The following is a 72,089-nucleotide window of genomic DNA, read 5'->3' as shown; positions in this document are numbered from 1 at the left end:
AGCACGGCATCTCATTTGGCCCGCAGTTACGAGCACAAACGGGCGCATTCTACATCAGACCTCTCTGCGGCATCCTTACGATGCGGCAGTCAGATAACGTACGTGGTGGCCGAAAAATCGTTACCTAAAGTGCTACGGCGTTACGAAGGAAACGGCTCTCCACTGGCCGCAGGAAAGAAGAGTGCCAGAGAGGAGAAGTAAATTTTGCTCATTTATGAAGTTTCACCAGCCGAGGAACGCCCCGTGTATGCATTGACCAATCCGCTCCAGACGCCTTCATCGACGGCTGTGCTTGCGCTGAACGAACCAAACCATTGGACGCCGTGATGAGGTGCGTCTTTCCGCGGGATATAACCCGGGAAATGAAGATTTCGCGCAACTCTTCATCGTCTGTGGCTAGGAACAGTGCTAGCACGCCCAGCACGTCGCTCCTCGTCGCTCGCAGTCTCTTTGAAAAGAGGGGTCCTTCCCGCCTCTTATGATCGTTCTCTCAGCGAAGACGCGGCTCTTCCGCTCCTTAGCCGTCGCATCGTCTTTCCGACCCAATTGTACAAACGGGAGCGGCGAGCTATTTTGACGTTTCGGGGCGGTAAGTGGGTGAAAGGACGTTTTCGATTCACGGCAGCCTCGCGCAGCGTGCCCTCATGATTCGTTAGAACGACGTCTTCTGGCAGTATTCCTGCCGATGGACAGAACAGGATTAGCGATGACGCACGGATTTTGGAGTTATGTTTGTTGAGAGAGACAGAGATAGTAAAAGTTTATTTAGAGAAGAGGTTGGCCTGAGAAGCTGATCCTGGGCCTGCTACTTCCCACTGAGGCAAGGATACGGGGCACAAAAAGAGGGAGGAGTGAATGTGGAAGGCATGAGAAATTAGTGAAATCGACTAATGAACTGCGCGCATGAAGTTCGAAGAACGTCTCACATGCACACGGTACGCCGAATCAGATTATCACAGTCCAATTTTCATCGCATGGTTATCGCCCATATAAAAGAATGCTTGAGAAATCGTTCCACTGTCTGTTAAATGTTTACAACCTTGAGCTGAGGATCCAGAGATGATTCACTGGGGAAGATAAGGGCTTTAACGGCTAGGCTTTGCTTCCTATAGTGTCAGCCCACGTGCGCAAAATCTCTTTTGCTCGGACAGAGGGAGAGTGTCGATGCATTAAATTCGTGTACCACAAACCTAGTTTCTTTTCAAAATAAGAGAACGGCGTGTTCTTTCAAGAAGCTGCAGAATTGTCTGCGTGAAAAAAAAGACGACTTGAGCTTGCATGTGTGGTTACTGTGAAGCCTCATGTATATCGCAGGAAGCCGCCGGAACCATACAAAAATAGGAGGGGGGGCAGGAGGAAGTTGATTCTTCTATTACAAGCGAAATTGCCTCTTTATCTCCGACTTCAGCGAGGAAAAACGTTGATCGTTGGTTTTTTTTTTCTGATCTCCAGTTTTATATTATACGCAAGTCAATCGCTCCTCATTCGATGGCCATTGTTTCCTGCTTCACCTTTTGTTTTTACGGTACCCATCCTGGAAGGGCCTGTATAAGTGTGAGTCAGCATTAGCAATGTTGAGAAAAAAAATTCATATCAGTGGTAACGATGAGAGAAACGTCCGTCCAAGGTGTCTTTTTGTGAGAAAAACAGTTGCCTGAAGTAAGTAGCATTAAAATGCTGCTACGCTACGCCCTGAGTGAGCCCAAGTTTGCGCCGCAATGCGCACAATACCCTTTCTTACCCGTACACCTGCGATTCACTTTTGCGCTTACTCGCCTACAACAAGACAAATGAGCCGCAGTACAACCAAGAGTGACCGCTTCCTGCACAAAACGCTCTTTCGGACAGGTAGGGTGATCACCTCTACATCATGCGTGTCTTCTTCGCCACCTTGGCCCTCTCATAGCGTGTTCAACTTCTATAAAACGCGCTCGGCCTCAAGGAATTGTGTCGGATCCCTGCTGCCTCGCCTCGCTATCCACCATTGGAACAAAATAATAATAATGGCCCCTTTCTTTTTTTTTGGGCTCAAGTTTTGTTTACTAACCATGTCTTAATGGCTCGAATTGTGGGTTGACACTACGAAGCTGTGGCGTGACTACAAACCGCGGCTTAGTCCGAAGACTGGATTATTTTAATCGCCGCGGGACATTTTCGTGTTTCGGCAGAATTTAAAAAAAAGGACGACCACCACGGCTTAGAAAAATATCCTGGGCCATCTCCCCTAACGTGAAACCTGGGGAGTAGCGACGCATGCAGTGTATAAGTGTATTCTTGACGACTTGGCGCTTTTGCCCATGGAGATCAAACATTTGGGAGGTGGAGGTATCCAGCTTTGCTGTAGGTTTCGTGTCTTTGAAGCACGAAGCGTTCTAGCGCGAGAAGTTGGAGAACGAGTGTCCCGGTGGGTTTTTTTAGCACGCGTTACGTTCTAGTGCGAGGCGTTGGAAAACGAGCGTGCCAGTGTTTTAGTACCGTGACTACATGATTCCACGACGGCATGAGACAACAATGACATGAGACGACGACAGCCCGAGGCCCTAAAATGTCCCCCAACGTCTGCTCAGCAGCACGACGCTGCCGCACCGGAGGCACCACGTCAGCGTTAGCAAACATGTACTCATCTTTCCCTTGACACTCCAGTACAGGCGGCTGTTTCCAAAAACGGCGGTTAGCGCGAGAAAACGACCTTGGGTGGCTATAATCACATCCGATTGGTTTCTTTCCGTGATGGGCAAAGACGCGGCGCTTGCCATGCCTGGTTGTAATTGCAGCGTCTCCGCTACAAAGTTTTATTGCACCAGGCAAAATCAAGGTGCCAAGAAATCGAAGTATATAGTGATTTTTTACGTCCACTTTGCGGGGTTGTCCGTGCGTAAATGGAGATGTAAGAGTGTACGTTCGCAATTGCAGCATTAGCAGACAAGACTTGGACAGCGTTATGGATGCGGCACTTAAGAATCGGAGATAAATGGTGGTCGTCTCGCAGTAGTTTGCTGAAAACATTTCGCTTTGGATTGCTCCAACGGCGACAAAAACGACAACGACAACGACAACGACACCACCTCTGCCACCCCTGCCATGGCCACCGCCACCACCTCATCACCATCATCACCACCACAGTGTTTTTTTTTTTTTTTTGCTTTTTGCAGAAGAAGGCAGTTCAGGCTTTTGCCTTAACATGCGACGTGCGGCTGTCTTTCTCTGTCCTTTACGTCCTTCGTCTAAATATCTTGAAAGTCTTATCATGGAATACCAAACAGCTCGTGCCCACAGATTGTTAAGTAATCACAATACTTTGTGCCGCATGCTGCCAAACGTCTGATTCCCACGGGCCTCATTGCCGCGGTTCCCGCAGACTGCCATTCCCACTCATTTAACTTGTATTGGCTTGCTTGTTCTCCCTATCCCAACGGAGCGTCACCGCTCGTGTCACGGTAATCCGTGACGAGTTATTTCTACACAATGATACCCACACTGCAAAACCTCACTTCCGTGCGATGAGTTGTATAAACTTTGCTTTGTCACCAAAAAAATACGGTGTTGACTTATCATGGTTAAAACCGTGCGCGGGAAACCAGTTAAAATGAAACGAATTCTTGCAACATTATTTCCCAATTTCGAACTGTAAAAAAATGCTGCCTGCAATGTTCCCGTTGTTTTTATCTATCACGACGTAAGGAAGGGTCGTTGAAAGCTGTGAAATACTCACATTTTACGCACGGACAACGTTTGCGCCATTTTTTTGACGATCATCACCCAAACTTTGCGGGGAATTATACAGCAAAGCTGTTTATGGCTAGGGTTACATAGATTTCTCACGCGCATAAAGGAAAACTCGCGAGGCCCCAGGTGTCTTTGAAGCGCGAGCCGACCTTTAGGGCTAATGTGTTCGCGTGGGTTGGTTAGTTTGCTTGCGTTATTGCTTAGTTTTTCTTGCATTCGCCTTTCCTTTAGCTCGAAATGTTTCTCAAAAGACCTGCCGCTGCGCCAACGGCGTCGGCAGCCACGTCTACCCTGACATCGCCCTCTCTTCATCGTCGTTCCAAGCGCATGGAGGCCTAGTTTCCTTTTCGTCCGCTTTCCCGGGGTGGCCAGCAAGTTGCGCATGCGCACTTTTTGCCGAGTAGCGGGCACGTGGAAATTGGAAATGTCCCGCGTGTCTAGTTTCGCCCAGCGACTCTGGGAGGTGGTAGTCGTCGGCGCGAATGCGTATAAAACGAGAAAAACAATAAACGTGCGTTGTGTGCGTACCTTTAGTAGCGATGACCACCGATAAAAACAATAAATGTGATCGTACCTTTGTTCGAAATTCTGTATTTCTTCATCTTCACTGCTTATCCACCTTCCGAGAGTGGAAGGGCTTGTGATCTATTTCTTCAACGTCCTAGTTATATACATTGTATTGGCTCCATCCGTTCCTTCAACAAAAAAAATACCGGCCGCAAACCTGGCGGTTTATAGTAGGCTAAATTATTTTCATGTTTCCTTAAACCCGGAAGTCAACCGAATCTTCGAACATCATCCTTTCAGTAAGGCAAAGCTCTCTATAATGCTCGGGTATACCTGAAGAAAGAAGGTGTAGCATAGCTATAGTGAAAAAAGTTTCACTTTTGCAGCAATGTTTTTTTTTATTTTCAGGGTTACTTCTTGTGTTTCGGTTTCATAACGCCGGTGCACAATCATTTTGATGCAAGAAAATATATTATGCATAAGGAAAGTCAATGAAAACCCATACAGAAAAACTTAACGGAAATAAGACGAGGAGAGAATGGCCGCGGGTTTCATCCTATAGCCGAACCTCTCAAGCGGTGCGGTTTTTTCACCCCGCCCACGCAGCAAGTAACGTACAAACATTAGCACGCCACAGGGCATCAAGGGGGCCGGTGGATCTGCCCTCCAGAAATTGTTTTGCAAAAGAATGTTGAAACCTCCCTGGTTCCTCCAGGATGAACCCGCGTTAGCAGGGAAAAGCGTGTGAAGAGGTGGTACGCTAACCGGCCTGAATCTCATAAGCAGCCCGATAGAGATTTATAATTCCGCCAAAAGGTTCTGGCGCTTGTACGAGTGTGCGGAAGAGAGCCTTGTTCGCGGTGGCCAAGTATTCGACTGCTGGAAGGATAGCCACTACTTTTCAGAGCCGACCTCCCCTTGCGGACGCTTAAGCACCGCAATATTCGCCAACCTCGCGTCTTCCTCTGATTTCTCTTCGAAACAGTGGCTCCCCTAAAGACGCCAGAAATCGCTGCTAGGCTCTGCTTGGGTGTCCATTCCTGTGCAGTCTCTCTCAGCCAAGGAGTGTCGGTTGCTAAGCTAAGAAAGTAATTCTCTTAGTTTATGCGTTTTCTATCAACTTTCGTGTGTAGAATACTTTTTTTTTTCGAACTTGATGATAACCAAGGGTGACTCCCTCATATCATTTTTGGGTATAACATAGCTGACTGGACGTAAGCATTTTCCCAACTGTGAAAAATGTGGTCGCCCGAGTGCGGTAGTGGGCCACGGGGATGAAGATGAACGGGATATAAAAAGTTTCACGAACATTTCGGGGCCCTCGCTCGAGAAGCACTTGTAGACCCCCGTCAGTAGACTGCAGAGAAACTTTCTCAAATCAGATATGTTCGGTCAAGCAGCCTCGTCCTCTTTCCCAACCCTGCTTTGCTCTCTGTCCTCCTTTCCGTCCGTTTGCCTCACACGCCCCCACCCCTGGTGGGAGACTGTTTTCTCGTTCCACATCCTTCCCCTTTTCTCCTTCGCACTTCTATCTGTGGTTCGTGTGGCCGCGTAATAGCGGTAAGGGTCCTTAGCGTCGAGTCCCCGCGGCATCAGCGGCGGTCGCCCAGGGGGCGGAACAGTGCTCGCGTCTCGCTGCGGTTCTCAGCGTGCGTGCGTTCGGAACCCTGGCGACGCCTTGGAGGAGATTCTTCCGCAGCCACGCGTCCACTCCATCATGCGCGCTCCACGAAGCCGGGCGTGCTGCGCTGGGTGGTTGGACCAATAAAGCTAATAGCCCCTTCAGTAGTGCGCGCGTCATTCGCACTTATAAGTGGTCGCCTGGCGCGCTGCCGAGTGGACGCGTCTGCAGCAGCTCCGTCGGATGAGGGGTTTTTCCGTCGACGAGTGTCCTTCTTCCCAACGCCTAGCCGGGTGGTGAAAAGGAATCGCCGCCGCGGGGGAGAGGGTATGCGGCTGTAACCGCAGCTCAGGTAGCAGGAGAGCACTGTGCATCTCAAGAGGGGAAGCAAAGAGACGGGAGGAAAGGACATTGAGCAAACACAGCAATAAATAACGGAAAAAATGAAACAGTGACATGTACGGAACGAAAGCATGACGGGACAAACGAAAAGAAGAGAAAGAATAAATTTAAAAACAAGAACAAAGACAGGAACAAAATAAAAATGACTATAAATTACGGAAGAAATTCTAAAATATAAATCTAACCAGAAACTAGGGCAAAAAGAAAGAGACAAGTCAAAATGATAAGAATTAACAAATTAAAAATAAATAATTATTAACAAATTAACAAATAAAGACAAAAATTAACAAAGAAAGGAAAATGGACAGTCATACATCAACTAGGCTGGATTATGCAAGCAAGGAAAGAAAGAAAAAAGTGAGAAACAGGGAAAGAAAGGGAGAAAAGAAGGAAATAGAAAAAGAAAGAAAAAAGGAAGGTAGGAAATTGCTAAAGAAAGAAAAGAAGGGAGGAAGACAGAAAAAAAAGGAAAGGAAGGAAGCAAAGACAGAAAGAAAGAAAGAAGGAACGAAAGGAAGGAAGGCAGGAAGGAAGGAAGGAAGGAAGGAAGGAAAGGAAAAAGAACGAAAGAACAGCTGCAGTGACAGTGACGCTAGTCCTCATTACACTCCTCAAAATCTGTCCAACAGGTTTTCGTAACGTAAGCTCATTTACGTCCACTTCAAAGCAAAGGCCTTACCCGGGCCAGCGGGTAATCCCCCATATAGTGAGAAAAACATCTTAATGATGAATACGATTTGGACTGTAGTAGGTACGGACATGTATTTGTTTGAAGCAAGGCCTACACTTTGTTTTTTGTCCAGATATAATAAAGCAATAGCACCGAGGTGCATCGTGGGGGCACTTCAAAAACAGGTGTGCGGTGCTGTCTTAGTAATGCGGGAAAAAAGATAACTGTATTAAGTGGGACCCCGCCATGTTTGAAATGATTATGAAAGGTACCTGGCCGTAAATAAAACAAGACGTATACACTTCAACTGGCAACCAGACTGTGTTAATAGAGACGATGCAGTGGGGAGGGTATTTTCTCTGGACGGCACCGAGTCGCCCTTAATAAGGAATTCTGTGGCGACCGTTAGAGGAAGAGAGAAACAGAGAAAGCAAAGAAAAAATAAACGAGAAGAAGGAAAAAAAATATATTGCGGAGAAAGAAAGTACATAATAAGAAAGATGACTGCGGTAATGATAGGAAACAACAATTGCAATGTCGAACAATGGGGCGACATTTATAAACTATACAAGCCAAATAGGCAGGTAATGTCCTAGGGACACGAAGATAGCGTGTAGACCAACGCTGTCACACCGACGGACGTGCGCAGATAACAAATAAAATCGGCAGTGCGGCTTGTTGGTCTTCGTTCAGCATTCCGACTGTACCTCAAGCAAACAATCACTGATAAGTGATATTTGCAGTGTTCTTTTATTGAAAAATTCACAGATGCTTGCTTTTTGCGAGAGCAAACGAAATACTGCTTCCACTTCCGAAAAAAAAAAAAATCACTCCGTCGCCTGCTGTTGTCCACCCTACTGTTGCTCCTGGCTGCATTTTAAGAAATCAAACGGCAACAGCCACGAAAGCTTCCACTATACCGGTTCCACGTTCCGCTTGGAACACTCGTGGAGTAGGGCAACGGGGTTCTGTAAACGTTGAAGTAGGGCGCCTCGATTCACGCGCGTCCCCGCTATAGGGCAGCCTTGGCACCGAGGCGCTAGGCCTGGCGCAGTGGAACGCGGTAAATTTAAATTGACTTGAGGAAACCTGTAGCGTGTTTACCTTGGGAGGAGCGCGACGGGAGAGGAACAGCATGAGAGGTGAGCGGAAAAGCGAACGAAGGCATTTACTTGGCAAATAATGACGAAAGACTGTCGTCTTTCGTCGACATTTGCAACAAAAGGAGCAGATACGCAACCATTTTCTTTAAATCGTTACTAGCGATCGGGGCCCCTCTGAAAGGCTGCGGAACGCAATAGCCTCCAAACCTAGTTAGATTCTTTCAACGCGTAACACAGAACCCGCGTTTCTTCGTCCCTGTAAAATAAAAAACTTTAGTTTCCGCCTATAGTATGTACGACAATATAGGTGCACCCTGCCAATCAGTTACTGCGTAATAATTATGTTAGTTATTTTGCCCAAAAAGGGTGTTCTGAGAAATATTTACAGAAATTCACAGTTAGTGATGTCATTCCCCTGTTTATTGAATGATAAAAGGGAAACAACTTACATGTATATATTTTGTGACGTTGCCAAGAAATCTGCAAAGTTTATTGGAGTAACCTGTGCTCCGCAACAATCAACAAGTAAACACAAGCGTTGAATAAGCGCCCAATAAAGCGACACGTACAGTAAAAGCGTGGTCAAAAAGAATGCCGCGGCGTTTGCCTGGCGAGCGACTATTTCTCGGCGCTTTTCTTTCCCGAACCACCGAACTAGATCGAGAACACTGTCGATCAAAGATTTGATCCAGTTATTGTTGGTCGATGCTAGTGACGACCGGGGGAAACCGCCTCCCTATTAAACAAGTTTGTCCGGTGCCGGCACACAACAAAAAGATCAAACCCCACCTTAGCTTGAAGAAGTTGAGATAGCCCGGCACGGCCATGTGTTGGTAAAAAAAAAAAAAAAGAAAACCCATGCTCTCGGCAATATACAAACAATTGATACACTCCTTATATGCTTACAGAACTTATATACACCGACGCGTTATAATTTCCCTTCTCTTCATGAGTGAGGGCGAAGCTTTCGCCTTGTCTGGGTGCAAACCCCGGAGACACTCCATGGTGCGTCTCGGGTTTCGGGTTTCTAGAAGAGCTTGGCTGTCTGTTCTTGGTTCTCCTACTTTTCCCTTGGGCTTCAGGTGGTCTGTTGCCGTGTGGACCTCTTCACTCGTTGGATCTTTTGACTCGCCTTAGACGGGTCAAAAGATCCACAGTCAGTCAAAAGATACAATATTAGACCCTTTGACTCGTTGGACCTTCTGTCTCTCTGGACCTCTTGACTCTGAAGCCTTTCAGCGCAGGCGGCGATGAGTCAGGCGCCGCCGCCGTCGACAACGGTCATTCGAAAGGCTGTGACCAAGCCTAATTTTCGAATGTGCAGGAGCGCGTCAAGTGTCTTTTCTTCACGGCACCAATGCTAAGTAGGAAAGCACCTTGGCGCGCGGCCGTGCTGTGCGCTATCAAAGCTCGTGCACCGCGTCAACATGCGGACAGACAGTCAATTTGTAGTACCAGCGATTGCTGCACACCAACCAACCAGTCCTTCGGCGATCTTATTGGATGGAAGGGTTCGCTACTTAAAGTGTCCTGCATCTGCTGGGAACACCTTATGACCTGTACTGTCGATTGTCGTGAATTTGTTTTTATTTCCTCCTTGTAACGGCCCATGAAATGACACCTATTCGAAAATAGTTGCGATAACATTTTTAAACTGCCTGAAGGCACAATGCTCCCACAGACTTGCAAACATTCCTATCCACTGTCATCCTAACCCCGAGTTTGCCCATGAATTTTCTTATCTCACACTGCAACCGGAGTATTCATCTCCGCCGCTTGTCAGCCATTGCGTTACTTGTGTGGACCACCCGTCACCTGTAGTGAGCATCTAATGCGAGGCAGCCAAACTGCTCCTCTTTTCTTTGAGCCAAGTAAGAAAACCCCAAGCCAAACAAGCGTGTTTTTGATATGCTCTCTACAAACATCATCATCATGACGTTCATAGAGAGTGCTTTCTATGACGTTCAGTGCTCTCTATGGCTATGAGGTTCATAGTGCTCACCATGAGCGTGAACCCTTGCAAAGCAGATGTCACATCTCGTTTCAACCATCAAAATGATGAAAAGTAAAACAAGCCGGGTAGTTCCATGGCAAGCCCACGTATGTTCACAGTTAGATCTCTCACCTTTTAACGCTTGACGTCCGCGAAAATACCCTCCCCAAGTCACCCAGCCGCTAGCAGATCGAAAGTCTTCCTACAGAGCACATTGTAGCGGGTTGGCTGGCATTCCTGCTGAGCCCTCTTAAACTTCCTACTTCAACTCATGCGTGCTCGCACGCATGCCTACGCATACGTACCCACACGAGCGCTCAGAACCCGGACGGAGACCTGCCGTCTAATTTACATGCGAAGCCGAAACTTTGGGCCCCTTTAGTCGACAAAGCAAGGCGCAATGTGTCTTAATTGGCGCCGGAGCGCGCTGTCCACTCTTAGCACAGAGGCTCATCCCGCCATCAGACCCGGAAGACCACAGCACGCGCAGGATTCGTTAGCTTCGTCCGCAGTGGCCGCAATTACGTATTCAGCTTGATTACGGCGGCACCCGCCACGGTGGCTCAGTGGCTAAGGCGTTGCGGTGCTGAGCACGAGGTCGCGGGTTCGATTTCCTGCCGCGGCGGCCGCTTTTCTGATGGAGGCGAAAAGCAAAAACGCCCGTGTGTACGAGATTTCGGCGCACTTTAAAGATCCCCAGGTGGTCAAAATTAATCCGGAGCCCTCCACTCGGCGCGCCTCATCGCCTTCGTTGCGTCGGCGCGTTAAACCCCCACAATCAATCAATTGATTACGGCGGGTGGCGCTGACTACCCCATCATCTCTCCTGCGGTGGGCTGTTGCCCCTGCCAACACTATCCCCCCGAATGCATCATTAGCGGAAAAGGCACACACTTTTATTTATTTATTTATTTATTTATTTATTTATTTATTTATTTATTTATTTATTTATTTATTTATTTATTTATTTATTTATTTATTTATTTATTTATTTATTTATTTATTTATTTATTTATTTATTTATTTATTTATTTATTTATTTATTTATTTATTTATTTATTTGCGTGCGAGCATTAAAGGCCTGCCCCCGCATAATCACATTTTGTTGCTCATTTCAAAATGAATCGAAATAAAGGAGAAGCTCAGACACTGGCTGAAATTTGCGGAAGTCGGTACGTTCCGTAACCTATCCACAAGGCGGGTGTGGGGTGGTTTTGCAATGATGGACACCGTTCACCGTTTGCTTCTTGCGCTGTTATGAAATAAAAATTGTGCCATGACATGCAACCAGGCGTGCCTGGTCATTGGAGCCAGCCACACGAGCGGAAGGCAGGAAGAGGTCGTGGACGAGCCTGACGAGTTTAAGAAAAGTCCATGGAGGCACGGAAGAATAAACCCGCCAGGAGGCAAAGCCTTAGAGGACAAGCATTTATCATTCCTCTGAATGAATGACTGATTGGGGGTGAGCACCAGCAGCACAGTCGACTGGCCCGCAGTACCCTCTTTGTGTAAGGGGAAAAATTAAAAGAAAGCACCTGCCATGGCTCTCAAACACTTCAAAATTAATGCATGACACGAAATGAGGCTCATAGTGGAGCGGATTGTGTTCTGTGTAAGGATGGGCAGGCGGTATGTAGTTTTGAACCTTCCTTTTTTTAATCCATCGTTCCTAAAATCGAGAAACATTTAGGCCAGAGCCATGGGCACACGAGTAAGGCAAGCGTCAATGTCCCGAAGGAGCACCTTGCACTCTCATCAATTCCAAACCTGCCTTCCTTCGCGATTGACAGTTTCATAGGCTCTAGTCACGCTGCACTTCGACGGCGGACAGCTTTTACGTATGCGCAAGAAAAAAACTGTTCAAGTCGCAACAAGTTCTTCAAGGGAATTCGAATTGGTGTGGTGCTAGAGATTTTAACCAGCTGGATCCTAATGCTCACTCTCTACCCCCGCTCCTTCTCAACTCCTCGTACTTTCTCTCCTCCCTTAAAGTATCGAGCGCTGCCTGTTGAGGTGCCACTGAAATCCCCCGGCCGGCCCGTTTCGAAAGCAGTCGCGGGACACTCTGGCCCGCTCCTTACCCAACGTTACTTATTCTAGTAACATTTCTCCTTACCGTCACCGCGGCTTTTGGGGCACGTTCACAAGTGATACTTACTGATTGTATGCGTTCGAAATACATATTAATGTGGATTAGTCACTCTTTCCGCAAATATGGTGTAATTATGAGAGTGCAAACGTTTCTGAAGCGACCTTAGTGTAGTACATTCGGTCTGTATGAGCGCCAGATGTGTGTCACGGACCAGCGTCGCTAAGCCCGCATATGCATGGAGCTGATTGTAAATCCGCTGCCCTGAAATTAACTAACAGTGTCTCGGTAAGAAGCGTTTCTAGAGATGGTGATGATACGGCTGTAAACTATGATTCAAATCGATTTTGTGCACTTACATAATCTAGCGGAGCCCTCATTTGAGTGGAGCACGCCGGTTACGCTTGCGAATATCATGCCTCAAATATTGATCACTATAACTGGACAAGCAATGTACATAAATTTCGCGAAAAATCTACGAAAGGAGTACGGTGGATAATACAATATTATACCCGGGGGTTAGCACACGACAAAGGATTTAATGCTGTTTCGTCTTGTCCTGAGTTCAGCTCTTGCCAACGTTGATCATCTGCTTCATTTATCCTCCGCGAGCAGCCCGGCGACAGGCTTTTACAGTAAGCCGTGTCTGTTTCCACACGCTTCTTCAAAACATCACCATATGACGCAGGCAGCCTGAAAAACTAGCACAAACTAAAATCTGAGGGCCTTATCAGACACCACACTCTTCCAACGACACCTTTTATCCTTTGTGAAATGCCTTACCCTCTACTTCAAAAAATGCGTGCGCCGAGTGATCAGCGGTTCGTTGAAGTCGAAAAGCAAAACGAAAATGAAGGCGCAGACCCTCGTGTCCTGTGAAATAGCAGTGCATTTCACATTCGGTTTGGGTCTGATAAGAACTACAGGGCTTACGCTTGCACGAACGTCCTCAGTATTTCCGAAGCAGCACTGGGTTTTTTTCTAATTCCCGTACGAGCCATTCTGTTTCTCCCCGACCTGCAGAACATTTATTATTTCGTGGTTTCATTAACTTTACTTGGTTCCTCGTATAAGGCGTGAGTGCAATATTTAACGACGCAGAACCTTGCACTTTGCTAAACATTTTCGCGTGGCCTATATCCCTTAACAGGCACAAGTGCTCGTCAGGGATTGGGATAATCACATCCAGGAGACAGATTTTTCTACGACGTTTATAGCCGAAACGAAGCTGCATTCGTTGTACCGCGCTGCTAGACAAAACCAACCTCTAATTGTGCCGTATCATGTATAAACCTGGCGACAATAGAATTTACTTGTGCCCACGTGTTCAGAAGTGACAGTTGTGATATGCTGCTGCCCTCGCTGACACGCGTACGAGCGGTCAGGAAGCACGCAGAACCTGAGTGTCCACGTATAGCTTTTGTTGGCGTTCGAGCGCTGTTCCAAGCCGCAGCTGTTTTTTAGAAGTTCCCTGACGTACTGTTTGCTTACTGACGGGTTCATAACAAGTTGTTTATAGCGCGCAAAGGCAAGAAGAAGCGAAAGACAACCAAAACATTGCACGAGCCCCTGTCAACCACTCAGCGCTCGTCCCGTAGACGCCACGGAGAGGCGGCGGCAGGCGGCGCAGCCATCGCGAAGCTCGAGGCGTAAACAAATTCTACCCTTTATTGTTACACTCCGTTGTGGCGTCCCGCTTTTCAGCTTTCAGCCTCAGCTATTTGTGACTTTGTAACCTGTTCCCAGAGCTTTGAACAGAGCTCCAGATACCCCGTTGGCGTGTGCGGCGCCGCGCACTTCTGCGTTAGTGGCTGCGACGGCGGATGGGTACCACGACTACGCGTTGGATCCCGCTTTTGAAAGCGTTGCGCATCGCAGTCGGCAGCCTTATCCTGAATAATTTGGCGGCATGCATAATGTTCGAGTCTTTCTTTCCTTGCTGCCGCAGCGGCGCTCGCTGGTCGACAAAAAGGACGGCTCGTATAAACCGGAAGCCGAGTGCGAGCCATGTATCACGCGGCTGCCCCCTTTTGTTATCCACTCTCCGAGCACAATAGTAAATTGAAGGCGCTGCTACAAGGAAAAAAGACATGTTTCCAGAAACAAACTTTCAGGTTGAAGCGGACTCAGGTTGTGGTAAGGAGATGTGACAAAAAAGAGGGGATAGTTGGAGTGTAAGAAAAAAAAAAACTGGTGAAATGAAAGAAATGTTTAATGTGGTCCTCACGACACAGGAATAATACGAAAAGAGTAGAAATTCGATGCTATCATGACCAGCACTCCCCTCGCTAAGAAAACTGGGCGAGCAATGCGACGGCGGATCGGATGCGACAACAGATTACACGCTTGCACACTGTGTCGGGGGAAGCCTTGGCGGTACAACAGTCATGCTGCTACCGAAAGGATTCTTTATCGTGTGAAACAGAAGCAATAAATGTACGTGAAACAAGAAGGAGAGCAGGTATATTTCAATACGATTGAATCCTGCAATGCGGAAGCTCTGTTTATTTGAATTTATGGCTTTTTAACACTCGCGTGCAAGGTTTGTGTACGGAATGTGCTGTGGTGCCCGAAGGGAGGAAATAAAGGCTGGATATACTGAGGCTTGTTCCATTGCCAAAGCAAGGAAGGAGAACGAAATGAAAAGAGCAGTTAGCAGAATGTAGTATAGTTAAAACACCTTGCGGCGAACTATGCGAAGGAGGAGACGATTAATAAGTACGTTTGTAGAAATAGACGTTAAAAGCAGCAACACCTCATGCGAGGCGGCTGTTACAAATGTATAAAAAATCACGGACACTTAAAACTGTTCGAAGAATTTGGCGGCCAAAGCCCGCGATTATTGAAGACTTCTTTACAGTTACTTCGTGTTTGCGTCTTTTTCTTTTTTCTTTCTCGTCTTTAAACGTGAACCGCTCCGACAGGCTGACTTGCCACAATCCACGCCACAGCTTCCCCACAGTCAAAGTTCTTTTCTACATGGACATATATTCGCACGTGCAAGTCAAGTGCATCTGTCACAGCGCTTGCATCAGGGTAAAAGCGTATTCCATTTGCAGGGAGCTTGGTGGTTAGAGCATTTGACTGCTGTGCCAGGGAGCCGGATACAAATAGCCCAGTAATCTGAATGCGCTTTTACTTATTTTTTGTTTTACTGAGACGGCCATTTCGGTACCATTTAGGTTGACATACAATGCCGACTACTACGACTACCGTCGCCTTCTTTACAAGAAATACTTCTTAACTGTAGTCATTTACAGTTATCCACATCTAGTAGTACTAGTAGGCGCTTTTCTTTTGTTGGGACACGCTGAGCACAAACACATTCATGCACACTCTTCTGTAGATAATAGATAATGTAGATGATGTCTTGTGGAATTGGCGTATAAGATCTGTAAAGGAAGCAACAAAAGAAATTTAAACCACAGAAAAACAAACAACCAGCAAGGAAAAATTTACACCCATCTCCCCGAAGGGAAACATGAGTAGGATGCGGAGCGTCATGGGGGGTTTCGTTTGCGTTTCCATTATGTTTGTTAGCCAAATTTGATGGAAATGTAGTGAACCCCGTAATTCTCATATATCCTACTTATTGTTCCCTTCGCGGAGATGGGTGTAATTTTCCTTATTGTATGCGTATATACGCGAGTGAGACGAGATTGAAGTGGTATCTAAAGGTCTTTGCTTAGGTTTGCACGTCTTCTTACTTTGAGTATGATGCCCTTAAGGTCGCTGAAGTGCACAGTCAGCGGATCTCGTGGCAGCGGTTGTATGTAGTCGTCGCCCTTGCAGTTGGTAAAGACGAGATCGATACACGTTCCGTGGATTGTAGTTGGGTGTAATTGCTGTTAGTGTTTGCGCTGATGCTCTCACTTAATTGCGTCAGCACACTCACTGACGGAGCTGTTGCTTCCATTCTACTTCATCTGAAGAATCACAGAGTCAAGCGCAAGCCCAACCGGAGTTGATGGTGGTGGTGCCAAAAGAAATGGCTCATACCCACTTAGGGGGATCGGCCAGGAAAGGGGCGCTCACAGAGAGAAATTACAAAGTAAATAAAGAAACACATTTAAGGAAATAAATAAAATATTAGAGAAATATATACAGAAAAAAAAACTGCTCAAACATGAGACGTAGCATCAGGAAGTGTTGAAAGCAACATAAAACAAAATAAAAAATAAAGGAAAGAAAACATGAAAAGCATGTAGAGAAATAAAACAAGAAGGGAAGCTGGCGAAGGAGAGGCAGCGGGCGGGAAGGCACTGATAGTAGCGATCATACACGCAGGGATCTTTTTGAGGGAAGCCCGGCATGGCCTGGGGCTAGCACGGGAGACGGCCAGATTCCGAAATGAACAAGTGCATGGCGGAGCAAAGATCTGCGCGGCTAAATCCCAGTGCCTTCGCCCCGAACGATAAGATCAGAGGAACAGACAGTGCGAAGGCCAATTTGTTAAAGCTGTTTTCTAAGTATCTTTTTCGTATGGAGGAGTACCGTCGGCAGGAGAGGAAAAAATATTCAACTGTTTCTAATTCGTTACAAAATGCACAGAGTGGTGAAGGGGCGAGATTGCAGCGATACAAGTAATAATTTAAGTTTGGGACACCACACCGAAAGCTGGTGAGGGTAACTTCACAAGCTCGTGACTGACTAATCCGGCAATTCCATGAGTGCCGAAGGTGCTCGAGGTCAGAACTTGCGTACACAGATTCCGCCATGCTTTGTAGCAGGCCTAATCTTCGAAAGCGTGCCGAGGTGACAAAATTTATGGGTGGTAGAACCTCCATCACCGGGCCATCCACTGCAATGCGCGCCAGAGTGTCGGCCGCTTCGTTGAGCCAGATGCCTGCGTGTCCAGGCACCCACACCAAACGAAGTTTTTGTAAAGACGGAGGCAGTAAATACCCAAGGGCCCGACGTAGGGGAGAAGACTTTGAGCACGATAGGGCAGTGGAAACAGAAAGAGAATCTGTAAGCACAATTGCGTGTTGTGTGTCCGAATGTAGCTTTCTAAGGGCCAGAACAATTGCTAGATATTCAGCATGAAAAGATGTAGTGAAGTCAGGCAATCGAAGGGAAAAGGCCCAATCCAAACCGGGAGAAAAAATTCCCACTCCTGCCTTCTCATTCCGCACAGAGGCGTCGGGTGCAATGATTACATGGGAAGGGAAACCGGTAAGGTGATCTTGCAAAAGGCCTGATAAAAGACTCAATGGGAGTAATTTAGCGTTCGTGGGAAAAATTTCATCAAAGGCTACCTCTAAAGATGATACTGAATGATTAGGAACAGGGACAGACAAAAGGGCCACATGTAAGTGGTCTAGTAAGGACTGTACAACTATAACCTGCGGGCGTTTGAATCGGGGCCATGGACTGCTGAAAAGCAGCGAAGGCCATGTTACGAAGGCAGTTTGCGGCCTGGATATGGGAGGTGCCATTACTCTTATGAATGCGTCAACAGTGAGGGTATGCATGCGGAAAAGTAATGGGGGAATTCTGGCTTCCATATACAAAACGTTGATCGGTACATATCGGGAAAGACCCAGGCATAGTCTTAGGGCTTGACGTTCCAGCATTACTAGCGGCCGAAGTTTTTACTGAGGGCTTCCTGAAAAAAGCACACATCCAAATTCTAGGATTGGCCGGACGTACATTCGGTAGATCATTAAAAAGTGTCACGGCGCATACCAAATCTCTTATTACTTAAGCTTCTCAAAACAGAGACAGACCATGCTCCTTTGGTAGAAATATAATCAATGTGTGGGCGTCAATTCAGATTTTACTCGTATATTATGTCCAGGTATTTTAAAGAATCGACCTGGGGAATGTTTTGTTGGTGGTAGCTGAGAGAAAAGGAGACTGCGCCCCCAGCCGGAAAAACAAGGAGAGCACATTTGTGCACATTTAGGGTGAGCAGAGGCCATCCAGCCAAGTCTCTACGGCACATAAATAGGCCTGCAGGCGTACTTACAACATGTGGATGTCCTTTCCTGACGCGAAAAAAGCAATGTCGTCAGCGTAAACGTACACCTGAACGTCTGGACTTATAGGAATAGAGCTCATCAAAATATTAAAAAGCACGGGAGACAAAACAGAGCCCTGGGGAACACCTCGGGTTTGAGAGTATACTGGAGAGGAGAGGCCCTGCTGAGAAGAAAATAATTTTATACCTGACAGAAAATTACCGATCCATGATATGATATAGTTTGGGAAAGAAAAACGCTTAAGTGCGTTAAAAAGAATTCTATACTCAACACTGTCATAAGCTTTCGCGACATCCAAGGTAACTAGCACTGCAACTTCTTTTCGTGAGGGTGCCAATTGAATGCGGCTCTCCAGATCAATATGAGCAGACCATATAGAACAGCCCTGCCTGAAACCTACCTGCTTGGGGCTCAAGATGTTTTCGCATTCTAAGATATTTTCAATTCTACTGAGCAGAATTCTTTCTACCAATTTTAGCACATTGGAAGTGAGGGATATAGGCCTAATATTATCTATCACGAACCCCAATCCTTTGATTTTAAGTAGGGGAACAATCTTTGCTAGCCGCCACTCAGGTGGGACCCACGAATGCCGTAAGGAGTAGTTAATTAAATGCAAAAGAGAGGCGGGGGACTCACTGAACAGAAATTTTAGCATTTTGACTGTGATGCCATCAGGACCTGGAGCCGCGTCGGGGGCTCGACTTAATCCCTCCTCGAGCTTGGCCCCCCTTCGGGAGCCCTTTGTTTGAGCCGCCACCGCCGAGGGCGTCCGGGGTGCCAGAGGTGGCACGGGCGGTGCGGTGGCGGTGGGAGCCGGTGCGGGGCCCACGGCGTCCATCCACTCGGCACCCTCCAACGCACAGGAGGACGGGGAGGATGGGGTGGGAGCGGCACCGGTCCCAACAGAAGTCGTTTGCACCACAACCGCTGCTGCCTCAGCAAGCGGCGTGGTGCCGGGTTGGGCTGCGTGAGGCAAACCAGCGGGGGGCGAGGACGGGACCAGATCAGACTCGCTGAACTGGGTCCCTGTGGACACCAGACGCCGCTCAGCCCCCCGGCGAGCTGCATCGGCGTACCTCCCCAGGCGGAAAGAGGCGAACCTCTTTCGCGCCTCTGGGAAGGTAAGGTTCTCAGTGACTTTCACCTTGATGATCTCCTTCTCTTGTTTGAATTTCTCGCATGTTCTAGAGTAGGCCCCGTGGGGTCCCTGGCAGTTAGCACAGATGAGGGTTTGCGATGGGCAGTTGTCAGATGGATGATCGTGTTGTGCGCACTTGACGCATGTTAGTCGACCACGGCAGGCGGTAGTGCCATGCCCAAACCACTGGCATTTAAAACACCGGCGCGGGTTGGGGATGTATGGCCTGACGGGGCAATTAATGAAACCTGCATTTACTGATTCAGGAACTGTGGAATGGTCGAAAGTCAATATTACATGTTTTGTTAGGATTTTCTTGTTATCTCGACGAATCATGATACGCCTCACTGCTGTCACACCTTGGTCCTTAAGGCCTTCCAACAGATTGCTTTCAGTTTAATTCATCAGATCTGACTCAGAGATCACACCCTGGGAGCTATTAAGGCTGCGGTGGGGTGTGACCCTGATGTCGAGATCTGCGATGCGAGTTTGAGTCAAGAGATTTGTAGCTTGTTGCTTGTCATTCACTTCTACAAGAACTTCTCCTGGTCTAAGTTTTTTGGCTTTGTAGGATTGACCAACAATACCCTCGAGAAATTTGGAGATCAGAAAGATAGACTTTGTGGCAAGGGGGTTCGACGCATCAACAGATTCAATTACTAAAAACCTAGCATAGTTGTCCGGCTTTGGGAAACTCGTATGTGGCAAGGGAGGAACGGATACTTCGGTGCGGCCCCTTTTAGGGGGCCGATCTTTGGATTTAGAAAATTTGGAAACCATATATCATAGTATAAAAGCAGGGAGACGGGGGTACTTTCTCCTTTGACCTTACCATGGTAGTCAAAGAGGTCCCGGAGCTCCCTGCCTGGTAGACAGGCAGGGAGCCCATCGGCCGGAGCTTGACCATGGCTCCGACGGCCACCGTTTACGGCTTCTACCCTTCACCTTTAAACACCTCGCCACGGTTGGACACGGCTTATGTATGGGAGCTCGGGGTCCGCGGTGCCGCTGCTCACCGTCACCATGAATGCTCAAGGTGCCCCGTGCGGTCTACTACGACTAAGTCAAAATGTCCACGCGACAGGATTTTCTCCATGCCTCCAGTGTCATGCGCTGACGCACAAATATTGATAATGGTATTTTCAATTCAGCTATAATAAATGAACCTTCTGGTCCCCCTACGGAGCACAATATCTCGGACGACAATTTTTCGTAGTCTACGCCGTGTAAGATTCTTTGATAACATTCCTACATACCGTATGTGGACGATTCTAACGCGCAGCGGTTTTCGCTAAGCGTAGCCTGCAAATTTGTATACTCTTTAGAATTAGGCCCAAAAGCAAAATCGACTGCAAAGCGGCCAGCCCCATCGATTCGGTATAGACATTAACTTTATTTTGACATACAGGCCAATAAAACCTACACCATTCCGTCAACATAGCGTCAGTAAGTTACGGAGTAGCTCAAACTTGGACAGGTTGCTGATGTTAGCAGCTCGTTTCTGTCAGTATGCCTCCGAAAAGGTGCACACACACGGGAAATTCAAGCACGAGGCCATTTTATTTGGCGAGATCAAGGGGAACCAAACGGCATCAAGCACAAAGAGCGTCTCGGAGGCGCATATGCTATTGATGCAAACTAGGAAGTGCCAAATATTTAATGCAAGGCTTCACGAAAAGTGTTCATTGGTCTGAAGCACGGGCGTTTTCAAACACTTGAAGACGTCCAGGTTGAATTCATAAAGCGGCGACGAAGGAACCAAGAGACCGCACGTCCGAAATTATAAAGGCCAAGCTGCTTCAAAGTTTGATTATTCCCCACTCTGGTGTTCGGACATGCAGAATCTTGATGAGCGAGTTTATGAAGTACAACGATTTCCGCTGCAACAGTTGCATGCACCAAATAAAATATCTTCAGTGAGGTACCCGTTGTCATGTCTTTTACGTCTGCGGGTGGAATCGGCGTGAAATTATATGTGAATTTTTATGAGCAAACTTACCTGCGTGTTACGATCGGGGGCGCGTTAGAATTGTGCAATAAGAGTAAGAGCAATAAGAAATGCGAGGCGCAGATTTCCGGGGCAAGTATGCATATCTGACTAGAATTTACACCTATGCCCATATTACTTCATCCGGCTGGTTCTAGGGTAGATTATCTACGTCCTAATTGTTAGTGTCTCAGACAGCTGGAAGCCAACACCCTCGTCGGAGATGGCAGCGAAAAGCCGTCTTAGCTGCCTCAAGAGATATCTCCAATTCAATTTTCCCTCTGCCAATCCGGCTTGTATATCTTGCGTGGAATGTTTTGAGCTTGAGTTCTGAGCTTGCTTCGAGAAAGTGCTTGGGTGACGAAATTACTCACTGTTATGGCGGTAAAATTGTTGGCATTCAAACACTGGTAAAAGCAGGTAACGTTTCATTTTGCTGTTTGTGAGTAAAAATATCGCTGGTAGGAGGCCGCGTTGCGCAGCTCAGACCCTGACCTGCGGGCCGTTTTGGTTGCCAGGGCTGCCTAGGTCGCTGATTAGTTCAGGCTGAGAGCCATCAACGTGAGATAACCACCAGCATTCCTTTAGAGAGGCAGCATCACCTCGAAGTGAAGTTCTCTCTCTCTCTCTCTCTCTCTCTGTGTCTCTCTCTCCCTCTCTCTCTCTTTCTCTATCTTGGTCTTTTATGCTACCAAGGCGACATTTCCGGCCGCAGGGGGCCTCTGGTGCAACCATATGGCGGATAGCCGAGCTGATCTATAGAATTACAAATCTCTTGTTTTTTGCATCCGCAAAGCTGATGACAAATCTGAGGACAAAGCTGAGGGCAAAGCTGAGCACAAAACTGAGGGCACAAAGCTGAGGAAGGCGCTTCCGAGTACCTGCGCGAGCGCATCAACAAAAGCTGGTAAAGCAGAAGAATGCCAGTTATCAGGGAACACGCCGACGTCCGCATAATTCAGATGGCGAATATTCTGCTGAGCCTGGGGAACCTGCGCCCAACTTCGCTCACGTCTTGTGACTGAAAGCTGTTCGAGCACGTTGTTCCCAAAGGTTTTTTTTCTTACCTGGAAGACAACGGTATAATACCAAATTTCATGTACGACTTTCACCCGCACCTATCGAGGCAAGATATTTTGCTTAAACTGAAAGACAACATCATCGGCAGACTCAGCATAGCGCAGAAGACTGCTGTCCTGCGTCTGGACAACCTCTCTCATGAGGCGGTGGTGAGGAACCTCCAAGACACTGAATGTGGCGAGAAAACGTACAGCTACATCGGAGCTTTTTTATCAGAAATGGGCGGCGACACCAAGCCTGGGCCACCTTCAGACCGAAAAGAAAGAGAGAATAAACATTATTGAAATTGAGGAAAGGCTCCAGAGAGGCGTCCTTCGGGGACTCCTTAGGGAAGCCTCCAGGGCTCTGTGATATCTCCTATACTCTTCAATTTCACGATGAATTCACAGCCAGAAAACTCAGGGGGATCGAAGCGAACAGACACGTGATATACGCGGAAGACTTGAGCCCCATGGATTACAAATGTATGACCTGGGGAACAGTAGGATGCCCTCAGCGAATATAAGTGCATCTTTGGAACTGTGGTATTTCGTACGCCCCCAGAAGTTCAAGATGTTGATACTGCGAAGAAGGACGAGGGGGCGATACCTCATTATCCTTCGGCATCACTACGTGCACTTACAATTTACGAAAATATCAGCAGTTGATGCCATGGGGATCCCGGAACTCGTGCTGCATACGGATGCAGCGGGATCCACGACAGTCCAGAAGCTGTAAGAAAGGATCGCTCAAGTCACCCAGCTGGTGAAGAAGGTTGCAAGCAGTAAGCACGGACTTGGAGCAGGACACCCCCTGGCTGATACAGGTACTGGAAAGGATCAGGATTATGCAACTCCTCCCGCACTTGGGGCTAAAGAGAATAATGAGAAGGAAAAGCGAACTGCGCTCATCCTCAACACGTATAAACGTACAAACACTTGAAATTCCAATCAGCAAGAAAAAAACAATGCTCTTCTTTTCCTTGTAGGCTTCATAGATCGGCTACGTAGGGAAGCACAATTTATATGTCTCTTCGGAGGCAAGCCTGCTGTCAGTCCTTTGTGGACGAATCCGTACTTGCCGGCTGCTACAACAGCACCTGCGTACAGAGGAGGGGGCTTTAGGGTTTCCGTCCTTGTTTTTTGCGTTAAACACTGCTGTCAGGTAACGAAAAGAAAATATAAGACAGTAAACGAAAACCTGCAGGAACCTTATAAAAGTTGTCCGAAAATTTCTTTCACTGATACCCGCGGCTCCTTTCAGTCTACTTGAGAAACTTTCAAGCCCCTTTCGTCGTTTACAGCGTTCGCTTTGAGAGCGTTGAAAATACTGTTTCTCGTTTTCTCCTGGTTTTTTCCGCCAGCTTTGCAATGGATATCTCTTCAAAATGAAGCGCATAGGCGCTACAGAAATGTAGGAGTGCGACAGACGGGAAGGAAGAAAGAATACAATGACGCCTAGTAGGCGAAAATGGAGAAAAAGAGGCGAGCATAAGTAAGGAAGGTTACAAAATGAACTTACTCTGTAACCTTGTTTCTACGGTGTACCAGTCGACGAGTCGTGTGGGAAAACTGGCTGACGGGACTTTCGTCCGTCTGTTTGGAGCAGGGATATATTTTTTTTTTTTTCATTCTTGTATAGCTTGTCGCCCCGCCTGCAAATCGAAAAGTGTGCTGGCATTCTTCTGGCTCCATGGCCTGCCAGACGACGGAGCTGTGTTCGACAAAGACAAACAGCACGACACAACACCCTGGCGGCGGGCTTTCAATATCCACTTTTCCGGGCGCTTTGCGCTTCTCGCAAATAAAGCGACCCCTCGCCACTTCGGAGCCGCAAGAGAAAGCCAGCGCGGATCCCAGCTTGCCTGCGAGTGCTCCGAGGGGTCTTGGGCTGTTCGCTGCAACTCAGAGCGATATCCCGGGTCGACAGGGAGTGGCGGCAGTTCATATCGGTGATTCCGGCACAAGTATCTTCTTGTGCAACAACGCCGTTTTAGTTTTCCCTTCATCTTTATTTCCTTTCTTTTGGGATATGCGAAACAATGAAAGAAAAAAGGCCGGCCTAAGGTTTACCTGGGTCTTTCTCTTGTCCGCTAGTCGGACAGCGATGAAAATAGAAGCGACAACACGACAACACCGATTCTCCTTCCACAAATATATGCCAGCTGTCTAATTATTGATCTTAGTATTTTACACTGCACTACCGCCTTTCGGGCAGCCGATATTAGGATAACAGGCTCACACACTTTTCGTAATTCTACGGGTTCTTTCACCGCCGCTTTCACATCCCTGATACTGGCCCGTTCTCGTACCGGCGAGTTTTTTTTCCCCTACATTCCTTGCACTAACTCGGTTTATAAAAGACGTGCAAGTGTGTTCCCCTCCCTAATAAAACGGCCTTCAAGTCAGGTATGGCTCAACAATGTCTACAAAAACCCACAAAAAACTGAAACCGTTGCGGAAGTTTCGTAGTGTCCGATTTCCGAAGTGGCATCGACATGCTCCCAATTAATTTTTGTTTGACCACATAACTAAACACATATGCACCTGGGCAACACGGTACAGTTAGTATCCTAAAGTATACACATGGTAGGGCGACTCTATGAGTTTGATCTTTGTTGGGACTATTGCCAACGTGTCACTTTTTGTATCCTTTTGGTTTGGTATCCGCACTGGTTTTGATTTTGTATCCGCAGTGGTTTTAGATTCCATTTCTTCTCATGCAATCTTGTCCACAAGGGGCGCATTTTTTATTTCCACTGAAGATGCGATAATTAAAATAAATGCCGGGGCCAAAGGCATAACCGACCACGCTTGCCCAAAACTACTTTCTGAGTTTGGAAAGTTGCCCCGCTAGCAGCACTTATTCAGGAACCTGAAGAAAGGTTTGGAAGTTGGAGAGAGACTTCAGTGAGACTCGACCAAACGGGCCAGCACCACAGGAGACGTTTAACATTCCAAAACAGGATGCGGGCATATTTTAACGTACGCTTAGTCATTAGCACTCAACATGCACACAACGAGGTTTTGGTAGAAATTCTTCCGGTAACTTTAACTGGGAACCTAACAAGTGCACTACACCTTCTTGGTAGAAATTTTGTGGGTGGTTTACATCTAGCCCTGAAAAAAATTGTCAGCCCAGGGGCTGACATTTTTAGAGCGCACAAAGAATGCTGCTCGAACTGTTAGAAAGGTATTTACTATGCATGAGTGTTTTGTAGTCACAGTTGACACCAGGAAAATTAAGATGGGAAAGCAAAATCTCGTAAGCACTATGTTCGCGCAGAAAGTGACCTCAGTAACCCGGGCGGCTCCACTAAGGTCGTAGACACTATCACGCGATGGTGGCTCAACTACGCTTCCACACAAAGCTTCGGACACAGACCGCAAACAGCATCTCGGCGGACTTAGAAGGCATATTCTAGCCAGCGCTTTTTCAAACGTGCTGCGCTTATCTACATCACTACGGCTTCATGTCTAACTCCAGAACTTGATATTGCCACCTTAGCGTGACAGCTTATACATTGTCCGTTTTAAAGCTGAGCTGTCTACGCTTGACTGATAGTATCCGGCACACGGCGAAATTCCCTACAGCAAAGCTATCTTTACACAAGCGCTTCGTGAAAGAAAAACGTTTCCTCTGGTTCGAACTGAGCCTGGCTTTCTCTCCTCGAAAGCCAATGTCTCCAAACCGCAAAGTTCAAGTCCAAAATCTGAATCATTATGCCCAGAAAGCAGTGCGAAGAAATCCAACTTGCACAACGGGTTTCCACCACTTTATCCCTGCCCAGCCAGTTCCCCCGAGGGATTGCGTGCCAAGCTCTTCAAGGTCACCACCACCAAAACCATCATCATCATCATCGCAATATTAATAATAATAATCAAAGAACCAACTATGACAACAGCGAAGGAACCTGTTAAGCGCTAACCTCATGGAGCGATTTTGCAAGCCATTTGGGGAGCGACGCGACTAGCGACGAACTACTTTTCGCCGCGGACCAAGTCGCTCATCGACTCGCTCGGTTCTGGGTCGCCAGAAACAGTCGCTCGCCTCCCGGAAGTGGCCTCAGCGACTAGCCAATAGGAGAGCCCCTACTTAAGCACGCAACCTCCTGTTTTGGAAGAGAACGGGGGGAGATTTGACGCGCGTGTAAAATCCGCGGAGACGGCGTTTGCGATGGAGCAGCAAAAAAAAAAGCTTTGCATGGTAAAGCTTGTGTACATGCTGAAGCAGAAGCAAAAACGACGTCAAGAAAGCGAATTCGTCACGGCGTTCATGTTGTAGCCGAGAGACGAGGCGCAAAAGGAAACGCGCGTGCTGTCGCTAACCCAAGCCAGTTTTAGAGATGCAATGAAGTGCAAAAAGCAAGGTAGAAAGGCGTCATACTTTTTAGTCATGTTTTTTTATGACAAATGAAAAAATGTTAGTACACAACCAGCGTACCAAGCGCGTTACTATGCGCAGTGCGGCAACACTGAAATCGCCGTCCTCAGTCGCTCGAGCCGTCGCTGTTATGTGGTTGCCTCGGCGAGCGACTTTGGATCAGCGACTGCTGATCCTAGTCGCGTCGTTCGTCGCGTCGCCGGAAAAATCGCTCCATGTGGTTAGCGGTTTACGAGATCAGAATTCGATCCGACTTGGTTTGCATTGGAAGAAAGCTTCGTGTTTTAGCCAGCTTTACGACAATTAAAGGGGCTTTGATTTTCGTGTTTCAGAACGCAGAAAACAAGGCAACTTCCGTCACAAATCGGAAAGCTATCGCAGGCCAGATTGCGCGATTGACATATAGTGAATAGCGAACAACTGGAAGATGATACAAGAAGGAATGCACGACCCACCGACTTGGAATCGTTTCATATATTTACGCAGGATAACACAAATTCTCCGCGAATCTGCTTGCCTAGCTGCAAAGTATCTTGAACAGGTCGATAAGGAGTTGACACCGGCCTCCTCGCGTGGCGTCTGTGCTCACTGGAATAGAACACCAAAGGTAAGAGGTGTCAAATGAAACGCGAACACGAATATGAACCTGAACGCACAATTAGCGCGATTTCTTTTTATGCAAGCCAAAATGACGCGTGGCTTAGGAACAAAAACAAAGTTGGGACAAGTGGATTTCCAAATATACCAATAGCATGCCATTATATCAACTCTACGAACAGTAGTTTTCAATTTTACGCGCTCTGGTTCAGATTTTCGTGTTCGCGTTTCATTTGACGCCGATAGTACATGCCATTTTATAGAGGAATCATAGTCCAGTGTCGTAAATGAAGGGACGCGGCCGTGAGCACTACTGAATTACGTTTTAATAACACTACACATAACATAATATTATTAAATTGTAACAATAATATAATTAATATTTATGTTGGTTCCTCATCCGCAGTTCTCCCCGTTCTGCCCCTCATACTCCCCCTCTATTATGACGTGGGTGCCAGTAATAATGACATACGTCTAGCGGTCTGGCTTGTGTTTTTGGCCTCGAGGCGCTCACGGCCTCCTTCTTACGCAGTAAGGGCAGAAAGAAAATATAAACGTCGCGGTTCGCATGATCTTATACTAAAAGGCATATAAAAGATTGAGTGAAACCTTTAACGAGAAAAAATTCAGATTGGTTCAAAAATCTTCGCCGAGAGGTGTTTTGGAACATTTCCGGTTTAACATTAAGGTATCTTTTTGCCTTTCACCTTTAATGCGTCAAGGCTGAATTTGTTTTCGAACCACCATTTTCATTTCCTGCTCAAATTTCTGTACCGACGTTCCTGCAGTGGCTCCTTCCCAGTTAAAACAGGAACAGCGTCTAGCCTGAACGTTAACCCATCAAGCTACGCAAAACAAAAATACACAAAAAAAAGGGATAGTTCAATAACAATAACAAAAAAATAAGCATGACTCTGAGGAACCGCATCTTAATTACGCGTTTCGCAGATGTGCGAGAAATGTCCCTTCATTCATATGTGAGAATATTGCTTTCTATTTCCCCAAAATTTTTATTATGCATGCACCTCGACTCTGGGATGTACTAAGGTTCCTAGCTATAGGCGAAGTTTTCTTGGTGGAGAAACCCATACTTGACTCCAGTCTGCCCTTGTACCTCCATTTTTATGCACATTTTTGGAGGGAGTGATGCATGGGCGCTGCCCGTGCGGTTGGAATTTAGGAGGTCGCGACGAGCGTATTAGGGTAAACATCGCAGCAGGAGGCGTGCATAGCGTGAAAAGCGTGCCAGAAAACCCCCACACGCTATTATCAACGTTATGGAGGCGCGGCACGCCACCCGCGTGTTGTGCTGGAACTAACTTTTATCCCCGCCGACGCAGCTGGGCCTGGGAAAGCCGCCTGTGTTCGCACGGCTAGTTCCATGGAAATCTGCCCCGCCTGAGGGTTCATGAAGAAAGCGACAGAAAGCGTTGCTGGGCAGCACCTGTCAAAAACGTTTTTTCGTGCAAAAAATATTCGCTGTCGTTGTTGCCACACGGCACCAGGAATGGCCCATCATGCAAGGAGCGAAAGCAATAACAACAAATACCCTGGTTAGCGCCAAATTTCTCACTGAGGTTCTTGTCAACAAAGTAAAAAAATGGCAATCCCTTGTCAATTCTCGGCGTTTAACTGAAGTGACTTGGGGTTGAGTATGTAAATAAAATATCTTTAGTATTGAACAGCTGCATATTTCGTGGCTTTAGAAAAACATGTTGTTGTTCCCTCTTCCATAGGAACCGGTAAAAAACGAAAGTGAAACGTGCTTTCGCAGGAGCAGATGAAAGTTTACTGCGTATCGATAAGAACTTGCGCGTCGCTATTTATATTCCGTCGGTATGGCACAGTTAGACGCATCAACGTTGGACACTAGATCGCACGCGTCGGAGCATTGCGTAAATCGGACTGAAAAGGCGCTTGTAAACCGTCCGTGTGAACGAAACCAAACGGGTTATTAGCGAATGGTTTGCGCAACAGCGAATGGTTGCGCAACATTCGCAAGTCGGCTTCTCCGCAGCTTACGCTGCGCGCCCCCCGTACTCGCCGGCACTGGCATCGAGGCGCCAACTGTCGGCGCTCATTAGCGTCATGATGCGCTACTTGCTTCGCCTCTCCTAGATGGCAGCACCATATAAAAGGAAGGCTATAAGGCGCCTTTGTCGTCTAAATCACTCGTCTATTCGAAGCGCAGTCGGGAGCGCGTTCCGTACATCCCGTTGCGGCGAAAGAGTTCGTGGCTCGAATCGCGGCGCCATCGCATGAATTTAGGTTTTTCTGGTGGTGCCATTTTCGTGACGGATATGACGTCAGTTAGAACTTAGTGGAACGCTGCATAAAACACTTTCTTGTTAGAATTCCTAACTTGGAGGAATGATTTCCCTCCCAGAGAAATGTAACGTCGCCAGCCCTACTTCTGGGGTGAAGCTACTTTTGGGCTGGGGAGCAAATGGTCCGTGGTAGCAAAGCCATGGGGCGTGGGAGGGCGTGCTAGATGTGTTCTCCGCCGAGCATTGTAATGTCCTTTGCAGGGTGTCATTAAATCAGCTGAAGAAAAATATTTTCACGGGACCGAACTGCTCGCTCGAGCACCACAGCACGAACTCAACGGGCGTGCAATCCAGGTAACGAATTCCACCGTACAGTCAAAGCCTGAAAAGTGAATGCAAACCGCATGATCGAAATATAAGGGAAGTCGTCCGAACGAATGGTAAAGGCTGCGCTATTCCTTCTGGAAGAGCGTTTAGATCGTTCACGCGCACTGTCATTTGCAGTGGTAATCGTATTTTTCTGCCGCCAGTGAAACTGCTCCTGCGTTTCTGGTGCGTTGAAGAAGTCGTCGGTTTTCCGTTTCACCCGATAGCGGCGGCGGCGCCAAGCCGGAGCGCGACGAGGACTTAATGACGCAGATATCTGCCGGAGGCGTCGGGTTTACGGCATCGGCGTACAATAATATCATCAACCATCCGATGAGAGTGGAATTTTTATACAGCGCACTTGTTTTTTTATTTATCCCAAGCAGTACATTACGAGCATCACGCGTTCGAAAGAGCTAAACGAATAAGAGAGAAATCCGGCATAGAATCGGCATGAGTTGGGGAGCACTCGACAAGCACTCCCAAATAATTGAAAGTAAGCTAACTTGTCTCACTCAAAAGAAAAATCTACAACAAGTGCATACTACCGGTGTTCACATACGGAGCTGGAACTTGGCACCTTACTACACAGCTAGAAAGCAAACTTAGCTTGGCTCAATGTGTCGTAGAGCGAATAATGCCAGGACTAACACCCAGGGACACAAATGAGCTACCTTTATCAGAAAACAAGCTAGAGTTGACTATATCAGTGTTCCAATAAAGAAAAAGAAATGTACTTTGGCTGGCCATGTAGTGAGACGATCCGACAACCGGTGGACGATTAGGGTAACAGAGTGGATACCAGAAGATGGGTCTACAAAGGGAAGCGTTAACCCGATTGATGAATGAATTACGGAAATTTGGGGGTAAACTGTGGACTCGAGCAGTGCAGGACTGGAGCGGTTGGAGGTCAGTGGGCGAGTCTTTCGTCCTGCAGTGGACCTGAGTAGGCTGATGATGAGGACGATTATGATGATGAAACGAATAAGACTCTTGCCAAAGAAATCTGAAGAAGACATGGATATGGGACAAAGACATGGGAAAAAAGGATGGAAGTTGCGATCGATGGTATGATGTTTTATAATAAGATACACCATAGAAACATGCCCGTGTAGCAAGCGGAGATAAAGTACTAGTCTACTTGTTCACACGAATCCAAGGGGATAACCCAGTTAGGTGTGTTGAAGGAACAGTACAAACACTGGCAAAATTGGAACGGCGCACAGGAACGATCAATAAAAGACTATGACAGCAGTCCAGACAAGCAAAGTATCAACGGCTGCAAGAGAAGTGCTAGAGATGGAGGTGAGGGAATTAGCAAGGAATTGTCATGGAGGGGTCGATATTGCCTGCTACCTCATTTTCGTATGCAACGCGTGCCCAAAGAGTCGTTGTACGCGAGAGCAAGCAGGCGGCGATTAGGAAGAAGACGATGGCGCCTGCAGCTGCCGAAGGAGTCCGGGATAAAAGAGGAGATGTATAAGGAAGATGGGAGGGATGGAGACGCGGAAAAGGAACCTAACTTCGCGAGCATCCGTCCTTCGTTTCTCCGTTTGCATGGCAGCGTCAAGAGGCTGAAAAGGCGGGGATGAGAGGGGGGTTAGAGAGCAAATTTTTCGCTCTGGTTCGCGCACGGACTGCTGAAGAATCGATTATATGCGTGCGCGGCTGAAGAGCTCAAAGCATAATCACCCTCCGCGTTGTCGGCGTCAGCGCCGCCGACGCAGCTTCCTTAATTCACTTTTCTTATCCGCCTGCAGCCCGCCAGGGCAAATTGTATCCGCGTTCCCTGTTTTACTTTCGTCGGTGTTGCATTTGCTTATGCGATAATAGGGTGCAATGCTCGATCGTGCTTTATATTTGATCCGGTTTGGCGGTGCCTGCTGTTGCGAGACCCCAAAATATGCAATGGAGCGATAACCAAGTCTTCTTTATCTTGAAATCAGAGAAACGAAGTCTTCCTGTGAGCCTCCATGTTCGTAAACTCGAACATATTGTGTTAAACGAATTTAGTACTAAGCAGCGTCTCCATGAAACTTCGTTAAAGTTAGATCTTCATTACGTATCGGGGAAAACAGCGCAAACACGAGGACTAAAGAAAAGGTAAAGACAGTAGAAACGCTCACATTGTCTGTAACTTTTAGCCAGCTAGATAGCAAGATTGCTAGCTCCTTAAAAAAGCCCGCACTAAATATTTAATCTGAAATATCCTGCTAGATAGCAAGATTTCCAGATTCCTAAAGAACACCCATACCAAATATTGAATTTTAAAATTTTAGAGACACATTACGAGCACTGATATGAACTTGTGTTCCGATGTTTAGGATCACGTTTCAATAAAAAGTGCGCCCTTGTAGAGGTGCTGCCATAAAAATATGTAGCCTTTTCGTACGCATACCTTACAATATCTAAAAAACTGATACCAACCATTTTATTGCTGAAATTTATCATGTTTTTTTTTAGTTTTACTTGTCAGTTAATATCAGATAGAATTTGCATACCGCAAGCAGATAGCGTGGGAAAGAGGCAAGACTCATCCGTGTCAATTTCAGTGGAGCGATATTTATCGACCGGTACTACGGTATAATCTGTCCAAACATTCTGCACTGCAAGCCACAAGTCATAATGAGTATACTAGAATGTTTAGCAAGAAAGTAGGATGCCGTTTAGTGCGCGTGCGTGCCCGTTTGTGCGTGTGTGTGGGCGCGCGTGCGCGTTCGTGCATGCGTATGTGTGACACCAGAATACCCTGACGGCTGGAATGCCCGAAATTTCTTTTTCTTTAGTATATACGGGAGTCTATATGATGCCAGGCCCCATATGTTAAAATCTGTTTATACGAGATACCAAGGTTGCCAGCGACTTTTATTCAAGTCCAGACGCTAGAATGGCAAATGCACCATGATGATGAGTATGCACAGAAATGAAGATGATAAAGCACAGGCGTACGAGCTAGTGCTGATGATTATGTACAGATGAAGATGAAGCGCTAGCATCTGTTCATAGTCCCCTCACTGGTCACCACTTGTAGGATAGGAAACAACACTCACAACACACATTTATTTATTTATTTATTTATTTATTTATTTATTTATTTATTTATTTATTTATTTATTTATTTATCGGTCGATTCAGTCTGTCTCAGTATTGTGCGAAAAAGTAATACAGGTAAAAGGATTTAGTGTAGGGCAAGCTAATACATTGCTTTTACAGCTACCTGCTGTAAAACGACGACCCTTTCTTGTTTATTTCACACATGCCAGCCTGTTCACGCGTAGCTCTTTCAAATTCACCGTTTGCTGCCCGCAGCTGCCCGGAGCTGCCCCAGTGGCGAAGACATGTGTATGGAGCCATAGGGTACGTGTTAGGGCTTCGACGGTTTATTGATTTTCGATAGCGGAACGGCGTCTCTCCGGGCGCCCGTTTTCTGGTCGATCGCAGAAAATGCACCGCAGAGAAAAAAAATCTATAGAAACAAAACATCTCGAATAGAATAAAGGGGAAGTAAGAAAATGAACACAAGTGAAGGAGAAAAACCCAAAACTTGTCTCCCCGTGAAAAACACGCATTGTCACCTTGAAATGAAGGTATAAAGCGTCAGCAGGAGGAAGCTGGCAGTGCTGGTCGCTGTGGAGGAAAGAAAATGTTTCAACGATTCTCGCAGCAGTTCTTTGCGCAAGTTTTTACGCCGGAGCCGGAACGTACAACCTCAAGTGAAATGTTGAGTACAACACGCGCTACAGCACATTGGGCTACTTTGGTCGTCTTGGCTATACTGGGTGATGTTTTTTATTCATTTGCTTCCACTTTTTTCGTGTTTTTTGTCAATTATCCCCATTTACACAATAAAACGAAACAAAAGTTATGCTTTGCAATAATGCATTTCTGTACACATTCAGGGCGTTGCAGTTCTGGTGAAATTACATTAAATCTCTTGCAAACGCAACTTCGTCGAAGAAGGGCTTGAGTTCGGGCTATTTCAAATTCCATGACGTTCATCATAAGCTCACAAAAAACACACGGACACAGAAATCAAGGACTTGTCTTCTTGTCCTTGTCTTCTGTTTCCGTGTGCTTTTTGCGCGCTTATGATGAACGCAACTTTCTCGCTTCAGTATTTACTTTTACACGCTTGATTTTACCAGAAGAGAATTTAATAAACGCGGCCACAGAGGCCATAGCTTACCGCGCGTCGGGGAATCATTCCCATTTACCTTTTCGCGAAACTGTATTGAAACGCATACGTTGGCGGCGACTTGTATCCATTGGACCCATTGAAGTTTTGCGATGTGTCCATCTTTTTAAATAAGCCGAATGACACGTGAGTCGTTCCCTTTGTGCAAAAGATTAGCAGTGGCTTAGCTCGGCTATGCCAGGATATACCCTGCTCTTCCAGTATAAACAGGCTTTGTTCAACTCTATTAGCGTATCTTCTCATTTTGCTACTCAGTGCAGACCAGTTGGAAATGTTAATACACGCCCATACAAGTTATGTCTGCCCCTTTTCCCGTAGGTAAGAGTTCGTTCGGAACGGGTGGTTGGGGTGCCGATTGATTGATTGATTGATTGATTGATTGATTGATTGATTGATTGATTGATTGATTGATTGATTGATTGAGTGATTGAGTGATTGAGTGAGTGAGTGAGTGAGTGAGTGAGTGAGTGAGTGAGTGAGTGAGTGAGTGAGTTGGTGAGTGAATGAGTGAGAGCGAGAGAAAAAGAGAGAAGGAAACAGAAGGAGCAAGCGAATGACGTATGCTTCAAGAGACCAACCTACCCAAGAAAACAAAGAGGGCAGCTGCATGGCTAAAATATTCACTAACAGTGTGAACAAAAAAAATGACATAAAAATCACTTCACGTTCAAAACTCGGTTGTTACTTTTCCATTATGATGGCACAATTTCCATATGAACAAATAAACGCGAAAAGACCGAAAGGACTATGGCTTATGTGAATAGAAGCAGAAGGAATAAAGAAGTCAAGAAAAAAACCAGAAATGTAGTACGTATAAGGAATCCCTGAACGTATTGGATCATTGGCACCATTTCCGGACGGCTGGAGGGGCTGCCCGTGCGGCCGCTTGTATTTATCGCTTCTCGCATAACGAGTGCTGGTGAGTTGGGGTTCTGGGCCGTAAATATTGGATCTTGTTGCCGCTATAGCACTTCCCCTTCGTATCCCGAAAAAGGAAGAAAAAATAATTTAAAAAGACGTGTGGGCAGCTCGCAGTTTTGCTTGCGTTTTTTCCTGCTTCCTGTTGCCGCTAAATTGGTGGGTTGCGCGTGGAATACGCTTTATTTACCGATATTTCTTCCTCATCATGCGTGGCGAAAGGGAGAATAGAACTGTTCTCACCGTATTATTTATTGTAAATTACAACGATCGGCTGTATTTGTGGTCTATCTTAGCGTGTTACGATTGGTCGAAAGAAGAAAGTGAACGCTATTGCATAAACAAGATGTTTTAACGGATCTACGCAGCTTCAGAGCCACGTAATCATTTTTTTTTCTCAGCACCAGTTCAAAAAACAACCCATATGGTAACTGCGGCAAAGACGAGTGAGAGACTGCGTGGCCAGAGGCAGACTACAACTGCGTATCAGCGGGCAAAATGTATTACCGTTCCCTGGCCGCAAAAGGAAATGCATGGCGTAGAACGCATGGGGCTGGTCGTGTATGGAGTTCGAAATATGCGAATATTATATAAAAGATGGCTATCATACTGTTGCAGTGCAGTGAATTACGTTTTTCGTTATATATCTTCGTTTTCGGACGCGATTACACATGCTTTGCTGCTATTGACTATTGAGAAAAAGCTTGGATGTAGGATACAAGCGATACTTCTTTAGATACTGCGAATTGTTTGTCTTCGGGAAGCCGTATAAATTGCTTTTTTCTGTCGTATGAACGATTTGCGAAAACTAACAAACAATACCATATCTTGAAAGTTGGGGTTGGGAATGATCACGCCGTTCATCATTTTTAGTATCCGTAATTCGTCATGTCATAGTTAAAGTCTAGCAATTTTATTTGTAGAGGCTTAAGATTCTGTGATAAATCGCTATAAAAACATTTGCTTTGTTACGCTAAAAGGAAATCATATCCATGTTGCTAGCATGTATTTGTGGCCTTAGAAATAAACTGCGACTGATTTATAGTTTGTCAGGCCGTCTGGAATGCTTATAACCTACACGTAACAAAGTCTGAGCAAATTGACAGACAAGAAAACGCACCCGCCCGCTTGCTCCTGCAAGCATCGGTTAAAACAAGCCATCAAAAACGGGTGATGTTTTTTGGCAACCACACCTGAACGCCTACACATGAGTTGCAATGGTGTTCTATCGTCCATAAATTCTACCTTCTGCCGTCCACCTTAAAATCCTTGCACTCCGCGTAAATTTCCCCGCAGCTTCACATAAACCGCGGATACATGTCTTCATCGCAGAGGCTGGCTTTTTCTTAAGAGAACAACAGACCTATCGTGTGTAATGCACTTCTGAAAGCCCCTTTTAGCTTGCTTAGCCATTTCACTTCCCCAGTGGACAAAAAAGAAAGCCCATTAGTTGAAGAAGCTCAGGTGTTTTTAGGACCACGCCGAGGGAAGAGTCATCTTTATCTCATATACTTAATGGAGGTGCACTTTTTGTTTTCGCTGTCAGTCTAATTGTTTGGCGAACATCACGCTGTCGGGATGCTTGGCTCAGCACTCTACCGAAACTCCGCAAGACCGTAGCGACTCTCCTAATCGCCCCCGCTACACGTCGGTTCTCCATCAAAACTGCATTATAGACTCAATGATGCCGCTATAAATCATGATACGACGTCATCTTTTTTCGGGTGTTCTTTGTCCATTCGTTGTTTATAGCCTATGTATTTTTCTTCCAGAGTTCTGTCGTCAACGTCCATTGGTCATCGTTTTTTCGCTTCTTGCTAAAGAAAAGACCCCGAAAGAAAACTCTGAAATGAATGCGTTTCTCCTTTGGTGCGCGATGTTGCCGGGGCTTTCGGAAACAACACTTTTTTCCATACAGTGTTTGTGCGGCATATCGTTATAAAAAATTTCTGCACCGTTCGCACCTTCATATTGATCTACACTTTCTTTCTTCAGAAACTAAGTGATGTCATTTCTGTTCGTTTATGTATCCTGCATTATTTTGTGAGACGACTGTTTTTGCTCACGTTAAAACTCCCGAGGAAGGGTTGCTGTTTTGCCAGTCATCAATTTTTAACAATGTCCGCAATTTAGTTAATATGATTTTTCTCACATTGTGTATTCGATCAGACGCAAAGCATCATGCCTACGCCAGGTCGCTCTCAGAAATAAAGAAAAGGTAACATGTACAACCAGATGGGGAGGGGAGGGGTGATAGGTGCAGAGGGGAGGAGACGCTCGTTGCCCACAAAAAGAAAATTAGCGGCTGTCATAGTACCAGCTTTAGAAAGAGGAGACAACATATACGGGGCAAAATCGACAATAGTACCTTGGCAGTGCTCTGGTTTTCAAAAGAATTGGAAATTTTGAAAACATGTCCTAATGATAAAATGCAATGAACTTCCTGCTCAGGTGTTAAGGGCAATTGATGAACTCCCAATTTTACACGGTATTTAGTCGTTTAGAACGTTTTCCGTGTTTTTTTTTACTTCCTAGAAACCAAATACATAGTTTGGATTTTTTCGCAGTGATACTGTCATCTTCATTTCAATGCAAGCTTAATTTAATTAGAAGCAACCACGGGCATGTAATGCGAAGGCAAGATAACTGTTGGTCATTAGGGTAACAGAGTGTACCCTTACAGAAGGCAAGCGTGGCAGGGGGCGACAGAAAGTTGGATGGGCAGATGAGATCAAGAAGTTTGTGTTCTCTCAGTTAGCACAAGACCAAGATAATTGGAGATCCATGGGAGAGGACTTTGCCCTGCAGTGGGCGTAGATCGGCTGATGATGATGAAGGCATTACAAAAGCATCGTCATAAAGCGGCGTCATCGTTGACGTTCGGGCGCATCAGCCCTCATATCCGGAAGGCAGAACTCACCAGCCCAGCCTGAGGGCCAGAGATGTCGGTGTTGCCGGAAAAGCAAAACACCGACCGGAACATCTACACGGCGACACTCGATAACGGGCGTAAACAGTGGTGCTTCAGGGAGCGCCATTCATTGGTCCTTTCCCTTGGGGCACGTACCCGACCGGCGAACGAAGCCATATATCAAAGACCTTCCCTCCCCCTGACTGTATCTTCGACGACGTGATCGAGGGGTGACGGCGCGGCAGTTTTAATAACGCCCCAAGTCGAGACCTCCTTCAGTACGGCGCGTTTGAAGCGGTCTGTATTTTCCCCGTTTAGGCTACCTTTTTGTTTCTTGGGCACGAAAATAGTTTTGGTGGTGCCGCGTTGGGATTTCGTGGCGGCGATGGCTAGAGGGTGACAGCCTCATATTCTAACACTAAGTTTGCTGTGTCAACGAGGTCTACATTGCTTTCTCCCATTTTGATATCACAGCCGTTCAACGACTTACGCCCGCAAGCAAGCCTAGAGGCGAAACAAAAAAAAAAATCTGGAATGACCACAACAAAAGGTTCCGAATTCTGTATTATATGAGGGAACAACAAACAATGCGATGAAAAGCCTAGCGGTGATGCTTCGGGAAAGATAAGAGTTTGTGCCTGCCTGTATTTAATTTAGGCCCTTACGTCCACCCCACCCACAACAAACTAAAACAAAATAGATCCAAAGCAAACCTCTCATGAACATGATCAACGTCAACACCAGCCCCGCGAGTGTAACAAAGTCCCTCTGGTTTCGTCGAGGCGTAATAAACGAGGAATCTCCCGCTAAGCCATATAAATGAATCAATAATGGAAATTCTCGGCACACCGACACATGCTGGCTGTTGCAGGGGCCCGCAATCAACGTCTTTAAGCAATTTCTTTTGTATGCGTGTAAGTGACTTGTATCTCAGACCCTCTCTGTATAATACATCCGTCAACCTGAACAAAGCCCGCCTTGGCACCGTGAGCTTTCTCGGAAGCTTCGTTTTGCTTATTTCCGTTGTAGAAGTGAAAGTTGGAATGGCAACGGGAAGAAATAAAGAATACAAGTCGTAGTTAAGCACGGAAACGTAGTCCTTCGTTTCTTCTTGCTATTCCGTATTGCGGTTTCTATTTTTCCGCCTGAAATTTCATTGCTATTTTTTACTGCTAACGCCCACTTCTGCCTATCTCCCATTCTTTTCACTCCTCTTCCATCCTTTGCTTTTTGGTCCTTTATGTCTTTATTTTCCATTTCGTTTTTTTCGCCTTTGGTCTTACTTTGTCAGTAGGAACAAACGAGCGACGCGGCGAGCTGTCGGCCAGGTTTCGCTATAATTCTCACTGTTCTGGCGGAAACGGTGCAGTGCAAGTGCGTTTAATCCCACCTCTTACATTCTGCGGGTTCAATTGTTCTTGTTCTTTCCTTCTTTTCTCCTTCCTGCTTTATTTCCTCCGTTTTTTCCTCCCTCCTTTCCTCCTTTCTTTCCTTCTTTCCTTTCCTTCTTGTTCTTCTTTTCCTCCATGTTATTCCAAAAGCCATCCGCTGGCTTTTTTCCCCACTTCAGTCGGCTTCGTTTTCAAGATTGCTCCTCTGCTCACCCATTATTTGCACTAGTCCAGCTCTCAAACAGTATTAGTAGGTCGAAAGCTCTTTTGCGCTGCATACTTTTTTCTTTTTTGCTTCGCTTCAAGAATAGGTGAGTTGAAGTTGTTTCCACGTTCAGGCACCTATATTGGCCTTAAACACTTCCCGGCTAGAGAGCCGAGGTGTAGGCAGCAGATAAATATGAAAAATCTGAACCGCAGTCTGAAATGACAGGGAACGATGCAGAACCAGCTTCATGATTGATGCTTTTTTTTTTTTTTTGGTTTTCATCCTGCTGCCGGAGCTCGAAAAGGTTCCTTCTGGTTTTTCACTCGGTGGGCTTGAAACATGTATTATAGAAAAAGACCCAAGGTTCATAGTTCAAAGTTCAACGATTTGTTTTGAATTGCATCTTGCACAATTAGTGTCTATTGATTGTTAATGGGGATAAATATTGATGTGTAATAAAAACGACTCCAAAAGCAGTGCCGTCAATCAGGTACTTCTATAGTTTCTGCGCTTTGAATTAGATTTCATGAACGTTCAACTCACTTGTCCTTCCACGTCTGCGTACACGTTCTTGATTCTCGTAGTACCTGCGAGGTTTCTGAGCGCTGATGGGAGTTCTTGTGTGTGCTTGCGTTATCCACTGGGTTCTTTGAACCCTGCGCCATAAAAAAATTTACACCTTAAGGCTCTAAATCACTGTCTATTTATAACAACTTTACACCCTATCAAAAAACAAAGCAAAATTTCATTATTTTGATTTTTTTTTATTTCTTGGCAAAAACCAAGGGGAGCTGAGACAAAAGGCGAACGTGGCTTGACAGAGGCCTCAGCCACCCAATTTACAGTGTACATAACACCAGGTCTGCTCACAAATTTAAGCATGATAGCACAATCGCAATAGAGAAATAGCACAAAGCAAAGTCATTACTACACTTCTTATGTATTATACAAAGCATAGGTCTCAAATTCACAAAGGGATCACAATGTACGCATAAACTCAGTAATTCGTACGCATGAACTTTCATCAGTTACACTACTTTGTCACAATTACATATTAATATGTTTTTGTTTGTAATTGTTTTTAATTTCTACCTTTAGGGGAACATGTAGACATATACCTCGAACCCTATCGATAACACCCTAGCAAAAACGCAAAAATAACCCATCTAAAGGGTGTATTTACGTTAATTACATCCTTTCTAACGGCGTTTTCTTGTTCTTTTATAGGGTGCTGGGGTATTCGTTATAGACAAAAATGGTGTAAACCAATTTTCATTTTGAGGTGCAAGAGAAACTGGCTGCTGAGATGGCCTCTTATACCCTAGTTACACTGGCACAGTAAGCCACGGTTAAGCAAACAGCGGTTAGACAAAACCGCAGTTTGCTGCGATACACAACAGACGAAACTGTGGTTACCCCGCTAACCATGGTTAACGCTAACTGAGCTTGGCCACCTCAGTTCGGTCACGATAAACGCAGTTACCGCAGCCGCAGTGTTCAACATCGCCCAAGTCAGTTCGGACGCAAGTGACGGCGCATCAGCGAAGGCGAAAAAAAAAAAAAAAACCTGGCGTTCGAAGGAGACGAGGGCCCTTAAATAGCGGGGGCTCCAAAGCTACACTGTACCCATGACTGTATCATGACTATATCATGGGTATGAGTGAACCACAGCTGCGCTCAAGAGGCGCTTGCGTTTTTGGCGTCGTTCTTGCAGTCAGCGCGACTGCCCGTGAGCAGCGGCTCGTTTCCCGATCCACCCGATCAACTACCACAAAATGCGTGCTACATTTGTACATTCCGCGCGTCGTTCGCCAAAAAAATGAATAAATCAGCAATCACGAAGCGATTTCGGCACACGCAAAAGATCTGCGCGCACGTCAGCCGTTCCAGCAAACACACCGGCGCGCACGGCACTGAAATCGGCTCGAACCAGCCCAGGCCACGGCTGCAACAGCTTGTCGGCGCTCTTTAAAATCAATCTGATGACGGAAAAGAGCTTCCACATGCGAGAAAATGGATGTTACCGTGGTGAAAAATTGTGCTATGTATTATAATTCGCAGCTGTAGGAATATCCGCGGTCAAATATCCACCGCGATGCTACGCCCGAAGTTCCCAGCATCGAGCCGAGGGCAAGGAAACAAATTCCGGTTGCGAGCTGTTGGGGAAGCCCCTCTATCGCCGCGCGCGAGTGCGTGGCGTTTGGGTCTGAAGCAACTGTTTAACGATATTTTCTTTTGTCTACACTGCTTCGCCTTTGGTTTCTATCGTGAGGTTAAAAGTCTGTCAATTTATTTTTGTTACGCTCACAACCAAGTGAGCGCTGTCGACACACTTGGAATTTCACGCGTAAGAGATAAAACCGCAGTTTGCGATAACCGCGGTTAAAGGTAAGTACCTAACCACAGTTAAACGTAATTCCGGTTACTTCCGGCGTGTAACTGGGGTATTAGTGCCGTTACATTTTTCACTCACTAGCTCGGTGACCTAATTTGGGGGGATTGGGTCACCTCTGTTACGAATCGGCCAGCGCCGCAGTACTGTCCCGCATCACTCCTCGGCTGTGCGGCGAAGCCCCTGCGTGCTCCTTCGAAAACAGGCGCAACAATGTCGGTGGCAAGTTGCGACAAGCCGCGTCAGACGCTTCGCTCTCAGCCCATCAAAACTTCGGCGGCTGGCGGCGTGGCTCGTCTCCACGCTCTTCAAGGACACAGAGTCCCCGTCGATCGCAACGGAGTCCTCCTCTCTCCCCTCTCTCGGACTCAACGTGCCCGAGGCTATGAACGGCTTACGAACTCTGGAAAGAGTGTTGTGCGTGTTCCCACTTGTTGCGTTTTGACCGTTATCGCTTTTGGGTATGAATAGAGCTGCCCAAGCGTTGTAAACCATTCCTGTTAGAGCAGCGAATCGCTGTTGTCGCTCTGCTCGAGTCCTGTATTGTAACCTCGCCCGTCGGGGCATTGTTCTTTGGCTTCGGCTCACCTCTCGCTATGAAGTAAACAGTTACGTTAGCCTACGGCTTCTGGACTTCTTCACGGCTGCAACAGCGGCTGGCCGCTCGCATCATACACGCTACCACTCGTATGTCGAAGGCCACGGAGATCGGATCGGGTGCCCCCGCCCGGTCGCAACCCCTCTGTGAAGGCGCAATTTCTGGCTGCACCTCTGCTTCCCTAACGCCTTGCATAAAGGTGATTCCGTGTTCATCCAAAATAAAACCTAAACCACTTCCCCCAACGATCCCAGAACCTCCAGGTTCTCCACACTGCCCCTTTGTTTCCTGGACACCCAGCTGGTGCAATTATCGCAAACAGCTTATGTACGAGAACATGAATTCTTATTTCCGGCCAACATTTGGCGCGTGGCATAGTGCAGGATATGTGACACTTCCGGAGCAGGCCCTCAGTAACTGTCCACGAAATACCGATAAAGCATTGCGAATTTGTTATAAATTTTAAAGCGTAGAATAATGTCTAAGGTCTCTGTCCGTTCCGCCGTTCTTTTAACTTCTTCGCACCGAATTGTTTTCTACAACATTGATGGTTGAGGTAATCAAGTTTTCACTTAGGACGCAAGCGTAACCACAGAGCAGAACGCGATAATGAAACTCCGTAGCATTGGCGACGTTCAATGTTTCGAGAATTTAACGCTAACACTATTTTACTCAACCCCCTAATCTATTCTGCAGAGTCAGCATTTGTGTCGAGCAGCACTGGTAAAAGCTCCACGTCTTTTATTTCGCGCCTCCGTTCTCGCTTGTCTTATTAGGAAAGTGTCGGAACACTTACAGTTTAAACCGTCGAGCCTAAATACCACGCTTCCGCCTTTTCGCACTCGAAGCTCCGGCGCACAATTGCATGATCATCAGAGTTTTTATTCCTGGGGTCTTGCTGTAATTTGTTTTTTTTCCGCTTATTTGCTGTAAGAAAGTGACACTTGAAAAGAAGCTTTACTTGTCATGGGCTTGTCAGAATATCTCTAGCAAAACCGAGCTACATTGCAAGGTAGAAATGCAGGAAGAGCCAGAGTCGATTTGTCTTCAGAGCTCTCCTTTTCACGCACCAATTTTAGTTTCGAGAGAATTACCCGTGGCAGTAGAAAGTACGGGAGCTTAAAAAACGCAGCCTCAAAGGCCCTGCTTTTCCACAAGAGGAGAGAATCTTTCAGCGACGTATCTCGTATCCTGACTAACCGCGTCGCCGTGTCCCCGATGTCTTTGTGGCCTGAGCTGAAAGAAGGAAAACACACGAACAAAAAACAAATGTAAGAGGGATCAAGCCTGAGGACCTCGGACAGGCTTGAAGACATCGCAACTTATTTAAACGGGGTTCATCATTTTTTCACTGCTTTTTTTTTTTCGGTCCATGCATGGATAGTCTTGTGATCTTCACAAGCCCAAGAGAAGGACAGACAGAGTGCTCTTTAATGAGAGCCGAAGTAGTCGTCTAAGCACACAAAGCGAAGAAGAGAAATACAGACCTAAAAGAAATTTTTGGCTCACTTACTACCCTTATCTGAGTCGTAGTTAAGGCGCAAAAAAAGAGAGCAGGGTGTGAAGCAGTATCCATCAGTTTATTTCCTCTTGCTGATAAAAGTTAAGGAGAAGTTCGGGGCACTCAACTTGTGTGTGCAAAGGGCTGCTAAGGAGGTACAATCGAGTCGTGGCACTTTAAAAACGTCCTCTTCATGTCCCAAAGAGGTAGCAGTCTAGCCACAGTGATAGAGAGAGAGAGAGAGGGGTAATGAGAGAGATAGAGGTTATCCACCCAAATCTAGAGGGAAATATTCGGCTTCCAGAAGCCGTAGGATTTAAGGGTACCACAGAGGGAGTTAACTTCAACGCTGTCGAGGCGACGAAAAGAAGATTATAATGCTGGTGGAGGAAAAGGAGAGAGGAGATTGTTGCGTGGGACAGCTACCACGTCTAAGAGAAAAATTCAGTATTTTGTGCCTAATAAGTTTTTTTGCTTGTGCCTATCCTAAGAGCAGCGCTAGTAGAGTGTAAAACATACGTACATTAATTTCTCCTTAGTATTTTGTGCTAAGATGACACGTCATCACCCCGCTACAAATGTAATACCACTATCAATCATCATCATCACACTTATCAGAGAGAGAGGGGGGGAAAGAGGAGAGAGAGAGAAATAAATATTTATTGGGGAGATTAGCTCCAACCCAAAGATGAGCTTGCCACTCCAAACTTGCGATCAAATAAAGGCTGTAATGGCTGTCACGCGAACTATCCCAGCTGAAGATTATACTTGGAAAAAACGCTGTGACGATCACCGCTTGATTCGCGGAAAAGGCATCAACAGGGCCAGGCAAAATCAGTCCTGGGTTACAGAGCCGGGGTCCATCCGTTGCGGCATCGTCTGGAGCGGCGGTGGGTCGGTGATAAACGGCCCCATTTGTGGGCTCCGGTCGGGCTCTCAAGCTGCATGAGGAAACTGAGCCGGGGGCCCGATAACAGCCCCTCTGCTCTGCCCGCATTGCCTGCCCTCGAAGGGATTGCAAAAACGGGCTCTGCTTGCCACCAACAATGCGCCGTGAAATCCCCGGCGCGGTGCGATGTGCAAGGTTCACCTGCCTCCTATTTTATTTTTGTTCATTTTTCGGCAACACTCCCATCAGTTCCACCTATTTTATTTTTATCCTTACCTCTCTGTCAGCCGCTCTTTAATGGGGAAACGTTCACGCCTGAGGCATTTACATTCTCGCCATTTCCGGGACACAAAGAGATTTCGTTTCCAGGAGTTGAATCGCTCCCATTACTTCTGCGGGAAGCGCAGATGCCTCTTCGCGTCCTTTAGAGCGAAGTCGACTTAAACGGGGATAACGGTTGAGAGGATCAACCAAGCGTTGCTGAAAAGGAAACAGCAATGCGAAACGCCCGTATCTGAGCTCTTGGATTGCCTTCCGAATCCTCCCGTGCATTTGAGGTGGCAATACATGACGTCCGTGCTTGCATTCTTTGTTTTAGTGGATCTGAAAGAGCATAGCACCGTACTAGATGAAATCCGCCACGCATTACCCTCCTCCTGTTTACAGGACATTAGACAGCTTCCTTTTGCTCGTGCACTTATAAAAATGCGTGTCCTCATTGCACCCAACGTGTCTTCCTAAGAAATGTATGCTGCCAGCATCACTCGTTTTTTAAAGCGTTTGCTAAGAAAAATAATAATATAATAAATTAATCATAATGTTAATAAAACTAATCTAATACTTAACAAAATTGAAGCCGTTCGACACAACGTGAAAGCTCACGAAAGTGAAAAGAAAGTGATTCGCCATAATGAGCTGTAGCGCTAATATCCGGTCACTGCTACCACCCAAAGCAATTCAAATTTCCCGCCTCCGTAGTGCTCGCGCGCCCCCTGCCTGAAGCAGTGCCAGTGTGAGTTCTGTTGTTTTTGTCCTTGCTTTTTCTCCCGAACGTGCCGGCGCTGCACTGCCACTTTTTTTTTCGTTTACTATCGCAAAAATTACCCCAACGAGCGTTCAGAAATAAGTGAACGCGGGTGCAGCCGGTTAATTACACATATTTTGCGTCAAATGTACCTACAGTTTTATTTGTTTTAAACAACGACGAGATGTATGGAAAGCGCCAACATTTCACGAGCTTGGAACGGTTATGACTATTAAAACCACTTGGTTTTCGAAGCGTCTGCGGGACTCCCTACGACGGAACGCCGGGATCAACTTGGGCCGGTTATCTCGCCGCACCGCCTGATTCCAGCAGTCGTTTGACGTAGACCGTTACTGCAAGCTACGACGACAAGGCGATCCCCTAAATTGCTCTGCACTTAAAAATAAAAAATTATCAGAAACATAGGTCTGTTTACGTGATTCGAAGGCGAAAGCCCCGAAATTGTGAGAGTTCTTCCCTGTATACATCGGGTTCACGTCTCTTTGTAGGCATCGTTTCGTCGTCTTTTGACGCGGAATACTACCGCAAGCAGACCGGGCTGTAGCTGTAAGTTTGATTTCCCGCAGTCAGAGTGCTCCTTCAAGCGCACCTGTTATACTCACATGCTGCCACGTTCACGCGGCACACACAAGGTAAATTCATGCTCCATTCTGGCTCGATGCCGGTTTGCCGCAATGGTAACGCATTCGGCTTTGGCTCCAGCGACTCGGGCTCAAACTTCACACGAAGGCAAATGTGTTCATTTTCTCTTTACCGCGCAGGGAATTCTTCACACGACATAAAGGCGACACAGAATCTCTAAGAAATGCACATACATTTGCGCACACACTTTTACTATGACTTTACTGCTCTTGAAGGTGGTGATCTTAATGATAACTGGTCCACTCCGAATGCATACCCAAGTAATGAACGTGTAAGCTTGAAGTCCAAATCATCTTTTGAACTGGTTGCAACTTTGGATGTGAGCGCGGTCAATAGACCACACACCAGGATGTTCATTTTTCAACGCCGCACTCTTAGTAGTCTCATTGCGCTCTTTCCCACTCACTTTTTAGAGAGAGCTTTCACTCTGGTGCGAATGGCCGTATGCATTTCCGTACGCAATGAGCTTGGTAATAAAGTTTGCCAGAAAACTGTGACATACTAGTTACAGAAGCTCCGCCTAAAAAGGAGGGCTTTTTATAGCAAAGCTGTATACCTATACCCCTCAAGAGTTTCACCTCCGTGGGCAAACACACCACAGCGCCAAGGCCTGAGACATACAACACATACAACAATCAGGCATACACCACAGAGCTCAGAATTCGTTTAAGGAAACCACAAAAGAAGCGTCGAAATAGAATAATGTATCAAGGCGCCTGTGAACAATGGGACCCCCCACCATCTGTTAAAGATTATGCTTGCAGGTTATCTTTGAAGGCTAGGCAGGACTAGTGTGACTAGATAGAGCAGTTCTTGCTCAAGACACCAAGTACATGCGTCAGTCTAGGCAGGACCTAGCATTTGCCACCAGAGAAGCGTCAGAAGATAATATATTAGAGTACCGTCACGGAGGCTCGCAAGTTCGCAACGGCGGCCATTTTGGCGTTTATCAGAGTTGCGAGATGGCCGTATCTACGGCCTCGCGGTTAACTTCAACCGAGTTGTTTGTTAACACTACTACCGAAGATCCAGCAAAATGGTATCTTTGGCCATACTTATGCTGCTGAAATAGCCACACGCGTTAACTTTGACTCGCATTCATAACGACGCCAGTCGCGCCCAGCCACACAGTAGGCAGGATAAGCTAAGCCTAACAGAGTTGATCGACTAAAACGCATAAACAACAAAATGGCAGCGCCCACGAACCCTCGCGGTGGAAACGAATGTCACGTAATGCGAACTGACCGAAGATCATCGCAGTGACCCGAAGCAATAGGAGGAAGGAGTGCCGATACTCTGTACCCTTATCAAGTGACACTGGTCGAGCGCTACCGACAAGTCCGCCGAGACAACGAGAAACCTTTCACACCCTCCTATATCACCACTTATAGTGGTTTACACCAGCTTTGCTTGTCATCCACTCTCACAGCGCGGGTGGCGACCAATTTTTTTATAGGACATACCTAATATTTCACACGGGAGAGGTTGATCGACGAATGCAAAGTCTTCGAACTACGCTCATCATTTCTTCGTTACAGATGGCGCGTTTGTACGTAGTGTCTTGGAAATATTACGCCCAGCTCAAATGAAATACCACCGCACTCGTACTTGCACCGACTGAGCCTACGTAAATTGGAACCTAAGGTTTCGCGTTGCGCCGCCAGCTTCCCCGAAAAATGCGGCTCACCTTCGTTTGATTAACGAGTTGCAAGTGCACGCGGTTTCAATGGGCACATCGATCGCCCCCGTTCAGCATGCCAATCCGGCCTGCTCGAGTGCGGAATGCGCGGTTAGTTAACGTTGAGAGCCGAAGCACGTCACAATCTGCAACCACCCCGGCCTTGCACGGATGGTGATCAATTAGAAACTCTTTTTTCTTTTTGCCAATGAAAAGGCCACGAAAGAAGGAAAGAGGGACATTCAGAATAGGGCTGGTGTTGAATGGAACATTTGCTAAACGTAGCGTGAGCGAGAGTGTCACAAACCAGGGTACCACTTGGCGCCTTTCTGCATGGACACCATGCGCCCGACAGCTTTCAACCGCGGGTGCCGGGGGAGGGGGGGATAGTCCCAGAAGAGTCTCGCGGAAAGAGCTGCCATCACCACCGGTAGGCTGCGGCTGTCGGTCACCGAACACACTCAACCAGTCTTTTGAATAAAGTTTTTAAAACGAAAGTGTTTTATTCCCGGATACGCCAATATGTCACTGACGTCACATTAGTCATGGAAGTGACGCCAGTACAACAAAGCAAGCGGCCTGTAAAGGGTGCACCCCTGCACAAAAAGTCTTCTTGCGGGGAAGCAACCTTTAGTACTAAAGAGTACGTTATACATAGGGTTGTTCGTTTTCGGGTCTTATATTTTCACACGAAAACGTTTTATGCCGCGTTACCCCAAACTTTCACTGACATCAAATCAATCACGGAAATAACGCCAGTACACCTTTCCCGAAGCGACCCGCCAGCAGGACGTCGCTCGCTAAGCATAACCACAAGACAGCCGCCAACCCGCAAACCATGCTCACCTACAGATTTCGCTGCACATTTCACTTTCGTGTTTCACTTATTCCTATGAGAAAGGAATAAACAAGTTTCTCTCTCTCTCTCTCTCTCTCTGTCTATCTGTCTCTCTCTCTCTGTCTCTCAAAAGCGGGTAAAAGTATTTTCCTGTTTTCGTGCTAACAGGGAAGCAGCTTCTAAACATTCGACATCAGAGCTTTTGAAGTTTTTAGTTCGCCGTGTAGCGTTAACTGAAAACTACCATAATCGGCGAAGTCGAGGAAGTGAAACAGCTACGCCAAGAAGTGTGGGGGGAAGTGGCGAGGAAGAAAGGAGTCCACGCGCAGGGGTTGGAAGTGCGCGCCTCGACAAAAAATGTGGTTAGGGAAGTCCCTGGAATCTAACCCCAAACCTTTATGCCATGAAACCGGCAATTTAACCACTGGGCCACCCCAAAGGCCCGAGGGGCATTAGGTTAGCAATTGCGGGAAACAATAACCTATGCAGCCAATTGGGAAAAAAAAGGTTCTGTTGGCACGCAGTGCGCAACACATATAAGAAAAAAAAGGTCTGATAGGAACTTTCACGAGTATTGGAGACAAACGAGCAACTCTTCGAGAGAGAAAAAAACAATGCGCACACGCACGCCAACAGGCGCGCACATGCACACACACACACACCACACACACACACACACACACACACACACATATATATATATATATATTGCCGCGAACCATACATTGGGTTTGTTTATTTGTGTTTTGCTTTTACCGCCCGGCTGCGCCGGTCTGTGTTATCCCTGCGCCAAGGGAAGCGCGTGTTCCATTCTTTCTTTCTGTGCCGCATGTGTTATCTGTCGTGATAGGGAGAGCATTCCGATCTAACGTGAACAGCCCAGAATAATCTTCTTGGATCTACTATGTTCTCGATGCGAATCGACGTTTCGAGAACCACGCGCGCCGAAAGATAAAAAGCCTGCAGTGCGGACGCCGGAGCATATTCGATTCTGCGACGCTCGCCGACGCACGTACGTCACGTTGTTGACCGCTGCTTCGCCGCCTCTGTATTCTTTTCAGTTGTTAGGGGAGCACACGTTCGCTCCAATAAACTTGTTTCTCTTCCAAACAACTGCGTCGTCCTTGGCTTCGTGACATCTGGTAGGTGCTGGGTACTAAGCCTTTATGCTCTCTACGACATCTCGAAGCCGCCAAGCCAGTCCAACCAGAGAAAGCCCCCGACTGCAAGGATTGCTACCCGAGTTCGGTCTTCTGCCAGAAGGGCCCAAGAGAAGGAACGCTGCAACCAACACCATGGTGCAAGAAACAACGTCGCCAATCACCCTGCAGCAGCCCCGAGAACCGCCATCGTTCCGGGGAGCCCCCGCTCAAGACCCCGAAGAATGGTTGGAGAAGCTGGAGCGCGTCCGCATCTTCAACAGGTGGGACGACGAAGAAACTTTCCGGCCTGTCTTCTTTTACTTAGAAGATGCTGCTCGAACTTGGTTCGAGAACCATGAGAGCTCTTTGACCGACTGGACTCAATTCAAGAGGGAGTTCCTTAAGACCTTTACTACCGTGGTGAGAAAAGAGCGAGCTGCGCTTTTGCTTGAAACTCGAACGCAGCACCCCAACGAAGGAGTCGTGATTTTCGTTGAGGAGATGAACGGACTTTTTCGTCGTGCGGACCCTGAAATGACCGAGGAAAAGAAGCTCAGGTTTCTAATGCGAGGAATGAAGCAAGAGCTTTTTGCTTGTCTTGTCCGTAACCCTCCGAAGACAGTGGCGGAATTCGCGTCTGAGGCGGCCGCGATGGAGAAGACGCTAGAAATTCGAACGAGGCAGTACGACCGCCCTGTCAACGCGCTGTTCTCGGAGACCATCGGTACCGCAAATGGAAGCTCCGATACATTGCGAGAGACCATCCGAGCAGTGGTCAGGGAGGAGCTTCGGAAGCTTTTTCCAACGACGCCGCAACCTCAAGTGGCTTCCCTGACCGACGTAATCCGAGAAGAAGTCCAAAACGCACTGGGAACTTCTACGCCGTCGGAAGCACCCCGCGAACCACAAGCCATGACCTACTCCTCGGCTGTTCGTCAACCCCGCCCTGCTCCAACCCGTCGTCAAGAGGCCGAGCCAAACCGCCGTCCAACGCCGCCCGCCCGACGCCCTGTAGACCAATACCAGACGCCAAGGAAGACCGACGTGTGGCGAACGCCCGATAATCGCCCGCTGTGCTACCACTGCGGAGAGGCCGACCACATCTACCGTCGCTGTCCCTACAAGAGGCTCGGTTTGCGAGGGTTCTCCGTCGACGCCCCACGCCCCCGATACGGCCAGCGCCCTGCTGAGATCGAAGAATACCTCTCCAACACCAACCGAGGACCAGCCCGCTTCAACCGTTCACCGTCGCCCTACCCGTCTCAGTCACCGAACCGCCGCAGCACTGCTGACTTCTCACGTGGAAGGTCCCCCAGTCCACGCGGGGGAAACTAAAAGCAGCAACTTCGGGAGGTAAAGTTGCACAACGGCGGAAAAATGAAAACCCTCCAACGACGCAAGGACGCGCTGAAGACAGTGATTCACGACATGCCCTCATCCCGACGACCCGACCTAACCCTGACGAGACTCCCGAACACGACGACAGCTACACGGCGCGACGCGTACCCGACCTGACCGAGACGTCCGTTGAGAACTACGACAATGACGACGCACACTGCCCGACCGTCAACACGTACAAGCAGAGATACGACGCCCCGACGAACCCGGAACTCGAGGAAGACTGCATCTGACGTCAAGGTGTCCATCGACGCCTTTGACGTAGTCGCCCTCGTAGACACGGGAGCTGACTAATCGGTAATGAGCGGACCATTTGCGTCTAAACTGAAGAAAGTTATGACCAGATGGGACGGTCCGCACATACGCACAGCAGGAGGCCACCTCGTGACGCCAAGTGGAACGTGCACATCGCGCGTCACCATAGACGGCACAACGTACCCTGCGGCGTTCGTCATTCTGCCTAACTGCTCCCGCGGCGTAATTCTTGGAATGGACTTTTCGATGGACAACGGTGCAATAATCGATCTGCAGATTAAGTCAATAACTTTTTCCCCCAATCACTCCATGACGCCGGAACCGAACCCCGAACGACGGGCTGCTGTAGGATTGCCGATGATCATGTCACCCTGCCACCCCGCGCAAGCTTGATGGTCGCAGTCTACTGTGAAGATGCTGCTCCTGACGTCGACGCTATCGTAGACACTGATCAAAGGGTGCTTCTCGACCGTGGTGTGTCGGTCGCAAGAGGCATTGCGCGCTTCAAGGAACACCAATCCCACATTCTGGTTACTAATTTCACCGAGGAGTACCAGCATTTAAACAAGGGCGCGGCAATTGCATTCCTCGAAGAAGCGCAAGAAGCAAGTGACGTGATCGCGGTCGCCGACTTTGAACGCACACCCGTAGAAACCTTCAAGCTCCCGCAGCCCTTCGACGTGAATCCGGCGCTACCGCAAGAACAACGGAACAAGTTATTGGCTTTGCTGCGTCGCTATAGCGAATGTTTTTCGTCGAGCGCAAAACTACGTCAGACCCCTCTAGCGAAGCACCGAATAATAACCGAAGATGGAGCCCGACCTACCCGACAGTCACCGTACCGCGTCTCTTCACACGAACGAGAAGCCATCCGGACTCAAGTCGACGACATGCTCAGCGACGACATTATACAGACATCGAAAAGCCCCTGGGCTGCGCCCGTCGTACTCGTAAAGAAAAAAGACGGCACATTAAGGTTTTGTGTTGACTACCGGCGACTGAACAAAATCACGAAAAAGGACGTGTACCCCCTCCCCCGAATCGACGACGCCCTCGACCACCTCTGCCACGCGAAGTACTTCTCATCGATGGACCTGAAGACCGGCTACTGGCAAATTGAAGTGGACGAGAGAGACCGAGAGAAGACTGCATTTATAACCCCAGACGGCCTATACGAGTTCAAGGTGATGCCGTTTGGGCTGTGCACAGCACCAGCGACGTTTCAAAGAGTCATGGACACTGTGCTAGCTGGCCTTAAGTGGCACACCTGCCTCGTATACCTTGACGACGTAGTGGTATTCGCCCGGACTTTCGACGAACACCTTGCAAGGTTGGAGTCTGTACTCGATGCCATTCGTACGTCGGGGTTGACGCTGAAGCCTGAAAAGTGCCGTTTTGCATACGGGGAACTCAAGTTCTTGGGGCGGGAGTCCTACCTGACCCGGCAAAAACTTCAGCCATTGCGAACTTCCCAAGGCCGAAAGACAAGAAGGGCGTGCGAAGATTTCTCGGGCTGTGCGCATACTACCGGCGCTTCGTCGCAAACTTCGCACGCATTGCAGAGCCACTCACGCGCTTGACGAAAGATAGCACCCCTTTCAGCTGGGAAAACGACCAAGAAAAAGCATTCTGCGAGCTGCAAAAACGCCTGCAAAGCCCGCCCGTGCTCGCTCATTTCGACGAAAATGCCGAAACGGAAATGCACACGGACGCCAGTGATATAGGCTTGGGTGCCGTCCTTGTCCAAAAGCAAAGCGGCTGCGAAAGGGTAATCGCCTATGCCAGCCGTGGTCTGTCGAAGGAGGAGAAAAACTATTCTGCCTCTGAGAAAGAGTGCCTGGCTATTATATGGGCGATTTCAAAATTTCGCCCATACGTGTATGGAAGGCCATTCAAGGTTGTAACAGACCACCATGCGCTGTGTTGGCTCGCCAATTTGAAGGACCCCTCTGGCAGTCTTGGGTGGTGGAGCTTGCGCCTGCAGGAGTTCGACGTTACAATCGTTTATAAATCCGGCAGAAAACACTCCGACGCCGACTGCCTGTCCCGCGCCCCCGTCTACCCACCACCACAAGACGCTGATGAAGACAGCGCGTTCTTCGGGATCGTGACGGAGAGCGACCTAGCCGCCCAGCAGCGTGCCGACCCCGACTTACGCGTCATAATCGAGTACCTCGAGGGATGCAACGTTGCCGTTCCTAGGACCTTCAAACGCAGCTTACCAGCATTCAGCCTCAGAAACTCCGTCCTCGTGAAGAAGAATTTCAGCCCCGGAACAAGAGCGAATTACCTTCTCGTCATCCCCGCGGACCTTCGTGACGAAATTTTGGAAGCGTGCCACGACGACCCGTCTTCCCGACATCTCGGCATAGCCCACACTATTGGAAAAATCAAGGCGAGGTACTACTGGCCCGGCCTTACCTCTGACGTCACCCACCAGGTCCGGAGCTGCCGTGACTGCCAGCGACGAAAAACGCCGCCGACAAGACCCGCCGGACTTCTGCAACCGATCGCCGTCCCTTCGAGACCATTTCAACAGATTGGAATGGACCTTTTAGGCCCGTTCCCTACGTCACGATCACAAAACAAGTGGATTGTCGTAGCGACAGACTACATGACGCGCTACGCAGAGACCGCCGCTCTTCCGCGGGGGACTGCACAAGAAGTGGCAAAGTTCTTTATAAGCCAAGTTGTGCTGCGACATGGAGCCCCGGAAGTCCTAATCACCGACCGCGGAACGGCATTTACTGCGGAGCTGATGCAAGGAGTATTACGCTACAGCAACACGGATCACCGAAGAACAACGGCGTACCACCCCCAAACGAACGGACTAACAGAACGTCTGAACAAGACAATCGCAGATATGCTGTCAATGTACGTTGACGTTGAACATAAGACTTAGGACGAAGTGCTCCCGTATGTCACGTTTGCGTACAACACGGCTATCCAGGAGACGACGCAGCTGACGCCGTTCGAGCTTGTCTACGGTAGAAGGCCGACTACGATGCTCGACGCCATGCTTCCGCATGTAGAAGACGACGACCTCAACGCCGACGTCCACGGATATCTTCAACGTGCGGAGGAGGCCCGCCAGCTCGCTCGAGTTCGTATAACGGACCAGCAGCTGGTGGATGCGGGCCGCTACAACCTCCGACGCCGAGACGCCGAGTACCAACCAGGCGATCGTGTGTGGGTTTGGACTCCCATCCGACGACGCGGACTCAGTGAGAAGCTCCTGCGACGGTATTTCGGACCCTACCAGATTCTACGACGTGTCGGCCAACTTACCTACGAGGTGATCCCCGATGGTGATTCCGGAACATCACGACGACGCACGCGGCCCGAAGTCGTCCACGTGGTTCGCTTAAAACCTTTCTACGGTCGATAACGAATTTTATTTTTATCTTCGGACTGTCGCTTATGTTAGCATCGGGTCGATGCACTCTTAGAGGGGGGGTAATGCCGCGAACCATACATTGGGTTTGTTTATTTGTGTTTTGCTTTTACCGCCCGGCTGCGCCGGTCTGTGTTATCCCTGCGCCAAGGGAAGCGCGTGTTCCATTCTTTCTTTCTGTGCCGCATGTGTTATCTGTCGGGATAGGGAGAGCATTCCGATCTAACGTGAACAGCCCAGAATAATCTTCTTGGATCTACTATGTTCTCGATGCGAATCGACGTTTCGAGAACCACGCGCGCCGAAAGATAAAAAGCCTGCTGTGCAGACGCCGGAGCATATTCGATTCTTCGACGCTCGCCGACGCACGTACGTCACGTTGTTGACCGCTGCGTCGCCGCCTCTGTATTCTTTTCAGTTGTTAGGGGAGCACGAGTTCGCTCCAATAAACGTGTTTCTCTTCCAAACAACTGCGTCGTCCTTGGCTTCGTGACATGGGTTCTCTCTCTCTCTCTCTCTCTCTCTCTCTCTCTCTCTCTCTATATATATATATATATATATATATATATATATATATATATATATATATATAGAGAGAGAGAGAGAGAGAGAGAGAACTTTTTCCTACATAACAACCTACCTACACACATACAAAACTGACACATCCTGCGCAAAGGTGTACAAATTTGAGTTGTGGCATGTACCAAGGATTTCTTCGATGATTAGACGATTAACTGCTGAAAAAAACCCCGAACGATGATGTCAGCTGTCGGTTTAAGCGTTCGTTACGTATGAGTTGAGCACATTGGAATAAATGGAAGCGAAAGGAAGATATAAGCCATGACAAAACTTTTGACAACTAATAACACAGTCATGAATCTGCTATTTCTGAAAAGAAAGTGATCAGCCACTAACTAGACAGCAGAAAAGGCAGGCAGAAGTAAAGGAGCCTCAAAAGCTTCTGCCTTGAAGTTAAAGGCAAATACAAGGAAGCTTTAATGCTCGTAAAATGCATCTGTGCAAGAAAAGCAGCACTCGGAGGGACTGGGACGAAGTGAAGAGAAGTCATTGAAGGCAGGCGTCCTGTAATGGAAGGGTTGCTTCCTGCAACCGCTGCTAGAAGAACATCTTCTTTCTTGCCCGGAATTTGGGCCATTTATCTGCAGCGTGCTCGTGCATTTGTGCGTCAAAGAGGACAAATATTCCCAAGGAAAAAAAGCCCAAATCGTTAGGGCGATAGGAGCCTGCGCTTCATGCGCGAGACAGGATGGAAACCGCGAGCTCGAAGCTGGGCTCCGAATAAACAAAGTACTAAACATCAAGTTGGTCTCCGAATAAACAAAGTACTAGAACCGAGACCTCGTCCTGGCTTCACTCGGCGCCAGCTGGGGAAAAAAAGAGCATCCCAGGCTGCAAAAGATAGCCCAGCTGTATTCTGTCAAGCAAAGTAAAAACAAACAGTGTTTACGAAATGAAAAAAAAGATGGGGTAGACTCGAAGAAAGGGAAGCAGTTGTAGCTGATGAGAAGTAAGCTAAAGAAGAAAAAAACAGTTACAAATGAATAAATAAAATGTGTGCAAATGACATTCTAATAATGTTTCTTTACTGCAATATCAGGTATATTACATGTAAAAAGCATGCGAATGGGGGAGAAACAATGGGTCGACATTTCTGACATGTGTTCAGACCAGCACAAAATGATGACGCAGCACCCTTTGTAGCGGCATACAATTAAAGAGCCGCTTATTTCAACCCGTACTGTGTTATGTTCAAGGTTCGAGAAAATGGCACCTTACGTCTCGGGGTTACAATCATCGGGTCGGAAACAGCAAAAATTTGGCAAGCAACCCAACCTCGCAAAGCATAGCTCACTGCTTATGATTTCAGAATACTGTCCAAATGCAGGGAAGCCCATACAAATGTGCGCCTGGTTTCTCTCTCGAGATTGGGATCAGAACTAATAACTTGACTAAAACGTACCAGATTCCCATTTCCTGTTAATGAGATAGGTAATGCGGCACATTGATGTTATGAGTGATCGATGCTGAAGTGTCTGCTAATCTTCAGCTTCAGCTTAAGCTCTTGCATCAAGAGCTGCCCGCAGCACGCAGCTATCTAAGTGGGCTACCGTGCAACATCAATGCGCGCCTCTTCAATCTATAGGCACCAACTGCAATTTCAAAATTCCACAGGGTCTTACTAAGCATGACGAAGCTGTTTTACATGACATGCGACTGATTGACACCTACACACGGCACTCCCATCTCTAGGTACAACAGGCCACTTCCCCACTGTGGGAAGTGCGCGAGAAGTTAGACCACTTTCACTGTGAATATTCGCGGTTCTCTGTGGTGAGAACGGCCTCTTTATTCTCCCTGGGCCATCCGCTATGTGTAAGTTTGGAATTGATGGACGGCATGGGCCTAAGCGAGCCCACCTTTTCAGCAAGGTCTGCTTAATTTTCTAAGCAATGCTAAATTGGACCAATGCTTATAAGAACTCTGTGGAAGCATGCGGGCTATTGCCGTCATCGTCATCTCACTTTTTATTATCATTAGTCCTGTTTTAATTCCTGTGGGGTACCAAGCCGCGCGTCATTGCTAGGCTAACGTCATGAATCACATGAAAAATAGATGACTCTCTCTCTCTCATATTACATTTGATCGCAATAAAAATAGACGTCTCTCTCTCTCATATTATAGTTGATCACAGTAAAATAGATGCGTCTCTCTCTCTAATATTATAATTGACAGGTAAAGGGATAAAGAGATCTTATATCATTGACCTTATATCATAAAAACTCATACATAGAGAGAGACCTTATGTTATCGCCTGATATCGTAACATGAAAGCCCCGTGCCTTCTGGCAAACTCATACAAAAAAACCGTGTGCATCCTCATGATATTCCTAAAATCGTGTTCGCTACCATACAGAATTGCATTGCTAAGAATGGATTTTTGGGGGCAATGCAGTCAAACACCGTTAATACGTAGTCAGTTGGGAACGACGCTTACGTGCGAAGAAAACGATGTGCGGATTAACCGCCAATGCCAGTTTAGCGGCTACTTAGCGGCCGTTAAAAATCTACGACATGTTGCTCTCAAACACACACACTCATACAAGCTGTATTTGCGGGTAGGCAGCCTAAAATCCCTCATCTTCACTTGCCGCCGTGGTGGCCTCGCCGCGATGACGGCATCTTCGAAGTCGGTAATACCCGGAGCCGGTCTGTCTATGAGGCCCCGCTTCTCTGCGAAGGCCCACATGACCCTGGTGGAATGAAGAAAATGCGCTTCTGTGCGGTACCTTCTTCAACTGGATTGCATTGGATTCGACGGTGACAGCGAATTCGCACCCCTATGGTCCCTACCGGCCCTACCGGCCCTACTGATATACCTATACTAGAGGGAAATCTGGCGGTGCAATCGTGGGCCGTCGTGGCCGCCGCCATTGCGGCTAGCGACGTTCCTTGCCTACTTAGCTTGGCTAGCCACAAGACTTCTTTTTTGTCTCGAAGCCAAAATCAACAAAGAGTAACATCTTTTTCTCGTCCATATTTCATGAAGCTGCTAAATAATCACTGAGAACTAAACTTTTTTAGAGCTTCAAGTTTGTAATAACACAACGAACTTGAATAATCCTTTAGAGCAATATTTTAGCTTTTTTGCAGCCCGAGCCAACTTTTCAGCCTGTTCATGAGCTATGCCAAGGATACGTTTAACGTGCCCGCTCGGTACATGACGGAACGCTCGTTGAAGCACGGCTCGCCTAGACAGTGGCGCTAAATTTCCTTCTAGTATATATTAGTATGAAACTGTATGCGACCAGCAGCTGCTTCATGTTAGCAGGAGGTAATCTCGAAGACCATTATTTTGTGCGCTGCAAATGACAACACCTGTATGAGCAAGAAATACGTCATAGTGGCCATGTTTTAACGTCCCTATCCCTGGCGACTGTCGTCCGGGCGTAGCAGCTGGAGCTGTAAGCGCCTGCACCCACGAGATGTTGCCAATTTGGGCCTGTGCATGTAGAAAAATAAAGCAAATAGTACGCACTAACCGCTTGATGGACAATGACCGGCTAGGGCTTAAGCGGGCAGCTAATACTGTTCAGTGGAGGCTGGGTGGGGGAATCTTCGAAACGTTTATACCTCAATTACTCATTTAGCGGGTACGTATTAACGAGGTGTAGCTGTATAAGCTAGCTTGCTTCAGCATAGGAGGGCCATATGCGTCTTGAATACCCTATTTCACCCAGATACATTTGGAGGGCGTCGTGCACACGTGACAGGCAGACAAGCAGGCAGGCAGGCTGGCAGACAGGAGAGCGGGCCGACAGGTGGGCGGGCGGGCAAACGTGCGGGCGGGTGGGCAGGAGGATGATGCACGAACATATTTCGTGGGAAGTTGCCCAAAAATGCTGGGAAAAGGTTTCCCTCCTTTTTCTCCTGTAAAGGTTACTTTATTGCTTATAGAGCGTGCTTGCGGGAAAGCATCTAGCGCTGCTAAGTTGCATGGAAAAGGTGATGGAACATTCGCGATTATACATTTAATTAGCAATATGCTTTATATAGGTCTAAAAATGTAGGAGGAAATTGTGGAGGCAAAAGTTGCAAAGTCCCCATTCCTCAATTTGAAAAAAAAAAGTTCTTTCTTTTTGTCTTATGCGTTAAGATTCGACTTACCAATGAATCATCGGTACCGACTTGTGCATTGGAAACATCCGGAACGCCGGTGAATATTTGACATTTCTTGATGACTACCATTTTAGTATTCTATTTGAAGTAAGCGGGGCACAAATTTGAAATAGTTACTTTAAGATTTGGCTCACATACGAGCCGCTTTATCCAATGCGCCTTTGTGTAAGTACGGTAATACTGAAAGAAGGAATTTCGTGGTTTGATGCCACTCGCATTGCAAGTACACTGTCACTTTGTGGCGAGGAAGGGAACGATAAAAAACTGAAGAAAGCATGTGACAGTCTCTTTGGTGTACCTGGGTATATATGGGAGAGTACCGAGCTTCGGAAAAATACGACAAAAAGAAAACGCCTTCCTTGACGTAGCTCAACGATAGCACGTAAATTAGCAGGAAATGCCCCTGTACAGCTGTAAATGTGAAAGAAGAACACGCAACGCCTTTGATGGACAATGAACATTGTTTCTCGTTTTTATGGGTTACGTGAATTAGCCCCTGTTTACCCCACTGAACACAGGCTTACCAGGTCCTCTAATTTATGGAAACGATTCTTCCTACAATCGTCATGTAGTAGTCACGGAGCGAAGGACCTTCTACTGTTGTTTTTCGAAGGCAATAACGCGGTGGGCATAAAAAAACGACTCCAGCGAGGCCTATCAGGAATACATAGAGCGTGCCAGAAGCCAATAAGGTTAGCTTAATACCCTTTACAACGTCCCAAAACGGGATTTTTTTTGTAACGGCACAAGGTCTTTATCAAACGAGTGTCGTTTCTTGCTTTTAAGTTCTTACGGGCCAACGTTGGGACATACCAGTCTACCTCCTCTGCTTCGTGCTACCAACTACAGAGGGCTCTTTTCCCGCACCACATTTAGACATCTCCGATCATACTTCTTGTTGGCCTTCACAACATTTGGCTATGAGATGCAGGACAGCCTTGCGTTTAAGCAAACTGATTTCACCATCCCGACTAAGCGGAACTGCTGTTCAACGAAGATGTTGTAATACCACTGGACCTGCTAATCGGGGACGCAATGCGTTATTTGCAGAAGAATGGCTCTAATCTGTGCGAGTTGGCACATTTCTTTGCTTAAAACAGCTAGAACTTTGACCTAAACAGAGGGAAGAAGCAGAACATGCCCAGAACCACAAAAAGGAGCATCTTCATAGTCATCATCACCAACAGCGTACTCAGGTCCGGTGCAGCACGAAGACCTCTCCCACTGACCGCCAACCACTCCTGCCTTCAGCTACTCGAGTCCCCTCTTTGCCCCCGAATTGTCTTAATTCTTTCCTCCATCATGTTATTAGCCTTCCTTTTCCTCCAGATCCGTCTGTTGGTGTCCCCTCTGTTGCCCTAATTGTCCAATGAGATTTCATTTATTCATTCATTCCACCTGTTGTATGTTCCTTTCACTACCCGGCCAGCCCAAGTCCATGTTTTTCTTTATTTGAACTATGATATCTCCTACTCTAGTTTGTTCTCTGATCCAGGTACCTCGTTTCCTGTCCCTGAGTGTTACTCCTAACATTATTCTTTCCATGGCACGCTGAGCCCACCTAATATTGCTTTCTCGCTGCTTATATAGGTGTCAAGTTTCAGCTCCGTATGTCCTAAACGGCAGTATGCACTGGCTGTAGATTTTTCCTTTGAGTAATAGAGGTAGCTTACTCTTTATTCCTTATTTGGGACTGCTTGCCGAGTGCCCCCAGCCCATACTTATTCCGTGAGGTATTTCTATACCATGGTTGGCGTCAGCATTAACCATCTGTCCAAGGTAGTTATATTCTTTTATTTGTTCTAAGGTTTCTTTACATATTCTGAAGAGGGTGCTTTCGGGATATTTATTAATCACTGCTTTATATTTGTTCATAGGTATTTTAGCCTCAAGGCCCTGCTGTCTCATTGTAGTTCCTCAATCATTATTTGCAGGTGTTCTACAGTGTCACTTAGCAAGACTATGTAATCTGCAAACCTCGATTGGCTCAAGTATTGTCCGTTTATTCTTCAGCCTCTGTTTTCCCAGTCAAGCTTTCTGAATACCCCCTCGAGACATGCTGCGAACAGTATTGGCGAAACGGTATCTCCCTTTCTTACTCTATTTCGGATCGGGAATTTGTCGCGTTGCTTGTGAAGGATTACCCTGCCCGTACAACCCTTATGTATGTCGTATAGCAGTCTTATGTAGCTCTCTTCTATTCCCTGGTCTTCTAAAAAATAAATGCGTTTTTGTTTTTGAGTTAACCAGTGGCAATTATTGTGTTGCCAAAACCAAATCCAAATTCAAACGCCTTATCTTCCGTGTGGTAGGATGCCTGCGTCGTTGTAGCATGATGTTCCAAAGTTGTCCAGTACAAAAGAAAGGTACCAGCTTATCTCGTCATTTTTCGCAATGTCAACTCTAATGACACCCACTATAACCACGGGTGTGCACAGTTCTCGTCTCATCTCATAAAACCTGCGAAGTTGTTAAGCATGAAGGTGTATATATTTGTTGAGGATCTTCCAGGGGCGATGCATATTATAAGGTTTTGTGTTTAGTCACTGGCGTTTGCCCCACAGGCACCTGCCGAATCAGCGGCATTGGTGTCCGGCTCTGGCATAAGCGACTACATGTGGTAAGAGCTATATTGGTCACATCGTGAAAGTCTTAGCACTGTCGTGAAAAGGAAATTCCGGGAAAACCGTCGGCCAACACCCCTTTCAGAATGTCGGCTGCTCTCTGTGTATGGAACAGTATATATGTATCAAGACTCGCAAAGATACACTATCAAAATCTCCTATTCAGCTCAATAGTACAATAAACCGTTGGGCGCCAGAATAAAATAAAATGGCCCTATATGCTATATGCTACAAAATACTCGTGTACGCATTATTACATGCTTACAAACACACCACAGCTAGTTGAATGCATCTTGAGCCATCTACGGACTAGGGAGACTTTACTGAACAAAGTACTAGTCTTTTCAGAGGAACTTCTCGCTTCCTGAATAAATAAGAGGCATTTGCAAAGTTTTTTTCAAACGACGGCAATGTAATGTCGTTGCGGTAAAGCACCCGAGCGTGTTTACTTAAGCCTAAGCTAAAAATGCCCCGAAGACAACAGGAATATTAACAGCACGTCGTCTGATGGAAAACAGACTATGGTAACAATGTAGGTAATGACAAGAACACGGAAGAAATATGTATTCCTAAGTCCACAGCGAGATGTGCGTCAGTGGCGTTCATTACAGCCAAGTATGTCATTGCGGTCAACAAGCAATTGCGACACTCATGCGTAGAAAAATGGAACACAGTTACATGAAGCTAATAGTAGCACATATAAGCCTTGGCACGGATGTAAGTGGCTGCACAGCAACCAAGCCCCACTCCCCCACGCCTTTCGCCGTCGTACTTTTCTCGAGTGTATATGATAGCAAACATGAGAGCCATCACCCGATTCAGCATTACGCACGGAATTGCGCGCAAGCTACTGACAATCTGTGGACGATCTCATTTTAAGGCAGTAATCAAGTGGAAGGTAGGCCTTAAAATATTTCCCGAAAGTACTACCAGCGAAAGGGCCTTTTACCTGCCGGAACAAAAGAGATGATGAGCGAAGGCTGGCCCCTGTAACGCATCAACGAGGAAGTGCTTTAGTCCCGAAATTACCCTGGCTCGCTACGGTTGAAGCTATAGCAACGACAGCGCAGGCGCGGAAGGCGCCACTCTCGAGAAGCGCTAATGACTGGCGGATTTCTCTCACGTACGGGCAAGGAAACAAAGCCCTTATTGGAAAAACAGCGCTCACCTTATCCTAACGGCGCATCTCGTCGTTACTTCTGTTTGAAAAGAGGACCACTTCCTAAAAGTTATAATCGCGCCCATCAACCTCCCCTCCAGTCATTTCTCCCTAACTAGTACATGCTCTTCCGCGCCATCATAATCAAACTCCCTTTCCAGTACTTTTATACACGCCGTAGACCAGCCAATAAGACGTTTCCATGAAGCGAGACTTGAATACGGACGCAATCTAAATCAGCCAATACCAACGTTGCCTTCGCGCGCGGATACTCAACTATGAGCCGTCGTAAGCTCATGTTTTCGGTAACAAAGGTCAATACTTGTTACTGAAGAAACAAAAAAACCGTATACCTATTTAGTTTGCTGCAAATGTCATCAAAAGGCTGTAGTGTTAAGTCGGCACCACCATCTGTCTCAATTCTTCCCCGCCAATCACTTCCGCTGTCCACCTTCCCGATTGCTCTCAAATGAGTAATTGAATTGAAGTTGGTTCAATTTAACTCAATTTTCACACAAGCAGACAAGCAGTAGGCTGACAAGTGGGCATCCGGGCAAGCGGAAAGCCAGGCCAAAAGTTTCGCCTTTGGTAGCCCAAGAAGCACTATTGCCGTTAATAGCTTATCTGATAGAAGTCTTTTCAGTTTCTCAAATGAAACAAGCTGAATGCGGAGGAACTTGTGCAAAACGTTCAACGGAAATAAAAGCCTCTTTAGCCTGTTTTACGGTGTTGCGTGGGGATCGTCCTACAACACTGTCGGTCTACAAAAACATAAAGCGAATAAGCGGAAAACCCTTCGGATAATGCAAAGGCGAAATTTTTGCTTTCCTTTTTTTCCCTGATCCGGTTACTCAACAAAGCCGTTTTTTGGTTGGAGGCGCGGCCATTTCATCTTCGGTTTCCGCACTTGACCGCTCCAGTTTGGCCTCCCCGTAGAAGTCAAGTCGAAGCCGGCAGAGTACAAAGAACGCCAACGTGAACAGGATATTCGCACATGCGTCTCGTTCTACCTATGGACATTTACATTCTTCCATCTCCGAATTCACCGCCTCTACGCTTTCTAAATGTCTACAGGATAGTCGTAATTTTTCTGTTTTCATTTCGTTTTCTTATTTTCACTAGCACCTTACGATGCTGCTCAAAAAAGAGAAAGTTTTCTGGCTTTCAAGAAGTGCACGACTTCGCAATCCGTAGCCATGCGTTTTACGAGGTATTCAGATGCACCACCTTGGTATACAGCTAGTGTACCGCTACGTAAGGAACCGATGCCCTGCATCTGTGGTTTCGCAATATTTAATCTTGTCGAAGCTTTTTATTTCTTTGGTGGATAAGCCTTGTTGGGAAACGTACATCGTGAAAATGTTAGTACCTCCTATCACGTCGAGCCCATTTTCTTTACGCTGTGCGCCAAAAGTACCCCAAAACGCGTTTGCATCTCAGAGTAGCCAGCGTGTAGATAAGTCCTTCTGTGCAGTAGTAGAACATTCAATTCCAAACAGTTTTGTGTGATCTACAAGTCATTTTTTTGCAGCTGCTTATTTTTGTAACTACTATAGTCGCCGCTACTACGCTGTAGCAAAACCGTCTTCCAGTTGTATTGTGGCTAGTGGCCAAGTAAGCAGTAACTGTTAAATGCACATCTATATATTTGTCGTGAATATCTTCATATTAAAACCACTCACTTTTATCTTTTAGTTGTGTATTGTAAACATCACTTAATTTCAAGTATCGCTATCTGATAATTTATTTTTAAGCTGCGTAATCTCTGCTTATTTCTCGTCATATTTACGAGGAGCTTTTTTTCGGTATGAGTCAAATTCACCTGAACAGAATTTCATGAACAAGCAAAAATTTTGTTAAAGGGTCTAAATGCAACGCTGTCAAAGCTAATTTTCCCTATCTGACACACAGAACATATGTTTTCGTTCCTGCATATGGCGTAGCACGCTAACCGATATGGCTCGGCTAAACTCGCTTTTACAATGAAATGCATTCTCTCTCTTTCTCTCTTTCATATAATAGCTTTGAGAGCGTTTCACTTATACCAGTCAGAAAGTTTTGCTTTTTTCTGCAATTCTATTCCGGTAGATTTGACTCATTCCGAAAAAAAAGTTCACACACACACACACATGCACACGCACGCACACGCACACGCACACCCACACGCACGCGCACACACACGCACACACACGCGCGCATGCACGCACGCACACGCGCGCGCACGCGCACACGCACTCACTCACTCACACACACACACACACACACACACACACACACACACACACACACACACACACACACACAAACGCACGCACGCACGCACGCGCATCCTTTTTTCTCTGTGCTAGTGGCCCTGATCAGTTGTTGCACCGTGTCGGGGGGATGTATTTGAAGAAACTTGTGCCTGATGCCAGGTAGCAGTCACACACCAAGAACACCTAGAGAGGATTGATTGATTGTAGGGTTTAACGCGCCGACGCAACGGAGGTGATGCGGCGCGCCGTAGTGGAGGGCTCCGGATTAATTTTGACCACCTGGGGATCTTTAACGTGCGCCGAAATCTCGCACACACGGGCGTTTTAGCTTTTCGCCTCCATCAGAAAAGCGGCCGCCGCGGCCGGGAACCGAACCCGCGACCTCGTGCTCAGCAGCGAACACCTAGAGAGGAGGATATTTATTTATGTCTAGGTGGTACTGCATAACTATCTGATACTACGTTTTCATGCGTTCTGTGGCCGGTCTGAGGGAGAAGTCAACCACATCCCGGTTGAAAAAAAGGCCGCGCAATAAAACAAATGTGCAGGGGCCTGCAGGCCACAAGACTGCTGTACAGCGAAACAGCGATTCACACCCTAGAAGCACCTGCTTGTCGCATTTTAAAATTCCACGGGATTGAGAGGGGTAGATGGTGCTTTCATACTCTCATGCGAAACCCCTTACATTACTCTTGCAAAGTGCCTTCCCACCAATTCCCTTCTTTATGGAGGCGAAGCCGACTCTATAGAGGCACGTCGCATAAAATATCGGCTGTAAAGGATGTTTGCGCACTAGTACAAAACTGTCAGAATTTATGTACAGTTGTAGATTGTTACGAGTGTAAAAAGTAGGTAGAACTTGCTTCTCCTGGTTATGAAAGTAAGTTCCTTTCCGAAGTAGCCTTACTTCATGGCCGACGCCATTCCCCTGCTGCATCTACTTTCACGCTCTGCGTGGAAGTTCAAAGCAACCATGAACGCAAGATAAACCGTGGCATTGTTTTACTTGAAAACAATAGCATTTGGTGACACACCCTATGCTGTACCGACCCCGCAGGACGTTGCATTCCGCAAAAACGATAATAAGTATTGAAAAATCTTCGTTTGGCTAACCAACGTCAGCGGTGGCATAATGTGGGAGGACAGATTTATCAGGCATTTAATTTCATGTTGGCGATCAACAGACACGGTAAAACAAGATTGGAGGCCCCAGTGAATCTTACAAACCTTATTTTAGATGCGACACATCTCTTTCACTCGCTTTGTCCCTCCGGCGTCGTCCGGCGTAGTCCGCATCGCTCCCCCATTCTCCTCGCCCCGCCAGCTGCGCGCTAGGGCCGCTCTCACCGCAGCGCCATCTGCGTGTTAGCGCTCGCCGGCGCTCGCTCCGTCGCCGTGCCAGCTGTGCGTGGGTGCGGGTTAGCGCGCAGCTTGCGCTCGGTTAACTCATGCGCATGCGCTGCTATTCCCATGAGTTAACCGAGAAGCAAGTTAAGAAGCGATGAGTTAACCATTGAATGAACACGCTAACATAACGGAAACGCAACGGAAACCCCCCATGCGTCGCATCTACCCCATGGTTCCCCTCGCGGGAAGATGGTGTAAATTTTTTTAGCTGTGACTTTTGTCGGTGGCTGCAGTCACATAAATAAGTCCCTGGAACGTCATCAGGGCTTTGCAAGAAAGTGTCTCTTGAACGGCATCAATTTCATTTACTTTCCCGATTATCTAGCCAATTTTTTTAAAGTAGCCGTTATGATTGGCAGCATTGATATTGAGACAAAGCCATGTTTTGTATGAGCCAAACGTAATTCTTTTGGGCACGGCCCCTTTGAACTACAAATTTGTTTTTTTTTTTCGGACTGGGCGGCAATTAATCGTTCCGAACCGGTTCACAAACCGGTTCGGGTTAGGTGTGTAATTTAGTCGAACCGGAAGGAAATTGGAACTGAACCGGAACGAAATTATTTCATCCGACCCCGAACCATAACTCAACCGGTATTTTTTTCGGTTATATAATTTTTGTATTTTTAGTACTTCCTGTTCCCGAAAGCAGAGGATGGTTGTTTCACTACTGCGCGAAATAGTTCCTGCTTATTAGGAATTTTGAATTAGCGCCTATTGCGAGAAGTCTGTTCCTCTGTCCAGTTATGAAGTTTCATCCTTGGCCTCTGTGAGACTGCACGTTATTTTCTACTTTCTTACCCACGGGATCGTGGTGCATCACGCGTTGCAGTCCCTCACTGTGCTACTTGTGCCTCTACCAAGTTAAGTGGGGCACGGAAATCAATAAACAGCCAAGCAAATAAATCTGTGACGCAGCGTGAATCCTGCAATTCTAGCTTCACCTCACACATTAGAAAGCTAGCTCATTTTACCTGCTCGGCGTGTCTCGATTCTGGCTTGTTTTATTTTACTTTTATGGCACCGTCGAATTCGCGGCTCCATTGTCGTGCAGGCTGTGTGCCCTTATGCATACCGCGAAGCTCGTGCCTCGCAAACGGGCGAGGCATGACCCAGGAAATGCAAATGGATCTGTTTTTTACGCCATCACTTAACCCGAGCCAGAGAAAAGAGGTCAATACCACCTGAAACCCTAAGGTCAGTTCACTGAGCAAGCATCCGCGGTCTGATCTTTCAAAGCTGCCATTGCGGCTGGCCCACATCGAGGAAAAGGCGTCACCTATAGTCGTGCCAAGCAGCGAATGCGCTCACGAGAAGCTTCGGGGAGGTCGGGAAGCCTGCCGGCCTTAGGCCTTCGCGGGCCGTTAACGTTGTTCCCCTTCGGTCGTCCGAGCAACAACGAAGAATCCTTCGATCTCCATGCAAAGTGCCTGGCGTCTAAGTTAGGCCGCCTAGCCTAGGGCACCAGCCTGGGGCATTGGCGACCGCATGCACTGGACGAGGTATGACGTGGTTTTTGCTGCGCACAGCCGCTCTCCCTCTGCCATGCCACGTTACCGGCACTGCGAAAAGTATAATCTTTTTTTGCGCTCTTTAACTGCAGCACTTGATTTGTACAATGGTGAGAAGCAGTTTATTGAGATCACTATACCCATGTTGTTTCCCTGTACTTGCCTTTTGATTCAGCATTTACGCCGATCAATGGCGTAGCGCTAACTGAAGTGCCTTGTGGAGCTAGCTACCCAGCTTAAAACCTGGGTTTTATTTTTACATATAAAAACGTACGTTTACCCAGTATTTATTTTTAAGTACTGTGTTTATTTGGTATTTAATATAAAATTAAGAAAAACCTGGTTATCGGTGAAAAAAAAAAAGAAAGAACCTCTAGATGCAAAGATAGTCAAACTACCGCAAAACCTGGACTTCGTGAAAAATTCTTTCAAATTACGCGGTACCATTTTAAGCTCGCACGTTGGGCCAGCCGAACCTACGAAAACCGCGTATCGATGCTTCGAAGCCAAGCAGTGTGGCGGTGATCGTAGTACAAAGCCTCCTCGTCCAACGCGTTTCTGAGGCCTTACGGGAAGCATCGTATTGATATTGTCACGAAGCCAGAGACGACGCAGTTGTCTTGAAGGAAAACACGTTTATTGGAGCAAACTTGTGCTCCCCTAAAAACTCAAATAATACAAGGGCGGCGGAGCAGCAGTCAGCAAAGTGACGTACTCAAGCGAGCGTCGGAGATCGAATGCCACGGCGTCTGCTCTGCAGGCTTTTATCTTTCGGCGCAAGTGTTTCTGGAACCGTCGATTCACATCCAGAACATTGTAGATCACAGAAGTTTATTCTGGGCTAGCGACGTTAGGACGAAACAGTGTACTTATCTGAGTGTGATAGCCCCGTGCCGCATGAAAGTAAAGAATGAAAGACGCGCTTCGTTTGGAACGCAGATAACACAGCCGGGCGTGGCCAGGCAGTAAAAACAAACAATAAATAAACAAACCCATACATGGTTCGCTGCAATATACATGCCAGTGTCAGCCACAACAAGAATGTCAGCCACATTACTAGCCGGAAGTATCCAGTTAAAGTCGGCGTTCATTTTCACTAGGCGAGAAACTTGTGTGGCGCGGATCTTCAAAGGAAATGCGTTCATAAATTTCATTCATATGGTATTATTACTACGAATGGAGGACACCTCAGCGAGCAAGGGAACGGAAGATGATAGGTGCAACAATAAGGTACAAGAAGAGAGCTATGTGGGTCAGGGGACAAACGCATGTTGAGGATGCATATTAGTAGAAATTAAGACGAAGAAATGGGCGTGGGCGGGGCATGTAATACGAAGGCAAGATAACCGTTGGCCATTAAAGGTAACAGAGTGTATCCCTAGAGAAGGCAAGCCTGGCAGGGGGCGGCAGAAAGTTAGAAGGGCAGACGAGATCACGAAGTTTGGGGGGATAAACTGGTCGCAGTTATCAGAGGACCGGGATAACTGGAGATCTATAGGAGAAGCCTTTGCCCTGCAGTGGGCGTAGATAGGCTGATGATGATGGCTCTGCTAATAATTGCATTAGAATATGCGAAATATATTTACATATTACAACGCTCTTCACCAGAAAATGTATTCGTCAAACCAAAACTCACCAATGGCCTTTTCATTACGGTTGTCCGCCCGCGCTGATGTATTTAATGAAAGCTGAGCTTCGGCACAATGCCGCGAACCTTATCACGCATGCGCTGTCGCACAGACCAAGGTTCCTCCGTCCGCTTTGACTTTAAATTCAATGCAACCAGGGCCTAGTTGCAGTCTTTCCCCTTGATATGTTGACGGTGCATCAAAAGTCAAATTCTTGCTCCAACGTTTTCACACGCAGGCCTCTTCTGTTGGGGATGCGAATGCAAATTTATACTAGCAAAAAGAGCGAGTGACGTGAGAAATGTCAGGATGAGATCAAAGTGAGGACGGCATCCATATATCATCAATTCATGGCTTGTTTATGGTCCGTTTCCTGACCCCGAAGGTATTTAATTCCAGATACAAAGTGAACCATGGAAGAAAATAATCATACAAAAACGTTTTTGATGCAACCAATCGTTCTTTTGAAAATAAAAAGAAAATAAATAGCAGTTTGAAACGCTGTAAATGGGCGACAGTGCAATAGCGGCCGTAAAAGCTTACCATGTCTGCCCGAACAGCAGAATTTTATAGTTTTTTTTTTAATTGTAACACCTGTAGGGAGAGTCAAAGACCCTTGAGATTTTCTCAAAACGCATTTTTTGCCCACACGGACGTGGGCCTCTGTGATGATAGCGAGCTTTTACTTCTTGTACAGTTTTGAAATCGAACCTCGCCCTTCTAGGGTTACCGCGAGCGAAGAAAAGCGGTAGGGGCATGGAAAGCAGCCACGGGGAGAAACAAGTCTTCGCACGATCGTGGAGACGTTAAGAAAAGTTGAAGCAGGCACGGTCGACTTTGAAGAAGAGCGTAAGAGAAACGGGCTTCAGCATCGCCTCGGATGGAACGAATCTATAATTCTTGCTGATTATCGGCTAAGAACGATGACGCCACAACTGGCTGGGCTACCTAACTCCAGCCTGGGTAAAAAAAAAAACGCAAAGCAATCTGGACAAACGACGTATCAGCTCGACGCTTTGTCCTAAGTGACGGCGCAAGCGAGTAACGAGCGTTAGAAAGCCACTAAGAACAGAGATTGCGACAAGCATCAAAATCACAATGATGTGTGGTTAGAACCAATAAGACTGCCGAGGTCACCGCTTTCGTCTACCAATATTAATCGCACCTACATAGCTCTTTGTTGTTGGGGTTTGGTGTTGCTGCTAACACATTCCCTTTGAGAGTGTAACTTCCTACGGACTTCTAAAGGGCCAAAGAAAAATTACTCCGCTACAACGCAGCAAAACACTGGCGAAGACACCCGTCGCTTGACATTCCGTTTTAACACCTTCGCTTGGTAAAGTAGAGCGCAGTCAGAGCGCAAACCAACACAAATATAGACATCACCGAATGGAATGCTTCCGCTGATTATTTCGAGCACGTCCTCTTCCTCACCTGCCTCTTTCACGAAGCCGCTGGCCTCTGTGAGTTGGCGGAAAGAGTAGGCAGTTTTCAACGCACGCTCCTGACTTGTTAGCTGG

General features: G+C 47.1%; 1 long non-coding RNA gene across 1 annotated transcript; it reads right to left on the bottom strand.

Annotated features, from left to right (window-relative positions):
• Positions 1 to 21,951: 21,951 nt before the first annotated feature.
• LOC144180380 (uncharacterized) lies at positions 21,952 to 40,175 on the bottom strand. The gene is made up of 3 exons (XR_013324386.1): positions 40,062 to 40,175; positions 23,804 to 23,936; positions 21,952 to 23,381 (listed from the first exon to the last, which is right to left on the bottom strand). It is a non-coding gene; the product is annotated as an uncharacterized LOC144180380 (long non-coding RNA).
• Positions 40,176 to 72,089: the final 31,914 nt, after the last annotated feature.

The sequence above is a fragment of the Haemaphysalis longicornis genome, unplaced genomic scaffold (genome assembly GCF_048455015.1).
Source record: "Haemaphysalis longicornis isolate Haplotype H1 unplaced genomic scaffold, Haemaphysalis longicornis Haplotype H1 scaffold_4, whole genome shotgun sequence".
NCBI lineage: Eukaryota > Metazoa > Arthropoda > Arachnida > Ixodida > Ixodidae > Haemaphysalis > Haemaphysalis longicornis.
Note: the sequence above shows the minus strand (reverse complement) of the source record. Positions and strands in the feature narration are given on the sequence as shown.